The 65,284-nt window shown below is 39.5% G+C and overlaps 1 pseudogene; it reads left to right on the top strand.

Annotated features, from left to right (window-relative positions):
* The first annotated feature begins 26,963 nt into the window (after window positions 1-26,963).
* Window positions 26,964-31,437, top strand: LOC137254301 (uncharacterized; annotated as a pseudogene).
* Window positions 31,438-65,284: the final 33,847 nt, after the last annotated feature.

The raw sequence follows: 65,284 nt of genomic DNA, 5'->3' as shown, positions 1-65,284 counted from the left end.
AACTGCGTGACGAAATGCTCTAATATATCTTGGGCAACATCAGCCTCAGACCTAAACGACCTTTCACATGAAAGAAGTCGAATGCCGGTATGTAGTAGTAGAAAAAGGAAGTACAACTCACTACTAATGCAGTCTTTTAAAACAAAAATTCCTGTGTATAGAAGGAACTGTCTGAATTCCGTTGCTTTCCACCGACTAACTTCATCTAAACTTCTCGCAGTACGACAGAATTCAGAAGGAAAGTAATTAGAAATAAATTTAATATTTTCATTTATCTTTCGGATATTTGCATCGCTATTCAAAGTTTTTAAAAACCTTTTTCCTCGGGCAAAGGTAAAGTCATATCGTCCCGGAACATAGAGGAATTGAGAGAGAAGATCCCAATCTCTCAACTCCCGAGGGATGATATCCTCAGGCACATAGTATATGAGAAAAGATATAAAGTAGAACTGGGAGACAAGGGTACGTGGGAAGAAAGCAGAATTGAGAGCATTCAGCAGCTAAACAGTATAGTATGGTATACCGATGGCTCGAAGACCCCAGAGGGGATTGGATCTGGAGTCTTTGGACCCAGAGCCAAAATATCAATACCCCTGGGAGCATACCCGAGCATTTTTCAAGCAGAGGTATTTGCCATAAGCCAGTGCGCGGACCTGAACCTTCAGCGAAAATACTCCAATGAGAAAATTGCCATACTCAGTGACAGCCAGGCCGCCCTCAAGGCCATCTCAGCATTTGAAATAAAATCAGCGCTAGTCCTTGAGTGTGTGGAAAAGCTGAACCAACTAGGAGCACACAATGAATTACTGTTGGCCTGGGTTCCAGGCCACAGGGGAGTCGAGGGAAACGAGCAGGCGGACAGCCTGGCCAGAGAGGCAGCAACGGTACGACCTATTGGTCCTGAGCCGTTCCTGCCAGTGGGCCCGCAGGAAATTAGGGGGCATCTATTGGCAGAAGAAAAGGAAAAGAGGGAAGAACACTGGCGTAATATGCCAGGCCTAAGACAATCTAAGCTACTGTTAGGGGGTTATTGCACAACTCGATACAGGGCATTTATAGGCCTCTCGAAAAACAACCTAAGAACTCTAACAGCAATTCTTACAGGACACTGCAGACTGAACAGCCACATGCAAAAGCTGGGTATAATATCAAACAACACATGCCGATTTTGTGACAGATCAGCGGAGACGGCGGACCATGTCCTCCTGGAGTGCGATGCAATCTCAAGACGTAGAGCTAAGTTTATGGGCTCACCATGGCCAGAGCATACTCACATCAAATCCCTCAAGCCAGGTGAACTGCTAGGGTTCATCAGAGATGTCGGCTTGGATGAGGTGTTGTGAAGCAGATGAGGGCACAATAGACCAATGGTCGCAGTGCGATCCTCAAATAACTATCTATCTATCTATCTAAAACCTTTTTACGACACCTAAATCTACCAAATGCATACAGTCTAGTGGAAACTGAGAAACCATTTTAAAGCCGGCATCTTCTAAAACGGTTTTCTGTTGCCTGAATTGAGGACTGTGGTGAGACACATGATCTCTTTTCTCAAAACTTATATCCGTCCTGGGTATACCAGACGTTGTGGGTAAATATACTTTCCCATCCCAGTCACCCCCTATATGACACCTGGGGCATCCATGTTTGGCATTAAATGACATAACACCACTAACAAACGCCCTAGCTGGGGAGTCGCAAATGAACACACGCACATCAAATCTTAACAACACTTTATTGGGACCGACAGCAATACCGTTTTCTCGCAGGCATTTTGCCTCTGAAGCGAACTTAGCCATAAAATCATTAATATTTTCAGGCTTTTTAAAACCTTAGAAGCTACCTATAACAAAAGGATCAACACTAGGAAAATGTACTAGTGCTCCAAGAAAAGGCCATAAAACTCGACTTGAACTGTTAAAAAGTTTGAGACCATCTACTCCCACATCAATTAAAACCTCTTCTTGTGCCTCCAAAAATGAAAATTGTTTAGAAACTAGTTGGTCTTGTATACCAAAGTACAAAAATTCACCATTTGGCATAGATTCTACACTGACTTTTTCTCGAAAGGTATCTAAAAGAGTTTTGGAACACAACGGCACATCCTTTATCCCACCCTTTTGGAGTGCCTGAAGAAGTCCGTCTATAATATTATGAGGAACTTTAAAATCTATGGCCCAACTTCTTAGCAAGTCGTTCAGATCCGTACCTGCACCCTCTTCTACATAATAACTTTGGGCACCTAAACACTCTTCTACGCTTTCATCACTATCACTTCGAACACTATCAAATCTCACTACTCAAAGGATTAGCCTCACTTTCCAAAGGATTAGCAACACTTTCCAAAGAATTAGCAACACTTTGCACTTTATCTTGAGAGGACTTCTCAAGTTCTTTAAACATTTTAACGTTATCGTCAAAGAGCTTTTTCTCTTTCGATAAGCAATTAGCAAAATGCCTTCTTTTCATATTTTTTTTATTATATTAACCTTTATTTTATTTATTAATTAATTAATTTAAAAATCCCGTCGTGCTCTGAAAATTTTAAGTCTTTTGCGTTTTAGAAAATAATAGCTTTGTTCTGATATTCTCCAAATATCGTTCTCGTGTTCCCAAAACTGACCGAAAATAATGCAAGGGAACACAAATTGAGTTATTTATGGACAGGTACGCACAGTTTCGGGCAAACATGAAAAAAAAATTAACAACACCAAGTTTGTATGTATTAGTAATCGCAATACTTTTGTGTGAATGTGTTGGTGAACACATCAGCGTTCTGCTCACGCGTCTTGTAGGGAAATCATGCATAAAGGGCCCATTATCAAAAACGATAAATAAATAAATGCCGTCATCCCGTTGCAAAATCCTGAGCCAGGTAAATCATTTTTAATGTAAATACAACAACAACGATTTGAGCCAGATAAATCCAGATAGAAGTCTGGTTCAATTTGTGAGCCAGATAATTTGTTATTTACTTCTTTTTAGTTTGGCAACGCTGCTTTTAATAAACCTACTTTTTCAAAAATAGATGTCGCTGCTTAGCCTTTCGCCGTATGAGTTAAATGAAAAACAGCGGCGACATCTGCCTATCACATTTCACGTGTGCGAAAAGTTCATGACATCGGCTTCTCAAGTCTCTCAATGATCCAGAGTATTCCCGTGAGAATTGAGCGTGAGCCGGAGCTGTAAAACACACTGGAAGACGGCAAAAGCTGCAGACATTGGTGCGTTATCGGTAACCTTATAACAGCTGATTCGACCAACCTTATGGGAATCAATGCAATCGATTATTGGTGCCGCTAAGGTCGTAACCGTATCGTAGCCAACCAATTGGTTTTCCGCCGTAACGATAAACAGATGATTACGTTAGGGTTACGACTACTGCGTTACGACAAACGGCACCAATGACTCAGCTTTAAGAGCCACCAGTCTGCTACGAGTGGCGAGTAACTAGCTGGAAATCATAAAAATTGATGTCTAATGTTTTCTGTGAAGGACATTTTTAATTGTCTCGCATTTATCCATGCTGTGTAGGCACCTTATGCAAATGCTATTTTTGGAAAGGGAATTAATTAATTAATTAAATAAAGTTGGAAAAATAAACACAAATACCCCACGAAATGTATAAAAGACATTTATGGACATCTCGCCAAAAAAAAAAAAAAAAAACCTGGGAGCACCCTAACGAATAACATTACGCAAAGTAACGAGTGACGTCTTTAAAAGGGCCCATTACTCATACTTAGCATAGACTTGACTTGATTTGAGAACTGTCACTTACAGTTCCGTTAAATGAACATTGCATGTTACTGATTACTCAAAACTTAGCAACACTTAACTTGACTTGGAAGTCTGTTGAATTGATTTTCTATGTAAGCTTTGTGAATCAACCTAAGTGCGATATCTTATCTGTCAACTGTCTGACAGGATGTTCAATATGGCTACTTATTAGCGTATTGACAGGGAGTTCAAAATGGCGGCGTCTACCTTCAGCGGGTGATAGAAAGAGATACAGAATGAGACAGCGATAGTCAATTACAAATCAGGTGATCCAGTCACTTTGGAATTGCGACGTCTATGCAGAAGATATCACACTTAGGCAAGGTACACACGAGGCTACGCGTCATAGACGCGTACAAGATAATTCATATAGCTACAATTTCTCTACCATAGATTAGATTGATACGAATCTTTTGTTTACGCTCTCATATTTTCGCTCTCACGAGGGATTTATCTTCTAGTTGATGCTGGCAACAATCACAGATAAATCCCTCGCGCCAGCTGAAGCGGGTGCCAGAACAAAAAATGTGCCAGGCAAAACGAAAAACGTGCGAAAAATTTTGGTAAACTTTAGTTTGACCTACAACTGTAGAATAGCGTTCAAAAATTATGGGAAAAAAGATAAAAATACTTGTTTAAGTGTAAGTATTATTAGTTCGAAGGCGGAGGGTAAATATTATTTCCCATTCAAAAATTATCACAAAAAACAGGTTTTGTAAATATGAACTCTCGATGCAACCAGTCCATTTTGATCACAGAACCTGGAACGCCAGACATGTAGGATAAACCCTATCCATTAAATAATGTTAACTATTATATCATAGGTCCGATTTACTGAAATTTCAATAGAATATATGGTTTTAACTGCGAGTTAAATGCGTTACAATATTTGACTAATTAATTTAATCGAAATGTTAGTTTTACTTAGATTTGCTTATATTTAACTCTAACTAGTCGTATTATTGTAAAATAACTTTAAGGAAATATATATTTACGACTATCATTTTATTAAATGATTGAAACTATAATCGCCGAAATGTATGTCAAAAATCCCCATTTGAAGATCTATTCATTTTTGGTTGGAGTGGCATCATTGATAAATGTTATAAAAAATGTGCATTTTGACAGCGCTCTCTCGAAACAAAGAGTTGCAAATCCATTCATCTATGTTCTCTACGCCTCAAGATCTGCACACGAAGCTACTTTCGAGCGTCACTACAAAAAACACACAATTATTGGAAAAAATAAAAAATTTAATTTCTTCAGCTATATCCGTCCCCGAAACCAAAGGAAAATAGGTTTTAAACGTTGTTTGCATCCCCGTGCCTTTGTAAATTATGAAAGGCAATTTTAAACCACCGCGGACTATAGAAAAGGGTGATTTTTAGTGACCAAACACTTTTTAACCTTTTAAACGCTTCAACAATGTCTAACCTGTGAAGAAATTGTAAATTGTAAACGTACTATAAACATATGGTAGCTCTAACAAAAGCTAAATATTTGCCGTCTTCCAGTGAGTTTTACAGCTCCGTCTCACGCTCAATGCTCACGGGAATGCTCTGGATCATTGAAAGACTTGAGAAGCAGATGTTGTGAAATTTTCGCACACGTGAAATGTGATAGGCAGATGTCGCCGCTGTTTTTCTTTTAACTCATACGGCGAAAGGCTAAGCAGCGACATTTTTTTTTTTTGAAAAAGTACCCTGCAAAAATTGTTGGATTACGTGTTCCATTTTCTTCATGTTGGAGTACTCTAACAATACTCCTTTGCAATGCGTTTGCGGACCACCATCAGCCGATCATTACTCGTTTTTTAACGACCGTGATCACAACACGATGACGATCGAATAGAGTTGCCAAAAGTAAAATATTGCACACAAATAACTGATAATAAAATTTTACTTTGGCAACTCTGATAAAATGCAACAGCGCACTGGTTTAATGTATACATACTATAGTGTAGAGAAATACTTGTTCCTTTATTCACGCAAATGCTAAATAACATAAGAATATTCGTAGTATAAAATATAAAAGTTGTATTGCCCCTCTTCATTTACTTTCATTTTAAATTAAATTCACTCCGATAATTCTTTCCGACAACACAATTAATCTTTAGTACTTTGGCATATGATCCTCTGTGGGTGCTCCATGGAGTACTACAGTGAAAGTACTTTGGAATGTACTCTCACGTATGTACACTATGGTATACTCACAAACAAAGCGAGAGTGGGATCACCTACTCCTCTCCTAGGACATCGCAATGTTAATTGCATGGTTCAACTATATACAGGTTGGCTCATCTGTAAAGCAACAAAATATGTCTGTTCAAATTGTCAAAATCTGTGTATTGGTGTTGGTGCGAATGGTATGGAATGGAAACATAAAACTTAGCAGTTTTTGTATGTGTAAGTAAAGTGTTGCCAATGTGTTGGTTTCATTTTGAGTTTGCCATCTCCTTTTGACAATCCCTTCGACCATGCAATGACATAAATAAAATCAGCTGATGAGATGAGCCAACCTGTACATAATTGAACCATGGTTAATTGGAGCACATTTTTTGTATGAATACAGATTAGATTTGGAGCATTCCTATACTCCCAAAGGAGTATTCTTTACATTAGTTATAGAGTATTCGCGTTTTTTGAAGGGTAGGTATATTAAAGGCCGCGTTGCCAAGCTAAAAAGAAGTAATTAACAAATTATCTGGCTCACAAATTGAACCAGACTTCTATCTGGATTTATCTGGCTCAAATCGTTGTTGTTGAATTTACATGCAAAATTATTTATCTGGCTCAGGATTTTGCCACCGAATGATAGCTATTGTATTACATTCATAGATAATAAGTACCCTACAAGACAGGTACTCGTTACCTAATCGATTACTTAATCGTCACCGATAACTTGGTCACCAATTGTCGTCTTAATGACTTTTACATTGCTGTCACCCACGCGCTCTCTCAAAATAGTGTACGTGCATACATATAATACTTCTATCAAAGAGTATATATTTGTTAAGAGGCGTCACTCGATACTTTGTTGTTGCCAAAGCAACCCTGTCATGTCGAATGTGATTCTCAAGGAAGTTTTGTTTAGTTTTTTTAAATTTAATCCTATATAGTTATGCGGTAAAGTGACTTTGCATAATTACGATTTTTGGAAAGAGAATTAATTAATTAATTCAATACAGTCAATAAAATAAACACAAATACCCCACGAAAATGTATAGAAGGAGTTTTTATAAATACATCTGATAAAAAAAACCAACGACTACCTTGAGAAAACATCGAGTAATTTGCTTTGGCAACAACAAAAGTATCGAGTGACGCCTCTTGACAAATATATACTCTTTGCTTCTATCAAAGATGATAAATACAATAAGAGCCGTCACTCGTTATTTTGTGGCGAGTATCTTGCTGGAAATTGAAAAAATGTATGCCGAATGTTTTCTGGGAGGGACATTTTTAATTGTCGCGCATTTATCCATGCCATGTAGGCCCCTTGTGCAACTGTGATTTTTGGAAAGACAATTAAGTAAGTTAATTAAATACAGTCGAAAAATAAACACAAATACCCCACGAAAACGTATAGAAGACATTTATAAACATCTCGCCCAAAAAAAAAGTAGCGACTACCTCTCAGTATACATCGAGTAAATGCCAAAAAAATAACGAGTGACGACTCTTATTGTATTTATCCTCTTTGCTTCTATATCAATACCCTCCTATCTTCCTAATGTGCAAATTTTCTGTCAATCATTATTTGCTGAAACCAGGGATGCACCTTAACGTTAAGCTAATCGTTTATCAAAAAATTTCCACCGTTTCCGTTGAAACACTTCGAAATATTATCGATAAAGAAATTATCAAGATAAATTGTATCTCGTTTCTAACCGAAACGAAAAGCTTTCGTTAACGTTAAAAACGGTAACAATACCGTAATATTTTATGTTTGAATTGTGCTGGCAATGCTATAGCCATAGTGAAGCCGTAAGGTGGTAACAGCGAGCGGGCATACACACACAAATTCCATGTAATTTGTTTGTGTAATTCGTTGGCGGTAATGTCAAAAATACTCTGACAAATGTTCGTAGTGTCAAAATTCATGATAAAAGTTCCAATCAGCTTGGCTAATGCTTTCACCTTGACTCCGCCATCAATCAGCTTTGCCAGCATAGTTTGAAATTAATAATCAACATAAACGATTTGATTTCGTTTTGATATGGTAGAAAACGAAACAAAATCATTTCGTTAATTTGACGTTTTTAACGTTAATAAACGAAACGAAATGACTTTGTTTGGTTTATTAACGTTAATTATCGTAACCAAAGAGGATAAATACAATAAGAGCCGTCACTCGTTATTTTGTGGCGAGTATATCGCTGGAAATTGAAAAAATTGATGCCGAATGTTTTTTGATAGGGACATTTTTAATTGTCTAGCATTTATCCATGCCGTGTAGGCCCCTTGTGCGACTGTGATTTTTGGAAAGAGAATTAAATAGATTAATTAAATACAGTCGAAAAATAAACACAAATGCCCCACGAAAATGTATAGAAGACATTTATAAACATCTCGCCCAAAAAAAAAGTAGCGACTACCTCTCAGTATACATCGAGTAAATGCCAAAAAAATAACGAGTGACGGCTCTTATTGTATTTATCCTCTTTTTCGTAACGACCCTGCAAAAACGCTCATCTGACTAGTCGTTTTACCCTCATTGTGCGGTCACGCCCCTTGTTAAATTTTAGTCACGTTTGTTCAGGCGTCGGTAACTTTTTTACACTTTTTTCCCATTTCGTACCTCTTTATGTGATTGTGCATTCCGCTCCCACTTATAGGATGTGAGCATAGCACTGTTCTGCTGACACACGTCCCAATGCGCATCAAATGGCGGTCAAATTTTCGGTCATTTCACTCTACATTTTCGAGTCATTTGGCAATCAATTTTATTGCGGTTTTACCATTTATATAACCGCCATATAACTTGAATTTTACCTGCCGATTTACGTTACCTGGAGCAGCCACATGAATAAAATATCAACCAAAAAAATTGAACTTTCAATATTTATTTTTAATTATAATAACTAAACATAACATATAATATAAACATTTATTTAAAACATATCATTAGATTTAGTAATTTTTTTCCAAATAAAGAATATTATATATGAGGCGCCTATATGCAAAACCAGATATAGAAAATATATGATATATAGATAGACAGATATAGAAGATATATAAAATAACGTTTAAATTGCGACAATATTGCATCGCCTAGCAACATTCTAAAAACCCGTATTGAAAATTCATAACAATTTTCATTCATAACAAATTTAAAAATTGTTTGTGCTTTTTCTAAGTTTTACATATCATGGATTCATCTGGTTTTGCATCTTGGAGCCTCATATATAAATGAAATTGCAACTTAAATTAATACATTTAATATAAAAAAGAAGTAAATACTTTAATAATAACATAAAAAATATATTAATTGCTTTGAGCTATATTGCTGCAGCAGCTAACTTTATATTTGGACAATTCAGAAGTGTGTTATATTCATTTAAATTTGAGTTGTTTCCATGGTTTCGATTAAAAAATTTGTTTATTTGAATCAATTTAAATCTACAACTTAAAGCTAAGTAGAAATTTTGATTAGATTTACTCTTTTTTCAGATCAAGAATATTAAAAGGTGTCGTGGAATCCGATTGCTGTCGTAATTGAATTGGAAAGTAATAAAGTAAAGTAAAATATGAACTAATCATTCAAACAATAATTCTGCAACTCTTAGCAGGAGTATTGACTGGTTTCAAGTCTAATTCCGACAGCAATAGGATCACGTCATACCTTATTATATATGTACATGAAATTGCAACTTAAATTGATACAGTTGTTTCTAAGCGAGCAGAAAATAATTTTAAGCTTTAGAAAAAACTCCAATTATTTGAATAATCTACAACTTAAAGCTTAGTAGAAATTCAGATTAGGTTTACTCTTTTTTCAGATCAAGAATATTCAAAGGTGTCGTGGAATCCGATTGCTGTCGTAATTGATGAACTTAAAAATGTACGACTAGTAATTGAGTCAGACTTATTATTCTTCTAAATCTAATCATTCAAGCAATAATTCTGCAACCCTTAGCAGGACTATTAATTGGTTTCAAATCTAATTGCGACAGCAATGGTATCACGACATCCCTTATTATATATGCACATGAAATTGTAACTTAAATTAATACAGTTGATATAAAGAAAAGTAAGTACTTTAATAATAACATAAACTCTCTTAATTGGTTTTTTTTTTTCAATTGAAATCTTTTCGTGTGCAAGCACATCGCTAACCTGTGTTGTCAAAAGATATTGTCACGGATATTAGTATCACTAAGCTATACCATCACTAAGGCCATGCTAAGCGATATTTACGTCAATAATCAAATCATGTATACACATATATAAGGCAGCTGAGAGATGTCACACAGATGCATTTACTTATACGCCTATGTGCGCGCGAGAGACTGTAAACTACAAACATTCACATCAATAATTCAATCTTTATCTATCTACATAAACGAATAAATAATTGCGTCTACACATATGTACCATGTACGAATACGAGCAGCGGAGAGTCAATGCGCAAACACATGCATATAGCTGAGAAGTTTGAGAGCTCATGGACAATGCTAGTAGATTCTGGAAAAATGCGAACGAAGAAAACAAAGGGTATAAAAGGCAACAGATGTAGAGGCGCTGTAATTCAGTTTGAGTTGAGCAGTCAATCAGTTATTGATTATTAAGCCAGCGAGTAGCAAAGTATAAGTGTTATTGTGAAGTACTTTAATAAAGGCCATTTTTCCATTATTCAATATTGGAGTTATTTATTCAACAGTTTAGTGATACGAACCTAGCAAAAGGGCAAATAAGAGGAATTTGCAGCAAATTCGTTACAATTGGTGTCAGAAGAGGAATTGTTGAATAAATTCCAGAGGACAACAAGGACATGACAAAATTCAGTGAATTGAAGAAGGAGTTGGACAGACGTGGATTGAATACAACCGGCAATAAACTCGAACTTCAGGCACGACTACGAGAGGCAATGGAATTAGAGGGAATTAACGTGGAAGAGTATGTCTTTCATCTTGATGGCGAGGAGACAACAAAAATTGAAGAGAAAAACGAAACATCGCAGACAGTTACCAGCACAGACTTGAACATGATATTGGCTGCAATATCTGCACAAACATCGACAGTAGCATCAATGTCGTCGCAATTGGCATCCCAACTGGAAGCGCAGGAGACACGCATAACATCGAAGATTGAAGCACAAGAAACTCGTATGTCAGAAATGTCGACACAGATTACATCCAAGGTGGAAACACAGCTCGAAGAACAGAAGACATATATGGCATCCCAACTGGAAGAGCAGAAGACATATATGGCATCCCAACTGGAATCACAGGAGGCACGTATTTCAGAAATGACGTCGCAAGTGTCATCTCAATTGGAAGATCAAAAGACATATATGGCATCTCAATTGGAAGCGCAAGAGGCACGTATATCTGAAATGTCGGTAGAAATTTTGGAACAGGTATCATCAAAGCTGGAAGCGCAGGATGCAAAAATCGCTCAATTTCAGGCAGAAGTCGATGATTTGAAGGGTCGTATGGAGCAGTTACAATTAAATCGTCCAGCAGTTTCAGCGAGTAATCCAAAGGTAAAAACACCATCCTTTGACGGTTCTGTTCCTTTCCAGGTCTTTAAGCTACAGTTTGAGAAGACCGCAGCAGTGAACAACTGGAATGTGGAAGATAAAGTTGCTGCACTGTTCGTGGCATTGAAGGGGCCAGCAGCGGAAATCCTACAGACGATTCCCGAAGGAGAGCGGAACAATTATGAAGCATTGATGGCTGCTCTAGAGAGACGATACGGAACTGAGCATAGGAGACAGATATACCAAATGGAGTTGCTGAACCGCTTCCAGAGGCCTGGTGAAACATTGCAAGAGTTTGCGTCGGATATTGAAAGGCTAGCACATTTAGCGAATGCGGATGCACCCGTGGAATACACTGAAAGGGTAAAGATTCAGAGCTTTATAAATGGCATACGAGATGTGGAAACGAAGCGGACTACATATGCGAATCCAAAACTAGCATTTGCTGAAACGGTATCGCATGCTCTGATTCAGGAAACAGCGTCGCTTCTGTGTAAGCCAGTTTTCAAAGCACGCCGTGTGGAAGTAGAAAGGCCAGAGTGGGTAGACACAATTTTGGAAGCACTGAAGGGATCTCAACAGAAGAATGCCGGAGTTATTAAATGTTTCAAGTGCGGCAACCCAGGTCACATTGTACGTCATTGCGATCTTGGTCCTAATAGTTCCAACAATGTGGGTGGCCGTAAACGCAAAGCTGGCGGAAATGAGCAAGAGCGTGTCGGATGTAAAGAACGAAAACTTGCCCCGGCTATTGAATGTCCTGTGATATCTGTGTCGCAGATTGGAAGGAAATCAAGCAGTCTTACCATCAGAGGGAATGTGGATGGTAAAGAGCGTGTACTGACTGTAGATACGGGGGCATCTCATTCCTTGATCCGATCTGATTTGGTCTACAGGAGAGTAAAGTCATTACCTGGAGCAAGGTTGCGTACGGTCACAGGCGAATATAATCGAGTCCAAGGCGAAGTGGTATGTGAGGTATTAATTGGAAAAGTCATGGTTCTACACAAATTCGTTGTGGCGGAGATCGTTGATGAAGTCATATTGGGAGTGGACTTCTTGGTTGACCATGACGTCAGGATCGATATGCGGAGAAAAATTATGCGCTATAAGAATCAGGACATACCACTTAACTTTAGTTTGGAAAAAGGATTCAGCAGTAATCGGGTACTGGTGGAAAAGACTCGACAAAGACCACGAAAGTCAAAGGCAAAGGTTGATAGATCGAATGGGCCAAATAAATCAAAATCAAAAGTACCTGCGAGAGAAACACTGGCATTGACAAAACCTAAAAGACGCAGAAAAAGGAAGCAACGAATTTCCGAGAAAGAATGCGAGGGTAGTTTCAAGCCGGAGCGCACTACTGTTGTGAAATGTGGGAACGATACCGATTATGCAAAGCAAATCCGTCCAGAGCAAGCTCTACGAAGTGGTTCATTGACCAAACAACAGAGTGTGAAGGAACGGCCCAGGGTAACGAGTAGTAAGATGATACACTGGCATGACAAGAACTTTAATTCGGAAGGTTTCTTGGCGGGAGATTTGGTAATGTTAAACAACCCTCACCGGCGGAAAGGTGTTCCAGCCAAATTTCGGTGCATTTGGGAAGGCCCGTACAAAGTTGTGAAGAAGATCAGTGATACCATCTACCGCATACAAACCACTGGGAAACCACGGATTAAAAGAGTGGTACATTTGGAGATGCTAGCGGCAGTTAGATCGGGAGATTTGTCTGATCGGGACGATCAGACTTAGGTGGAGGGCAGTGTCACGGATATTAGTATCACTAAGCTATACCATCACTAAGGCCATGCTAAGCGATATTTACGTCAATAATCAAATCATGTATACACATATATAAGGCAGCTGAGAGATGTCACACAGATGCATTTACTTATACGCCTATGTGCGCGCGAGAGACTGTAAACTACAAACATTCACATCAATAATTCAATCTTTATCTATCTACATAAACGAATAAATAATTGCGTTTACACATATGTACCATGTACGAATACGAGCAGCGGAGAGTCAATGCGCAAACACATGCATATAGCTGAGAAGTTTGAGAGCTCATGGACAATGCTAGTAGATTCTGGAAAAATGCGAACGAGGAAACCAAAGGGTATAAAAGGCAACAGATGTAGAGGCGCTGTAATTCAGTTTGAGTTGAGCAGTCAATCAGTTATTGATTATTAAGCCAGCGAGTAGCAAAGTATAAGTGTTATTGTGAAGTACTTTAATAAAGGCCATTTTTCCATTATTCAATATTGGAGTTATTTATTCAACAGTTTAGTGATACGAACCTAGCAAAAGGGCAAATAAGAGGAATTTGCAGTAAATTCGTTACAATATGATTATACTGTCTTCGATAGATAGTCGGACGAGCCGCTACTCGGGGATGTAGAGATGACCGTTGTGTCGGTGGCCGCAGTTACAACAGCAGTTTCTAACTTTGCACCATCCGTACAGTGTAATGAATACTTCACTGCTTTTTCCAATTGCTTGGCGCCAGCAATTTTTGCTGTTTGTAAAGGTTTAGCTGTAATGCAAATATATGGATGGGTTAAAGTGGTTTTCGTATGGTATTCAACAACTCACCCTTTACCATCATCACACCCTTCTCATCGATTTTGAATATGTGTACTGTTTCAGTATTCAGACCGTTCGTTTGGTGCAATATTTTCGATTTGATGAATATGTATACTATCCGTTAGGCAGATAATTAGGTGCGTTCGATTCATTCATATACTGTGGGTATTTGAACCGTAGATGCAATGGCAGATATTTTGATTCTTTTTTTAGTGTAACATTTGTTAACAGTTGGGTTTCTCTGCTGTCACCATCACCTCTAGAGAGCTATTGAAGAAACGCTCTTTTTGCAATAAAATTTGCAGTTAGATGTATGCAATGACACTGCATAGTATGTAAATTGCGCATGCTTTTATTAATTTTCAGTGGCCTGTTGCCAAGTGTCTTTCACGACCCGTTACGATCAATTATGTATGTATTTAAAGCGAATTGGCTTTTATGGCGCCACGCCAGCTATTAAATATGCACGAGTTTTTGATTCCTGTTAGGAGCGCAAAGAAACCACCCCAACTCCAGGTCAGGGAGGCAACGCATCTCCTAACTCCGCCAAAACGCCCGAGGGAAGCACAGAAGCCAACCTTGTGGCCTATTGTAATTTTTCATTCAACGCAAAAAGCCCGAAAATTGACGTTGAGTGGAGGATGACCCGTACGACCGCTCGCGCGAAAAGACAAGACCGGAATGTTGTTTAATTTAATTTAATGCTCCAAAATTAGCACAGGCCTGCAGCTCAATTCGCGGAAAATGGCGGACTCGCTAAAAATTTTTTTCCACACAAAAATGACATATGTATTTCACAATACCTATGAATATAGTAGGTGCGAGAGAGCACAATACATTTCCACCTTCTACAGTTCCGCCCATGGTGGAATAACCAGGTGAAGTAAGCCGTCAATTGTCTCGCTCTAAATTCTTCTTTGTTCTGTCATTCGGCTATCTGAAAATTGTTCACTAATGTTGTCCCCGCAAAATGTTGATTTTTTGCAATATAGCGATGAACCTTTACCGGATTTAATTACAGAGATTCATATTTGGGTATCTTTGGTGTGGGCTTCCATAATTAACGTCGTGCTTAGCTATTGCGTTCATATTATTGATGTTTCCATCATATAAGTATGTTTAATTTGTTCCAAAAAAATTTGAAACAGGTCTTTGTTAAAACAAACTATTTGAATTCGCGTCATATCCAACAAGGATTTTCGCCTGTGCAGCGCTACTGAAAACTTTCGAGAAATGTGCAAGAACACCAAAACTGTCGTATTACACCTTATTTATGTAAACACTTCACTAAAACAATGGATTTCTAAATACAATTACAAAAAATTGTGACTCACTATTGTTGTTTTGGCCTAAAATTAGACCGCTAAGATAAGAGGATTGTTACAGTTATGGATTGTAATTTGGAATATATGAATCCGGTTCGCTCGAATTAGCACCTTCTGGTTCTAGGCCCGCTCCTATTATATCCCCTGACATATTTTAGTAAATAATAACTTGGAAACATTAGTAATACATCATGAATTAACTGTCAAGAGCTTATGGGAGATCATCTGATCAAGTTTGTATGATATATTAGAAAGTCATATGTTTTACTTCCGACTCTCAATGTCAAATCAACAGAGCAGATGGAAAGAACAATGGATTTTTAGAGATCGAAACACATTTAAAAGTATTACGATCACTTCCAAGTGTGACTGTAAAACTTTTCATAAAACCCGAAACCCATTTAAGTGCGCAAAGTTCCTACAGTTCAACTATATAATGGATAACACCTCTCCCACTTATGTCCGGGTTTTCGATAAAAGCTTTAACTGCAGTTGAAGTTGAGGTCAGTTTACTTTAGACGCATTATTGAATTTTACTACTCATCGCAGTTAAAATTTTTAATTTTATTCGATACCTAAAGTAATATAAGTTCGCACTGATCCTGTGTATCCCTTTTGTATTGGCATTAGGTTGCACTGATATGATGAAAAAAAACTGTCTGCAATGGCTTTCGTAGCAAGGCATTTGTTTTTCTACTCCTACTTTTCCAAAGCGGGTAAACATTTTACCCTCTTCTGACCGTTGAAGATGCATCCCTACCGTTTCAGATAGTGTACATCTTCTATCTCTTTTTATTTACTTCACCTGGTGATTCCACCATGAGTTCCGCCATGGTCATTGTGAATTCAGCCAAGTGGTGAATGTTTGAAAAACAAAAAAAAAACGTTCACAATAGTAAACAGCCTGGATCACCTGTTCAATCGCTGTTCTATTACTTAAATGAATTTTGTATGTGTTAGTGCAGTCGGGTGGCTTCGTGACTCACGTATTTTTTGTCGGTTACACGTTAATGAAAATCAAAAATTTTTGATTTTTTCATTTGACGCTAGCTTCATTGTGAATGAAAAGTGTGATATTTTATCTGTCAACTGTCTGACAGGATGTTCAACATGGCTACTTTTTATAGTTTCGACAGGGTGTTCAATATGGCGGCGCCTATCTACAGCGGGTGATAGAAAGAGATACAGAATGAGACAGCGATAGTCAATTACAAATCAGGTGATCTAATCACTTTGGAATTTTGACGTCTATGCAGAAGATATCACACTTAGTTTGATTCACAATGGCTAGCTTATTTGATCGTCGCGGGGTGTGATTGACAAAATAGCAGTGTTTTATTTAGTTTGTGTTGACCATTGTTTACTATATAGTTTGGCAACTTAAACAGAGGTTATGTTGCGAATAGAGTGGAAGGCAGTGGACTAGGCAGTCGAATGTCATAAAATGAAGGAATGGTGTTCGGAGTTTTTTCAAAATTAAAAAAAAAATTGATAAAAGCTTTAATAAAAATAAAACTACTGTTTTAATAACAACAAAAACGCCTTATATATTCTATGTACATAAACTCGTAAAGATTATCTCACTTTATAATTTGAGTTAAATAATCTAAAGTTTTGTTTTGAAACTGAGTCGAGAACTGTTCGTGTGAATGTGCGAATTTTCACCGATCAGCTGTTAGTTGCGCTACTTGGTAAAATTTACAATGGTGTTGACATTCAAAATGAACAAGTGCACGGAAGAATTCATATTAAAATTTATTGAAAATTATCAATGTTTACCAGCATTATGGAATGTAACGCTTTTATTATTATTTAATACAACTGTTATTAATTTTTTTATAATTTAATAAAACTGCTGTATTTGCAAGTAAAAAAATCAACATCCGATGACTACATTAGCGTTGACAGATTGACGACACCGTCGTCATTTTGACGATTTTCAACAAGAATGACGCTTGGACGATTTTGTAATGAAAAATGACGATTTAATCCTGCCTTGCAAGATTTATTTTAAATATTCAAACACCAAGAAATTACATATAATTAAAATTGAGATACAAGCTTTTTTGAACATTGTATACCTTATACTAAAAATATCTAGCTTTTGCTGCAGGCGGAGCCAATAACATGACCGGCTCGAAGCATTCGTTCGCCCGAAAAGAAATTCCTAACTTAATTACTTTGAAAGGTATATGTCATTCTTTGGCGCTTTGCTCTTCGTATGCCTGCTTAAAGCTACCCAGCAGTGTAGAAAAATTGGTGCGCAATGTGTATAATTACGTTTCCAATAGTTCTCAGAGAAGTACCTACTCAATTGAAAAATATAATTACGCTATTGGAATTGCAGCTAAAAAACATGTTACATCCATGTCAAACTCGCTGGCTATCCTTAGACAAGGTGAACACGAGGGTACGCGTCATAGACGCTACAGGCGATATTTGTACGCTTTGATGCCGAACACATGTATTTGAATGGAGAGCTGCATACGAGGCGTCCGCTGCATTAAAGGGACAAAGCATGAAATTTTCGTGTAGCTAAAGCGCCAAATACACGAAACGAACATTTCCACGAACATTCCCGTTATGTCATGTTTCTGCGACCTTTTCTGTCGTGTATGGTGGTGTTTGCCAGTTCGCGCAAATGTTCGCCAAAAATCAAAATATTTTAATTTTTGGCGAACATTTGCGCGAACTGTTCGTGCGTGTATGGCGAAATAGCTCATAATCGTAGTAATTTCTTAACGGAACAGACGTGCGTAGAAAAGTAAAATGGGCAATAAAAAATTTCTCAGTGAATTTATTGAGTGAATTTATTATCCCGTTTCGTTATGAGTGGCAAAATTTTTTGTAAAAGTTGGTCAAATGTTGCCTTGCTCATACGAACATAATTTTTAAAATCATTTTGTGACGTGAATTCCAGTTCTTTAATAAGCTCACTTTGTCCAAGAACTGCACGTTTTTTAAACCATTCTTTGCACCAAATTCTTTTTTTGCGATCTTCTCTCTTTTTTTACGCTTATTTGCCACAGCGAGCAATATTGCTGCAGCACAATTGTTGTCCGTATTCATCGCTGTCTGAAAGAGAGCTAATGTTCGGCCAAAAGTTCGTATGATGTATGGCCAAAGCTGCGAACAAGATTGCGGAATGTTCGCGGAAATGTTCGTGTCGTCTATTTGGCGCTTTAGCGTACAGAAATGTTGGTCGCTGAGCGTACGTACGCTTGAAAAAAAGGAAGAACAAGATGTTTGTTTACATTTTTTTGTATGCAAATTTGTGTAATTAGTTAAAAAATGTAACTTTAGTTAATAAAAGTGCGTGAAAAGTATATTACCAAAGCGAAAAATAGTATTAAACAACACAACAGCTTGGTTAGACATTGTTGAAGCGTTTAGAAGGCTAAAAAGTGTTGGAAACTAGAAATCACGCTTTTATCTAGTCCGCGGTGGTATAAAATTGCCTTTCATAATTTACAAAGGCACGGGGATGCAAACAACGTTTAAAACTTATTTTCCTTTGGTTTCGGGGACGGATATAGCTGAAGAAATTTAATTTTGTATTTTTTTCAATAATTGTTTGCTTTTTGTAGCGACCCTCGAAAGTAGCTTCGTGTGCAGATCTTGAGGCGTAGAGAAATTGTAGCTATATGAAATATCTTGTACGCGTCTAGGAGCGTAGCCTCGTGTGCACCTTGCCTTAGAGGCAGTAGTATACAGAGTATTAGAACTTTATGAGGCATAAAAATATTTTTTAACTTCGCTGTTAATGTTCACAAAATATACAGTGCAAAAACCATTCCTGATAACTTGGATGATATGAATGAAATTTATTTCTCCTTCCTGAAGTATATCCTTCAAAATATTAATAAAGTTGATAAAATTTTCCAGAGTGAGGGGCTTCAAGTACATAATATGTATTCGGAAATAAAAAGACGTTATTTAAGTATATTGTATAATTTTGTAAAGCCGGAATGTATTACATCAGCCAACATAGAAATTTGTTATGGTTACACATCTAATATGGATCAGCAAGGAAGGCAGTCGACATGATATCGTGGTGCACAGTGGCTAGTCATGTCGGCTGGGCTGGGTTCTTGCCAACCTTGCTGTCCTGCGCCACCAACAGAAAAAGGTCATATCATGCCTTAAAAAAAAACTGTCAAAAGCGCAGATCCGACTCAAAACGCTATAACTCACACTAAAACAACATCCGGCCGAACCGGATGTCACGGAGAGACTGTCAAATTCAAAACGAAATTCCAAATATAATCAAAGAAAAACAGTTTCAAAAGGAACTAAACGCAAAAAAAAAGGAATAAAATTAACCGAACCGGAAATGACCGGTTATAATAGCCGAAAATCCAAAAATAAAAAAAAAGCTGAAAGTTGAAAAGGAAAAAAATAGGCCGAATAAACATAGGGGGCACCGCGGGTGTTCTTGCGACGCCCGGTGCTTGTTCCCACCCTCAAATCCATGGCCACCGACGCACCTATATTTCGGTGACCCCTTACCTGGAATACCTACGTGCCTTCTAAATAATAAGGAAAATCAGCATTCCCATTTATAATACAAAATTTATTAAAAATTCATTGTAATAAAACTTAGTCTAAAGGTTATATATCTAATCAATACGAGGTAAACCTCTGGAGATTAAAACTAACTAATGGTCAAAATCAAGATCAACCGGGTTCATTACTGATAGCTAAGTTGATTCTATATCCTCTTCAGGTCTCCTGTCGTTAAGGAGAAAAACAAATTCTAAATCCGTTGGATATTGATTTTGTAAGACCATATTCTTTACAACTGTTCCGGTATAATCCCTTACGTGATTGTCGTAAAACCAGCTGCCCTTATACTAAGAGCTTATCTGAAAGATCATAAGGAAGGCCCCAAGCAAAAGAAAAATAAACAAACAACATTGTATGTAGTACTAAAATGTGAGGAAATCTGACCGAATTACGTGATCCGCTTAACGGTTAACCCCCTCACCAACGTTGATAACAAAAAAACTTCCATACTTATTTTATTTTATCTTATTTGATCTCTTTTATTGGTGATCTTTATTATTTTATTATATTTTGTTTGATCGTAGGTTGCTTTTGTTTTTGATATATTTAGATTAATTTTGTTGAAATTGATTTTATTTTATTTCGTTTCAGTGTATTTCATTTTATTTTATTTTATTTATTTTACTTCATTTTATTTTAGTTTATCTTAGTTTATCTTATTTTATTGTATTTTATTTTATTTTGTTTTATTTCAGTTTATATTAGTTTATCTTATTTTATTTTATTTTTATTATTATTTTTTGTAATCTTATATTTTATTAAACTTGTCTCAATTGGATGGTAGCTTATTATATTTACTTTTGTTTTTGGTATATTTGGTTTATTGTGTGTTTTTTTACATAGGTATGTGTATAGCATATTGTTATTTCCAAAAAAAATTACCTATTTATAATTTTTTCCTTTGTTCATCAATTTATCTTAGGTTGCATTATCTTAATTTATCAGAAATTTTTGTTTTCTAAATCTAGTTTTCTAATCCTAATTTTCTTTTTTTGTTTGGTTTTTAATTAAATTTTCTTATTTCTAACTTAAAATTTTCCTTTTGTTAGGATTTAGTTAGATTTTCTTATTTCAAATCTATTTTAAATTATAGTTTTTCAAACTTCAAATTTACCTTTTGGTTGTATTCAGTTAGCTTTTCTTATTTCAAATCTAATTTAAATTTTAGTTTGTCTAACCCCAAATTTTCCTCTTGTTTGTATTTAGTAGATTTTCCTATTTCAATTTATTTTAGTCTCCTAACTTCTATATTACGATTATTTAATTAGATTGTGTTCAATTACGTTAAGTACATTTTTCTTCTTTTTTTTCTCTAACTTCTAAGCTTTTTTAAATTTTAAAATGTCATTTTCAGTTTTTATATTTTTTTCTTTGGAACGAACTCACCCAAGTCAGGCTATTGGTGTTGCTCGCCGTTGTCGTTGTAGGTGGTGCAGGAGGCCGTTTAGGTGGGTCTCTGCCTTTTGTTGTCACTGTTGGTGTTGCAGTGGGCCGTTTAGATGGGTCTCTGCCTTTTTGTTGACACTGCTGGGGTTGCAGGGGCCGTTTAGATGGGCCTCTGAATTTTTGTTGACACTGTTGGGGTTGCAGGAGGCCGTTTAGATGGGCCTCTGCCTTTTTGTTGACATTGCTGGGGTTGCAGGAGGCCGTTTATTTAGGCCTCTGCCTTTTTGTTGACTCTGTTGTGGTTGAAGGATGCCGTTTGGATGGGCCTCTGTCTCTTTGTTGACACTGTTGGGCTTGCAGGAGGCCGTTTAGATGGGCCTCTGCTGACACTGTTGGGGTTGCAGGAGGCCGTTTATAAAGGCCTCTGCCTCTTTGTTGACTCTGTTGGGGTTGCAGGAGGCCGTTTAGATGGGCCTCTGCCTCTTTGTTGACACCGTTGGGGTTGCAGGAGGCCGTTTAGATGGGCCTCTGCCTTTTTGTTGTCACTATTGGTGGTGAAGAAGGCCGTTTAGATGGGCCCTCTGCCTTTTGTTGTCACTATTGGGGTTGCAGGAGGCCGTTTAGATGGGCCTCTGCCTCTTTGTTGACACTGTTGGGGTTGCAGGAGGCCGTTTAGTTGGGCCTCTGCCTCTTTGTTGACTCTGTTGGGGTTGTAGGAGGCTGTTTAGATGGGCCTCTTTGTTGACACTGTTGGGGTTGCAGGAGGCCGTTTAGATGGGCCTCTGCCTTTTTGTGGACACTGTTGCTATTGCAGCTGGCCGGTTAGATGGGCCTCTGCCTTTTGATGTCGCTATTGGTGGTGCAGGAGGCCGTTTAGATGGGCCTCTGCCTCTTTGTTGACTCTATTGGGGTTGTAGGAGACTGTTTAGATGGGCCTCTGCCTCTTTGTTGACACTGTTGGGGTTGCAGGAGGCCGTTTAGATGGGCCTCTGCCTCTTTGTTGACTATGTTGGGGTTGTAGGGGGCTGTCTAGATGGGCCTCTGCCTCTTTGTTGACACTGTTGGGGTTGCAGGAGGCCGTTTAGATGGGCCTCTGCCTTTTTGTGGACACTGTTGGTATTGCAGCTGGCCGGTTAGATGGGCCTCTGCCTTTTGATGTCGCTATTGGTGGTGCAGGAGGCCGTTTAGATGGGCCTCTGCCTTTTTGTGGAAACTGTTGGTATTGCAGCTGGCCGGTTAGATGGGCCTCTGCCTTTTGTTGTCACTATTGGGGTTGCAGGAGGCCGTTTAGATGGGCCTCAGCCTTTTTGTTGCAGGTTTTGGTAGGCGTGGTTGATGGTGGTAGTTGGGTATTCATGGAAGAGGGAAAAAAAGTAAAATAAGTGGCGTTTATTAGTCTAAAGTATTAACCCTTTTTATTTTGTAGGCACCTTCGCAAATTTTTGTCGAGCTTCTCATTTCCCACAGCGATTCGCTATTTGGCGCTTTGCCAGTGTTTTATATATAAAGTTTCGTTTCAATGGGATGCGTTCCCACGGCAGTGCGGTACGTAGCACACAATGCAGAAGCCGCGTTTCACTATATCAGTGCCTCAGCCCCTACTTTTTTTTAACTTTTTGTTGGCTTCTACGGAAATGTTTTTAATTATTTCGGATGGAATTTTTCTTTGTTCTTTTACACGTTACATAACGATTCCACTTAGGTGTATAATTAGCAGCTTATTGCATTATTCACAAGTTTACTCGGAATATTTCGAATTTGACGGTCGACCGCGCACTCGAGCTACAATTTCTTAATGATTTCTAAAATGGCGCTTCCGCCGTCATGCCGTTAGGAAGCCAAAATTCCCAGTCCTTATTGCGACTGCGCCCTGGAGAACCGCTGTTAAATGGCATGATTTAACTTTGGTTGCCATGGTGGAACAATACAAGGTGATGGCCACGGCGCATGCCTACGCCATTATTAAAAGCTCCATGTACCTTGTTTTTGTGAACCGATGGACTAATGTCAAAATCGTACCGCGCCAAAAGTTGATGTGTTAAATCCTATAAAAATTTGCGAGTCCGCTTTCACCTTGTATAGTTACGCCATGGTGGTTGCCGTTAATGGGAATTTCCCCACACCATTGTAATCTTTGGCAATGCCAGCCACGCGAAATTAAAGAAAATTTGTTTCGAACAGCCCAGGCAGACATGAGTGAGGGTGAATCCTGGGGGGCTACTCTGTATTGCGATTCGAAAACGAATTCGATGCGATTGTCAAATCCGAGTCGATAAGCAAATGGTACTCTGTATTGCTATAGCATTGCTAACAGTGTTGCCTTTTTGCTGTTTGCGTATTTTCCTGTGTGGGTTGGCATTACTGCTAGAAGATGTCAAAGAATGTAAGAACAAAACAAATAAAGTCAAAAAATAAACAATTGTATGTTGCGATTAAGAACGCGTTCAATTCGGCTTGTGTTTTAAATTAATAGTTACTATAAAGATTTAAAAGTGTATAAAATGTATTCAGTGGCACTGTGGGATAACACAAACGAGGAGCGCATTGAAAGACGAATTATTCGTGATAGCTCCAATATAATGAACCTTAGTAATAAGAGGTATGCAAAATCTATGAATTTGTAAGTTTGTGACCTATAGAAAGTTTATTTTTTGTGTTTAGTTTTGTTAAAAATTTCCGCCTGAATAAGGATGCATTTTTATATGTGCTAGATAGCATAAACGGCGAATTCAAGAGCCCAAAAAGGTCAACCGCAGTTCCAAACATTTTAAAGTTGTCGAGCACATTGAAGTTTCTTGGCCAGGGGGCGTATCAACACTTGATTGGTCAAGATCGCCACACGGGTATGGCCCAGCAAACGTTTTCCCGTTGCATGTTCGAGGTGTGTAGCGCCATTGAAAAAGTGCTATGTAAAAAACATATAGAGTTTCCATTGTCTGAAGCGGAAAAGAATGAAGCAAATAGAAGTTTCTATTCGGCTTGCGGAATTCCAGGAGTGATTGGTGCGGTCGATGGAACTCACATTCAATTGGTACGACCGGCTCGAGACGAGCATTTATATTTTAACCGTAAGATCAAACATAGCATTAATGCAATGGTGGTAAGAGTGATACAGTATTTATAAATACACATTTAAATGCAACTACATATTTATGTATTTTTATATTTTAGATTTGTGACCACAATGCGCATAAGGGCAGTAGATGGAAGGATTGGAGGTGCTTCGCATGATTCCCACGTCTGGAGCCTATCTTCAGAGCGTGCTTGCTTAAAGGCGAATTTTGAAAATGGAGACAGAGGAGTGAGAATTCTTGGTAAGATTAACATACTTTAGGTATTTTGCCTGAGGATTTGCTTCGCAGTTTTTCTAACCACATACTTATGTTACTTTATTATAGGAGATTCTGGATATCCCCTCGAGCCATGGCTGCTAACACCATGCAGAAACGCAGCAGAGAACTCTGACGAAATTTTTTTTAATGATAAGTTTTGCAAAGGAAGATCGTTAATCGAACGAACTTTTGGAGTATTAAAAGGCAGGTTTAGATGCCTCTTAGCTGCAAGAGAGTTGCATTATACACCCGAAAAAGTGGTTCAAATTCTAAACGTATGCTGTGCTTTGCATAATATTTGCATTTTATATAAACTGGAAGATCCTTCAAACATTGTTTTCGAGCGAAATGACCCTTCAAGTGCCAATGTGGATGCACAACAAAGCCGAAATTTATCAAATATCGCCAAAAACATTAGGGAACAAATTAAATATAATATGGTTAACTCGAGAAACCCAAACTAAAGAAATAAAATATATGAATAGTTCATGTATTTTGAAATAGTTTTTACATACACATATGTATACAAATGTATGTGAGTTTAAACATGTTTGATGTAAAAAAATGAATACAAAACATAAAATTATTAAATTAAAATAAATTCGCACATGTTCACATATACACTTATGGCATTAAAAGGTACATTTTTTTTTTAATTTTTTAATCTTCATTTTTTAATGTAAATACATACATATATGTATGTATGGTTCAAATTAAAAGGTACAATATTTTTCACTTTTTAATGTAATATATATATGTAAATATATTTAGTTAAATTAAACATAAAATCATTCAATTAAATCAAAATTAAATTCACTTCAATAAATTTACGTCATTAAATTAAATAAAGCGTACTGACTTTTTCTTTCAACATTGTACACGTTATCACATACGTTTATACACTCTTATATTATATATTTATACAGTATTTTATATTCATTTGGTTAATTATTTGGTAATTAATATTAAACTTGGCATCATTTTTGTAAAATCACATATTTTTTTTATAAATAGGTACGGTCTTATTAGTATATATACATAGTGAAACAACACTTCTTTTGGTTTACTGTGCCTGTCGCTTTGAGCTAGAGATCAACTCGTTGGTACTTGCTTCAACAGCTAGGACCTCCTTTTGTAGTTCTAGTTTGGTTAGCTTCATCTTAATTTTTTTATTGTCTGCTGTTTGCTGGTAAAGGAACCTTTCTTTCTCCAGCTTTAGTCGGCATTCTTGTAGCTCTCATTTTTTTTTTCATTTCGTTGTAAATGTTTATCAAGTTCGAGTTTATTTCGTTCGGCAAATTTGGTGAACGCTTGTGGTACTCGATTTGATTCGACACTTGATGTTCCAACAGACTTTGCTTTCTGCGCGGAGTTTTGGCGGTGTTCGAACAAGTGGGAAGCTCTGCTTGCTCGCTTTCTTCTGAGCCTGTATGTTCATTATCTGAGCACGAGTTCCCCGACCCGGCGGAACTGTCTGCTCGTGCTACCGACTCCCACGTTGTACCACCGGACTCCAACGTTGTACCACCGGACTCCCACGTCGTACCACCGGACTCTCACGTCGCGCCACCGGACTCTCCCTCGGTTGTGTTGAAGCCGAATTTGGCTTAGCACCAAACCTCGAGGTGCTAATGGTTCCGCTCATGGACTTATCTGCACTCAATAGCTTACTTACTTCTTCTTCTAGGTGTGTTAACGGCACAAACCCCCACGGACCCCCACCAGTTCCGGAAACGCTTGTCTTGTTGCGTCGCATTTTTGATTTTAGATGCACTTTGTAATCAGCCCACACCTAAAATTTTTTGCATTTAACTATGTACGTAAATAGCTACCGAGAAGTACTTACTTTTTTCCAACCAGCAACATCGCGCGATGGTGGACCAACTGCATTTAGCTGTGATGTTACCCTCTTCCACAAATTTGAGGCAGCATTTCGACCATTCGCGGACTTTAGTAATCCCTTCGACTAGTCGGGATGCGCCTTCATGAAGTCCACGAGCTTTTCGAATTGTTTTTGTTGCGTGTGCTTCATTTTAGATTTTTCCCTAAAAAACATTAACAACACTATTTATTAAGTGTTTAAATAAACATAAAAAATAAAACAACACACAGTTTTTGGTAAAAACTTAAATTTTTTTGCCGCGCGACTGAGTTTTGTTGTAGGCAGACAAATTCGAATTTACAGAGCAATTGACATTCGCTTTCGCGATACAGAGTGTACGCAATTCGAAAGGGAAAAATGAATGCGAAAGGGAAAAAGCAAATCCGAAAATGTTAAATGTCAGTTGCGATAGTTGAGTTACAGAGTGTCGATAAGGCAAATGCGAAAAAATTTCCATTCGCATCGCAATACAGAGTAGCCCCACTGACCTTTTCACCTATCACTAGCCACCAGTACGTTCGAAATGTGAATCCTCACAAGTGGCCCATAACAAACCTGCTTCGCTTCGAGCACCTGGCGATGAAGCGAGCAGGAAACAGGTTCACCTGTGGGAAGCGCTTCCAGGAACCTCCGATGTCAGTTAACGTGGGGCACGACTCACCCCTAAGATAAGAGTCTCAAAGTGCTACCACGAAGCTAGCCGGGCAACAAGGTCCATCAAAAAAAAGTTATGTGAAATAGTGGATTAAGTTTGCTTCTTAGTTTAAAAGGCTTTGCGGCAGTTTGACATTTGTTATGGAGAACTCGTCAAAACTCCGTATGGTTCTAGTGGTTATCGCCCCCACAGAAAGGCCAAAAAAATATATGTGTGTAGACATTTTGATAAAGGAGAACTCGTCAGAACTCCGTAAGGCTAGTCCAGCCCGAGTTTGGACTGCCAAGTTGTTCCCGGTTCCCGGTGAGAACGCGTGTGAACATCCTACGAATATCGTTGCTCGGGGAAAATATTTGGCGAGATGTCCCCGACCGCCAAAACGCCCAAGGGTAAAAAAAAAATTATATTTATAGGTTTAAAAGAAAATCAATTTATAAATTTAACAAAATTGAGTAAATTGCTACTTGAGTATTAGTGTTATAAAAAAAAACTTCTATCTAAAGGAAAAGCGTATCGACGATTTTCTTGAAAAAAGAAAGAAAACAAAATTTCTTTTTTTTTGCGCGAGAAAAAAAAATTCGCGAGAATAAATTCAAGCAATATTAATTCGATAATCGTATCAAAAAAAAAATTTCAAAAAGCTGGAAAAAAGTGGTTATTGAAATATAGGTGTTATATAATCAGAAAAAAAAAAAGTATAGGTTTCGCAAATCTACTTGTGTATTTAGATGTTAATGGGAATGCTGACATCCCATCATTAGAAGGCACTGGCATATAGGCAAAAAAATTGTGTTACAAATAAAATTCACTCATACTTGTTCCTAGTGCTCCCAACCGCAACGCAAAAGGGGGTCTTAGGGACCTGCCTCTGGGACTGGTTGGGGCCACTAGGTCAGTTCCAGAAACACACAGTTCGGTCCCAGCATACCCAGCCGCAACACAGGGGCGGTCTCAAGGGGCTCACCCCTGGGACTGGCTGGGGCTCTTGGGGACTCCCATCCACTCGAACTGGACACCCCTCCTGCCTCCGCCGCAATGGATGGAGCGGTTCCAAAAGCCGCTACCCAGACTGGTGGGACAGGAAAGGGTACCGCCTTGAATCCCAGCCCAACCCGTCACAAGCCAGCTGGTATTCTATGGTATCACCTGAGACGTGGGATGAGCTGGGTCCTTATAACACTCACACTCACACACTCATACCAGACAATACAAATTCGGCAAAAGATAATTGGGAAAAAAATTATAAAATTTAACGAGAGAAAAAAATCAAACCCAATTAGCGGACATATATATTACCAAACCGACTACGGACAACATCCGGGAAAACTAAACCCCAAATCTAAAAAAAAAACTAAGTGCGTGCAGCACTGCCTCACCGGGTGAATACAAAATCCGGAGGACACGACGTTAAGTCCCGTGGAACCCTCCGCTACTGCCCCGATGACCACTCTGGACGACCTGATCCATCCCACCATCTCACCGTAACGCAAGTGGCTGCTCCTGCGGCTGCTCACCTCGGACTGGTGGGATGGTCAACTTCACAAGTTGACCCGGAATGATCCTCGCAACCAGCGCCTCAGGTGCCACGTTGGGGGCCATCTGTTATGGTTACGCATCTACTATGGATCAGCAAAGAATGATATCGTGGTGCACAGTGGCTAGTCATGTCGGCTGGGCTGGGTTCTTGCCAACCTTGCTGTCCTGCGCCATAAACAGAAAAAAGGTCATATCATGCCTTAAAAAAAACTGTCAAAAGCGCAGAGCCGACTCAAAACGCTATAACTCACACTAAAACAACATCCGGCCGAACCGAAATTCCAAAAATAAATCAAAAAAAAAAAAAAATAGTTTCAAAAGGAACTAAACGCAAAAAAAGGAATAAAGTTAACCGAACCGGAAATGACCGGTTATAATAGCCGAAAATCCAAAAATAAAAAAAGCTGAAAGTTGAAAAGGAAAAAAATAAGCCGAATATACATAGGGGGCGCTGCGGGTGTTGTTGCGACGCCCGGTGCTTGTTCCCACCCTCAAATCCATGGCCACCGACGCACCTATATTCCGGTGACCCCTGACCTGGAATACCTACGTGCCTTCTAAATAATAAGGAAAATCAGCATTGCCATTTATTATACAAAATTTATTAACAATTCATTGTAATAAAACTTAGTCTAAAGGTTATATATCTAATCAATACGAGGTAAACCTCTGTAGATTAAAACTAACTAATGGTCAAAATCTAGATCATCTGCGTTCATTACTGATAGCTAAGTTGATTCTATATCCTCTTCAGGTCTCCTGTCGTTAAGGAGAAAAAAAAATTTTAAATCCGTTGGATATTGATTTTGTAAGACCATATTCCTTACAACTGTTCCGGTATAATCCCTTTCGTGATTGTCGTAAAACCAGCTGCCCTTATACTAAGAGCTTATCTGAAAGGTCATAAGGAAAGCTCTAAGCAAAAGAAAAAAAAAAACAATCAACATTGCATGTAGTACCAAAAAGTGAGGAAATCTGACGGAATTACGTGATCCGCTTAAGCGCCAAATACACGACACGAACATTTCCGTGAACATTCCGCAATCTTGTTCGCAGCTTTGGCCATACACCATACGAACTTTTGGCCGAACATTAGTTCTCTTTTAGACAGCGATGAATACGGACAACAATTGTGCTGCAGCAATATTGCTCGCTGTGGCAATTAAGCGTAAAAAAAAGAGAGAAGATCACAAAAAAAGAATTTGGTGCAAAGAATGGTTTAAAAAACGAGCAGTTCTTGGACAAAGTGATTGGGAAAATAGTTACAGAGACTTGTGATGCCATAATAAGTCAATTGAAAGATTTTATTAAGGTAATTATTTATTGATTAAATTATTTGTTTTCGACTAAACAAGAAAAGTTTCATGTGTACATATGTGTGACTGAAAATTGTTGGTTTTTTGAAGTAAAAATAAAAATGAATTAATCGTCCGTTTCAAACGATGCAAAATTTTTGTAAGCTTTCTACCGAGCTCGAATTAATGGATGATGTATCTTCAACGATTCGTACGTTTTGTGTGACTTGAGGTGACATTCTACTACTGTTTATGGACGAGCCGCTACTTAAAGGAGTCGGAACTCTTATTGTATAATTCTGCATGTGTTGGGGCACCGCGTAGTTAAGTTGCGTAGACGTGCGCATTGGGTATTGCGGAATGACATTTGGTGTTAATATTTGACTTGGGTTAAAAATATTTTGGATTTGAATCGCGTGTCTAAATTCCAATGCTCCCAAGCAACCTTGAAATAAAACATCTGATATGATTTTTCGCGCAATCGTTTTCTGGGAGGCCTCCATTTCACTATATTGCGAAGCCCACGCTTGAGCCAAGGAGTCACCTTCTGTGGGTTCGCGGCTGTTGGCAAGTCTCTCGCATGCAATTTTAATAAGTGTATCTTCTTCAGAAACTTTTCTTTTGCTTGGTCGAACAGTGAATTCCTAAAAAGAAAGATTTATAAGTTTTTCATTACTTTTCAGCTTCCACAAACAGAAAAAGATTGGAAGGTAGAAGCGAAAAATTTTGATGCACGCTGGAACTTCCCAAATTGTATAGGCGCAATTGATGGAAAACACGTCAATATTACAAAGCCACCTAGATCTGGATCTTTTTATTATAATTATAAAAAAAATTTTTCCATCATTTTAATGGCTGTGGTTAATGCTAATTACGAATTTTTGATGGTGGATGTTGGCACAAATGGAAGAGCCTCTGATGCCGGTCTTTTTAGCGAAATAAATTTTTTTCATCTCTAAAAAATAAAACATTGAAAATTCCTGACCCTCAGCCGCTTCCAAACTGCGAAGAAAAACTAGCATTTGTATTCGTAGCTGACGATGCTTTTCCCCTGTTAGAAAATATCATGAAGCCATTTAGCCACAACACACTCAAGGAAGAAGAAATAATTTTTAACTACAGGCTTTCTCGGGCGAGAAGAATTGTTGAAAAATGTTTTGGCATTTTAGCATCAAGATTTAGAATTCTCCTACAAACTATTAATTTATCACCAGAAAAAGTCACGAAAATTGTGTTAACCTGTTGCTACTTGCATAACTTTTTACGGAGGCAAAAAGAGGAGACGTATTTTGAAGGTGGATTCGATGTTGAAGAAACAGATCCAGGAGCGATAGAATACGCCGATTGGCATAATGACCATGGACTTACAGCTCTTCAAGCTTGAAGTGCAAAGAATGCATCCAATTTAGCAAAAACTACTCGAGAAAAATATTGTAATTATTTTAATACAGTGAGAGCAGTTCCGTGGCAGAACAATAAATTAAATATAAGAAAGTGTTCACAAAAAAAAGAAACAATACAATTTTGACTTTTTTTCTTACCTCAAATGTGTTTGTATTTTCATCCTGCATTGTGGTAACGCCTGCCAAAGGTTCTTGATCTTTCAAAAGCATAGCAAATCATAGCACCAAAGAGTAGGAACATATTCATCCTCAGCACCAGCACCAGACTTCATACTATCTCTCTTTTTTTTTTATTCACGCCGGTATTGCGCCCGCAAACTACTTATTTCTTTTATAACTGTATCCTTTGTGGCTTCAGGATCTACTTCTTTTAATTTTTCGATTAAAGTCGCATAATCATTATTCTTTTTAATTCTTTTTACTTGCCACAATGATGGCAAAGATTTATACATTTCAATAAATTCACTCAGAAATTTTTTATTGTCCATTTTACTTTTCCGTGCACGTTTGTTCCGTTCAGAAATTACTACGATTATGAGCTATTTCGCCATACACGCACGAACAGTTCGCGCAAATGTTCGCCAAAAATTAAAATATTTTGATTTTTGGCGAACATTTGCGCGAACTGGCAAACACCACCATACACGACAGAAAAGGTCGCAGAAACTTGACATAACGGGAATGTTCGTGTCGTGTATTTGGCGCTTTAACGGTTAACCCCCTTAACGTTGGATAACAAAAAAACTGTCATACTTATTTTATTTTATCTTATTTGATCTCTTTTATTGGTGATCTTTATTATTTTATTATATTTTTTTTGATCGTAGGCTGCTTTTGTTTTTGATATCTTTAGATTAATTTTGTTGAAATTGATTTTATTTTATTTCGTTTCAGTGTATTTCATTTCATTTTATTTAATTTTATTTATTTTACTTCATTTTAATATATGTTTTTTGCTGGCTCAAGGTCCAAATTAAAACACAAACGTTTCGTCTTTTTTGTCAATATATTTCGGTTACACTTCGGTAACCATCCTCAGGACACTATTAACAATATAAAAACATCACAATATAAAACAATGTACAATATAAAAAATTTTTGTAAACAAAAAATCACATACATGATAAATATCCGATCCGTCTAATGTGTCTACTGTTGTCGCTTGCTCTCTAACAAATGCCTGTACAAATGTGCGCTGTGGTCTATGTCCGTTTTATAATTCATTCGTATGTTTGTAGGTACGTTGATTATGTGAAGCATTACCAATGTAAAACGTTTACCGTAGTGTTGTTCTTGTTCAAGTATAGTTGCTCTGTCAAAGTTAGGAGAATGCCCGGTGCTTTTACAGTGGGACATAAGGGCTGTTTTATGAAAGTTTGTGTTGTGGGACTGTTTGTAGTCAGACTTGTGTTGTGACAGTCTGGTTTTTAACTTTCCTTTTGTTGTACCCACATATATGCTATTACATGGCTCATCTGTTTTACCGTTACATGGAATTTTGTAAACAACGTTACTTTTTTCGGGTGTTGGAATTCTCTGTTTAGTTCTATTAAATATATTCTTTAAAGTATTAATTGGTTTATGAGCTATTCTCACTTTTCCTTTATTATAACAGTCAGATCTCGCTACACGTTCTGACAATTCAGGTACATATGTTAATGATTTGAATATTTTCGCTCTTTCTGAGTTATTTTGACGGGTTTTTGTTGAAGATCGCCTTAATAGAGAATTTATAACCGATTTCGGAAAATCATTGTCTTTTAGTAATGATCTTATTTCTGTTTTTATCTCTTTGTGGTATATTTCGTCAGATGTTTGTAGCATTCGATGTATACAGGCCCTTGCTGTATTCATTATCATCGTTTTGGGGTGCTTTGAATTGAAGCTGATGATTCGTCCAGATGCGGTTGGCTTTTGATACCACTTTAATTTTAATTGATTTTGTCTTCTAATGATTATTGAATCCAGATAAGCTAATTTTCCGTTTTCTTCTAGCTCTATCGTGAACTTTATATGCTTGTCAAACGAATTTAGTGCGCTCAGTGTGTCTTGTACTTCATTTTCGTTAACTATGGCAAATAAGTCGTCAACATATTTTGTCAGTAGTCTTGGGGGACGTCGTAATCCTGTTATCGTTTTTTCTAAGAGTTCCTCCATTATGATATCTGCAATCACTGGGGATGTTGGTGATCCCATTGGTAGTCCTTTTAGCTGCGTGTATACCACATCGTTAAATTTAAAATACCTATTTTCCTGAATACAAAATGTTACAATTTCCATAAATATTTGTTTTGGTATTTTGGTGTGTTCCTTTATCGTTGACCATTTATTTCGAATTACATCTAATGCCAGCTGTATTGGTATGCTGGGAAAAAGTGAAACCACATCAAAGGAGACAAGTTTTTCGTCGTCACAAATTAGCGTGTTATTAATCCGTTCTTTAAATTCCATTGTATTTTTAACACTATAGACTGACTTTGAAGTTACATTTTTCAATATGTCGACGATGTATTTGCATAAGCTGTAAGATGGCGATCCGACAGCTGAGCAAATTGGTCTGAGTGGTGTTCCTGTTTTGTGTATTTTTGGCAGACCGTAAATTCTCGGAGCAAGAGCCGTGGTTGTCGTGAGTCTACTTCTTTCTGTTTTTGAGATTAGTTCTAATTTAAAAAGTTTTTCTACTAAGCAATTGTTTCTGTTCTGTAATCTGGATGTCGGGTCCTGTCTTTGAATTCTGTACGTAGTAAGGTCATTTAGTATATCTCCCATTTTTTGGTTATATTCATCTAATTCCATCGCTACAGTTTTGTTGCCTTTGTCCGATGTAAGTATTCGTATGTTCGGATTTTCCTTCAGAAATTTTCGTGTTTGCTTCACTGTATCTATTATTGCACAGTCTAATGCGCTTTTCTTTCTTGTTGTTGTGTGGTTCTTTATTAACAACGAAAATTTGGTACGTGATTCCTCTTGCTCTTCTTTGTTCTCAAGCGTCTGTATTAAATCTTCTCCATCCGCGATGTATTGGAAGAGGGGGAATTTCTTGTTTTCTACTGGTAAAGCGAACTTTGGACCCTTAGTCATCAGAGCTTTTATGTCTGGTGGGAACTCGACTTTGGTTTTGTTTACAAACCACTCTTCATTTTTGTTGTTGTCAGTAAAAAAATTCCACCAGATGTAAGCAATTATTTGTATTTGACTCTGACATACATTCAGATATATACAAAACCTTAGACAGATACACACATTACTACCACACTAAAATACTTAGCCTAATTATTAAACATAAACACAACATTATTAAACATAAACGAACATACGAATACTTACATCGGACAAAGGCAACAAAACTGTAGCGATGGAATTAGATGAATATAACCAAAAAATGGGAGATATACTAAATGACCTTACTACGTACAGAATTCAAAGACAGGACCCGACATCCAGATTACAGAACAGAAACAATTGCTTAGTAGACAAACTTTTTAAATTAGAACTAATCTCAAAAACAGAAAGAAGTAGACTCACGACAACCACGGCTCTTGCTCCGAGAATTTACGGTCTGCCAAAAATACACAAAACAGGAACACCACTCAGACCAATTTGCTCAGCTGTCGGATCGCCATCTTACAGCTTATGCAAATACATCGTCGACATATTGAAAAATGTAACTTCAAAGTCAGTCTATAGTGTTAAAAATACAATGGAATTTAAAGAACGTATTAATAACACGCTAATTTGTGACGACGAAAAACTTGTCTCCTTTGATGTGGTTTCACTTTTTCCCAGCATACCAATACAGCTGGCATTAGATGTAATTCGAAATAAATGGTCAACGATAAAGGAACACACCAAAATACCAAAACAAATATTTATGGAAATTGTAACATTTTGTATTCAGGAAAATAGGTATTTTAAATTTAACGATGTGGTATACACGCAGCTAAAAGGACTACCAATGGGATCACCAACATCCCCAGTGATTGCAGATATCATAATGGAGGAACTCTTAGAAAAAACGATAACAGGATTACGACGTCCCCCAAGACTACTGACAAAAATATGTTGACGACTTATTTGCCATAGTTAACGAAAATGAAGTACAAGACACACTGAGCGCACTAAATTCGTTTGACAAGCATATAAAGTTCACGATAGAGCTAGAAGAAAACGGAAAATTAGCTTATCTGGATTCAATAATCATTAGAAGACAAAATCAATTAAAATTAAAGTGGTATCAAAAGCCAACCGCATCTGGACGAATCATCAGCTTCAATTCAAAGCACCCCAAAACGATGATAATGAATACAGCAAGGGCCTGTATACATCGAATGCTACAAACATCTGACGAAATATACCACAAAGAGATAAAAACAGAAATAAGATCATTACTAAAAGACAATGATTTTCCGAAATCGGTTATAAATTCTCTATTAAGGCGATCTTCAACAAAAACCCGTCAAAATAACTCAGAAAGAGCGAAAATATTCAAATCATTAACATATGTACCTGAATTGTCAGAACGTGTAGCGAGATCTGACTGTTATAATAAAGGAAAAGTGAGAATAGCTCATAAACCAATTAATACTTTAAAGAATATATTTAATAGAACTAAACAGAGAATTCCAACACCCGAAAAAAGTAACGTTGTTTACAAAATTCCATGTAACGGTAAAACAGATGAGCCATGTAATAGCATATATGTGGGTACAACAAAAGGAAAGTTAAAAACCAGACTGTCACAACACAAGTCTGACTACAAACAGTCCCACAACACAAACTTTCATAAAACAGCCCTTATGTCCCACTGTAAAAGCACCGGGCATTCTCCTAACTTTGACAGAGCAACTATACTTGAACAAGAACAACACTACGGTAAACGTTTTACATTGGAAATGCTTCACATAATCAACGTACCTACAAACATACGAATGAATTATAAAACGGACATAGACCACAGCGCACATTTGTACAGGCATTTGTTAGAGAGCAAGCGACAACAGTAGACACATTAGACGGATCGGATATTTATCATGTATGTGATTTTTTGTTTACAAAAATTTTTTATATTGTACATTGTTTTATATTGTGATGTCTTTATATTGTTAATAGTGTCCTGAGGATGGTTACCGAAGTGTAACCGAAATATATTGACAAAAAAGACGAAACGTTTGTGTTTTAATTTGGACCTTGAGCCAGCAAAAAACATATATTAGAATATAAAGGTCGCTAAATCATCAATTACTTCATTTTATTTTAGTTTATCTTATTTTATTGTATTTTGTTTTATTTCAGTTTATCTTAGTTTATTTTATTTTATTGTATTTTACTTTATTTTATTTTTATTATTATTATTTGTAATCTTTTATTTTATTAAATTTTTCTCAATTGAATTGTAGCTTATTATAGTTCCTTTTGTTTTTGGTATATTTGGTATATTGTGTGTTCTTTTACATTACCTATTTATAATTTTTTCCTTTTTTCATCAGTTTATCTTAGGTTGCATTATCTTAATTTATCAGAAATTTTAGTTTTCTAATCCTAATTTCCTTTTCTTGTTTGGTTTTTAATTAAATTTTCTTATTTCTAACTTAAAATTTTCCTTTTGTTAGGATTTAGTTAGATTTTCTTATTTCAAATCTATTTTAAATTATAGTTTTTCAAACTTCAAATTTACCCTTTGGTTGTATTCAGTTAGCTTTTCTTATTTCAAATCTATTTTAAATTTTAGTTTGTCTAACCCCAAATTTTCCTCTTGTTTGTATTTAGTAGATTTTCCTATTTCAAATCCATTTCAATTTATTTTAGTTTCCTTACTTCTAAATTACGATTATTTAATTAGATTGTGTTCAATTACGTTAAGTACATTTTTCTTCTTTTTTTTTCTCTAACTTCTAAGCTTTTTTAAATTTTAAAATGTAATTTTCAGTTTTTATATTTTTTTCTTTGGAACAAACTCACCCAAGTCAGGCTATTGGTGTTGCTCGCCGTTGTCGTTGCAGGTGGTGCAGGAGGCTGTTTAGGTGGGCCTCTGCCTTTTGTTGCCACTGTTGGCGTTATAGGAGGCCGTTTAGATGGGCCTCTGATTTTTGTTGACACTGTTGGGGTTGCAGGAGGCCGTTTAGATGACCCTCTGTATTTTTGTTGACACTGTTGGGGTTGCAGGAGGCCGTTTAGATGGGCCTCTGCCTTTTTGTTGTCACTGTTGGCGTTGCAGGAGGCCGTTTAGATGGGCCTCTGCCTCTTTGTTGACACTTTTGGGGTTGCAGGAGGCCGTTTAGATGGGCCTCTGCCTCTTTGTTGACATTGTTGGGGTTGCAGGAGGCCGTTTAGATGGGCCTCTGCCTTTTGTTGTCACTATTGGGGCTGCAGGAGGCCGTTTAGATGGGCTTCTGCCTTTTTGTTGACACTGTTGGAGGTGCAGGACGCCGTTTAGATGGGCCTCTGCCTTTTTGTTGTCACTATTGGTGGTGCAGGAGGCCGTTTAGATGGGCCTCTGCCTTTTGTTGTAACTATTGGGGTTGCAGGAGGCCGTTTAGATGGGCCTCTGCTTTTTTGTTGGCACTGTTGGGGTTGCAGGAGGCCGTTTAGATTGGCCTCTGCCTTTTTGTTGTCACTATTGGTGGTTGTTGTTGTTGTTGTTGTAGCAATGCTCGCCCCACCTAATAGCCGCGACCGATCACAAATTGTCATCAATATCCTCTAACGAGAGTCCAAAGGAAATTGCCATTTCAACAGGGGTGGACCATAAGGAAATGGGTGTTACAGGCGTTGGTTCCACATTACAATTGAAGAGATGGTTGGTGTCATGTGGGGACACATTGCAAGCGGGGCATACATTTTGTATGTCGGGGTTGATTCTGGATAGGTAAGAGTTTAACCTGTTACAGTATCCAGAACGAAGTTGAGCAAGAGTGACACGCATTTCCCTGGGGAGTATGCGTTCCTCTTCCGCGAGTTTTGGATAATTTTCGTTAAGTACTGGATTCACCGGGCAATTCCCGGCATAAAGGTCCGACGCCTGTTTATGGAGTTCACCAAGGACCTGCTTGTGTTTTTTCACTTCATACGGCTGGGTTCTCTGGTGCCGTATTTCCTCAAAATGCTTACGGAAATGACTCCTTAAGCCCCTAGGCGGTGCTGGTTCATCAATCAGATGTCTGTTGGGATGCCCAGGTTTCTGTGTATTCAACTGGAACTGTTTGGTCAGCATCTCATTTCTCTCCCTGATGGGGAGTATTCTCGCCTCATTATGCAGATGGTGTTTTGGGACATAAGAAGACAGCCCGTGGCGATTCTGAGAGCAGTATTTTGGCAGGCCTGTAGTTTCTTCCAGTGGGTGATTTTTAAGCTTGGCGACCATATGGGTGACGCGTAGCACGTAATTGGCTGGCTAATTGCTTTGTATGTAGTCATGAGCGTTTCTTTATCTTTTCCCCAAGTACTGCCAGCGAGGGATTTGAGGATTTTGTTACGGCTCTGAATTCTCGGAACAATTGCGGCTGCGTGCTCACCAAAATGTAGATCCTGATCAAACGTCACACCCAAGATTTTGGGGTGTAGGAAAGTCGGTAGCGTAGTGCCATCGACGTGGATATTCAAAATGGTCGACATTTGGGACGTCCATGTTGTAAATAAGGTCGCGGAAGATTTAGTCGGTGATAATGCCAGGTTTCGCGAGGCGAAAAAACTGGAGAGATCAGGGAGGTAGCCGTTTATTTTATTGCATAGCGCATCGATCTTTGGGCCTGAGCCTGTGACCATTATTGTGCAGTCATCGGCGTAGGAAACGATTGTGACTCCTTCCGGTGGTTAAGGTAGCTTAGATATGTAGAAATTAAACAAAAGTGGGGATAGGACACCACCCTGTGGCACCCCTTGTTTAATTCTCCTTAGTTTTGATGTTTCGTTTCTAAATTGCACCGATGCCTGCCGACCACCCAGGTAATTTGCGGTCCACCTTTTAAGACATGTGGGAAGGGTAGACCCTTCCAGGTCTTGCAGTAACGAGCCATGGTTTACCGTATCAAAAGCTTTTGATAGGTCTAGCGCTACGAGTACTGTTCTATGGTGGGGGTATTGATTTAAACCGCAATTTATCTGGGTGCTAATGGCATTTAGCACGGTGGTAGTGCTATGGAGTTTTCTGAAGCCATGCTGATTAGGGGCTAGCTGCAAATTTGCTTGGAAATAAGGGAGCAAAAGGGCTTCAAGCGTCTTTGCCACTGGCGATAGGAGAGATATAGGACGATACTACTCACCTATGTTAGCTGGTTTCCCAGGCTTTAGTAGCGGGACCACCTTGGCTATTTTCCATTTCTCAGGTATGACAAAGGTGGAAAGAGACAGGTTGAAGACGTGCGCTAAATATTTGAAACCCTCTTTCCATAGGCTTTTAAGCATCGGCATGGCTGTGCCGTCTGGGCCCACTGCTTTGGATGGTTTAGCACGGCCAATGGCGTCCTCAACCTCTTTAGCGGTGATGGTGATTGGTGACGCGCTGAATTTGTGTTTATGTGCGTGTCTATTGGCTCTTCGTCTATCTTTGTCGACCGTAGGATGCATTATATATTGTCGGCAGAAAGCGCTCGCGCATTTTTTCGCGTCCGACAGCACTTTGTCGCCAAAGGCGATGGAAACTTTGTCTTTGTCCTTAGTCGGGTTCGATAGGGACTTTACGGTGGACCAAGGTTTACCCACGCCGGTAGAGAGGTTCAACCTCTTAGGTGCTCCTCCCATTTCGCCCGCTTGTGTTCATCCACAAGCAATCTGATGCGTTGGTTTATATCCTTTATTTGGGAGTCGCCTGGATCAAGCTGTCTTATAAGGTCACGTTCTCTCGCTAAGTTTGCGGCCTCCGCCGGGAAGTGGGGCCGGATTTCGGGAATTCTCCCGGCGGGAATGAAATGTGCCGAGGCGGATTTAATGACCTTACGGAAGGCACGCTCCCCTTGGCGGGCATCAGTCGGGATAGGGAGGGCAGCAAAGCGGTTGTCTGTAAAGGATTTATATTCTTCCCACTTTCCTTTTTTGAAGTTTATGAAAGTGCGTTTTTCAGTGACGATGAAGTCGGCGGTACGCTCAAGCGAAATAAGTATGGGCAGGTGGTCGGATGCCAATGTTACCATCGGCTGCCAGTTGACGCAGTTTACGAGTTCTGCGCTCACGATTGAGATATCTGGCGAGCTGTGACAGCTTCCTACCATACGTGTGGGGGCGTCTCCGTTTATTGTGCAGAACGTCGTTTCTTCTATTTGATCCGCCAACATCTCATCCCTACTGTCCACCCGCAAGTTTGAATGCCATAGATCATGATGGGCATTGAAATCGCCTAAGATAATGCGATTGCTGCCAGTGAGTAAGGCCTGATATTAGGGCCACTGGGGCAACAGGTGGCAGGAGGGATGTAGATGTTGATGATTTCTAGGTTTGCATCGCTTGACCGGACAGATAAGCCTTGACGTTCTAAGACATTGTCCCTGCGGTCGATGCCAGGATCAAATATATAATATTGCACAGAGTGGTGGATGATAAACGCGAGACCGCCTCCATTTCCGCTCTCGCGGTCTTTCCTGTGGACATTATACCCAGAGCAGGTCTACAATGCAGATCTTGCTGTGAGTTTAGTCTCTTGAATCGCAGCAATGCGGATGTTGTGCCGCTTTATGAAATCGACTATCTCCGTAATCTTCCCAGTTAGTCCATTACAGTTTAACTGCAGAATTCTGAAGTGCATAAGGGGAGACGTCGCCACTCTGGGGGTGACGGGTTACTACGCCTGGGTTGTGGAAGGCCAGGACGCAATTACTGTTGTGGCCCTGGGACTGGGCGTCCTTGGGCAAGCATTGGGGTACCCGGATGATTTGGGTTTGCGACCTGACAAAATGGCGCGATGAAACCCGTCGGGGGGTTGCCGTCGCGGAGACCAGAACATCTAGGAAAGTGGCACCACCCAAGGCAGGAGCTGCATTGGGCGGATGTCGCAAACCTATATATTCTGTGCTGGCAGACGGTGCAAACGGAGGTAGGGACTAAGGGTCTGTTTCCCTGACCTGCACGATTGCTGCCGGAAAAGAGGTGGGGAGAAGACGGGGGCAGGGGTTTGTTGCTCAGCATTGCTACCAACTCTACTACGAAGGTAGTAGTTATTAACGGTATCAGCTGTTTGAGTTGTTGGCGCCGTGGGGCGCGAGCAGCAGCGGGGGCGCTTAGGAATAGACTACGGGACGCCCTTGGGCGTGAACAGCAAGGAGCCACAAAAGATTTATAAAAGTTACGTGGACGTCGGGTTTTGGGATCAAGCCCAGAACAACCTGTCCGATGCAACCATTCCTTGCACGAGACACACTGGACAGAGTATGACCGTCCTAAAAAGATTCTTTTCCGGCAGATGCAGCAAAACCATTTCTCAGGACCGGGGTCAGGAGACGGACCCGTATTGGATTCGAAGCCTTCCCGGAGTAAGAGAATATGGAGCAGTCCTGCTGCAAGGAGCTGCTGGGAGGATGACAATTTGTAGGAGAGACGAAACAAATTAGATGGGGTCACACTGAAATGACAGTCCTTGGTCGAGAAAAATCCCGAGTCGCTCCGGTACATAGAACCGACTGCCTTGGGAAGCGCAGATTGGTGGTACAGAAGGCCGTTTAGATGGGCCTCTGCCTTTTGTTGTCACTATTGGGGTTGCAGGAGGCCGTTTAGATGGGCCTCTGCCTCTTTGTTGGCACTGTTGGGGTTGCAGGAGGTCGTTTAGATGGGCCTCTGCCTCTTTGTTGACTCTGTTGGGGTTGCAGGAGGCCGTTTAGATGGGCCTCTGCCTCTTTGTTGGCACTGTTGGGGTTGCAGGAGGCCGTTTAGATGTGCCTCTGCCTTTTGTTGTCACTATTGGGGTTGCAGGAGGCCGTTTAGATGGGCCTCTGCCTCTTTGTTGACTCTTTTGGGGTTGCAGGAGGCCGTTTAGGTGGGCCTCTGCCTCTTTGTTGACTCTGTTGGGGTTGCAGGAGGCCGTTTAGATTGGCCTCTGCCTTTTTGTTGTCACTATTGATGGTGCATAAGGCCGTTTAGATGGGCCTCTGCCTCTTTGTTGACACTGTTGGGGTTGCAGGAGGCCATTTAGATGGGCCTTTGCCTCTTTGTTGACTCTGTTGGGGTTGCAGGAGGCCGTTTAGATGGGCCTCTGCCTCTTTGTTGACTCTGTTGGAGTTGCAGGACGCCGTTTAGATGGGCCTCTGCCTTTTTGTGGTCACTGTTGGTGGTGCAGGAGGCCGTTTAGATGGGCCTCTGCCTTTTGTTGTCACTATTGGGGTTGCAGGAGGCCGTTAAAATGGGCCTCTGCCTCTTTGTTGGCACTGTTGGGGTTGCAGGAGGCCGTTTAGATTGGCCTCTGCCTTTTTGTTGTCACTACTGGTGGTGCAGAAGGCCGTTTAGATGGGCCTCTGCCTTTTGTTGTCACTATTGGGGTTGCAGGAGGCCGTTTAGATGGGCCTCTGCCTCTTTGTTGGCACTGTTGGGGTTGCAGGAGGCCGTTTAGATTGGCCTCTGCCTTTTTGTTGTCACTACTGGTGGTGCAGAAGCCCGTTTAGATGGCCCCTGCCTTTTGTTGTCACTATTGGGGTTGCAGGAGGCCGTTTAGATGGGCCTCTGCCTTTTGTTGTCACTATTGGGGTTGCAGGAGGCCGTTTAGATGGGCCTCTGCCTCTTTGTTGGCACTGTTGGGGTTGCAGGAGGCCGTTTAGATGTGCCTCTGCCTTTTGTTTTCACTATTGGGGTTGCAGGAGGCCGTTTAGATGGGCCTCTGCCTCTTTGTTGACTGTTTTGGGGTTGCAGCAGGCCGTTTAGATGGGCCTCTGCCTTTTTGTTGTCACTATTGGTGGTGCAGAAGGCCGTTTAGATGGACCTCTGCCTTTTGTTGTCACTATTGGAGTTGCAGGAGGCCGTTTAGATGGGCCTCTGCCTTTTTGTTGGCACTGTTGGGGTTGCAGGAGGCCGTTTAAATTGGCCTCTGCCTTTTTGTTGTTACTGGTGGTGCAGAACCCCGTTTAGATGGCCCCTGCCTTTTGTTGTCACTATTGGGGTTGCAGGAGGCCGTTTAGATGGGCCTCTGCCTCTTTGTTGACTCTGTTGGGGTTGCAGGAGGCCGTTTAGATGGGCCTCTGCCTTTTTGTTGTCACTATTGGTGGTGCAGAAGGCCGTTTAGATGGGCCTCTGCCTTTTTGTTGGCACTGTTGGGGTTGCAGGAGGCCGTTTAGATTGGCCTCTGCCTTTTTGTTGTTACTGGTGGTGCAGAACCCCGTTTAGATGGCCTCTGCCTTTTGTTGTCACTATTGGGGTTGCAGGAGGCCGTTAAGATGGGCCTCTGCCTCTTTGTTGGCACTGTTGGGGTTGCAGGAGGCCGTTTAGATTGGCCTCTGCCTTTTTGTTGTCACTATTGGTGGTGCAGAAGGCCGTTTAGATGGACCTCTGCCTTTTGTTGTCACTATTGGGGTTGCAGGAGGCCGTTTAGATGGGCCTCTGCCTCTTTGTTGGCACTGTTGGGGTTGCAGGAGGCCGTTTAGATTGGCCTCTGCCTTTTTGGGCCTCTGGCTTTTTGTGGTCACTGTTGGTGGTGCAGGAGGCCGTTTAGATGGGCCTCTGCCTTTTGTTGTCACTATTGGGGTTGCAGGAGGCCGTTAAGATGGGCCTCTGCCTCTTTGTTGGCACTGTTGGGGTTGCAGGAGGCCGTTTAGATTGGCCTCTGCCTTTTTGTTGTCACTATTGGTGGTGCAGAAGGCCGTTTAGATGGACCTCTGCCTTTTGTTGTCACTATTGGAGTTGCAGGAGGCCGTTTAGATGGGCCTCTGCCTTTTTGTTGGCACTGTTGGGGTTGCAGGAGGCTGTTTAGATTGGCCTCTGCCTTTTTGTTGTTACTGGTGGTGCAGAACCCCGTTTAGATGGCCCCTGCCTTTTGTTGTCACTATTGGGGTTGCAGGAGGCCGTTTAGATGGGCCTCAGCCTTTTTGTTGCAGGTTTTGGTAGGCGTGGTTGATGGTGGTAGTTGGGAGTTCCTGGAAGAGGGAAAAAAAAGTAAAATAAGTGGCGTTTATTAGCAAATTTTTGTCGGGCTTCTCATTTGCCACAGCGATTTGCTATTTGGCCCTTTTCCAGTGTTTTACATATAAAGTTTCGTTTCAATGGGATGCGTTCCCACGGCAGTGCGGTACGTAGCACACAATGCAGAAGCCGTGTTTCAATATAACAGTGCCTCAGCCCCTACTTTTTTTAAATTTTTGTTGGCTTCTACGGAAATGTTTTTAATTATTTCGGATGGAATTTTTCTTTGTTCTTTTACACGTTACATAACGATTCCACTTAGGTGTATAATTGGCAGCTTATTGCATTATTCACAAGTTTACTCGGAATATTTCGAATTTGACGGTCGACCGCGCACTCGAGCTACACTTTCTTAATGATTTCTAAAATGGGGCTTCCCCCGTCATGCCGTTAGGAAGCCAAAATTTCCAGTCCTTACTGCGACTGCGCCCTGGAGAACCGCCGTTAAATGGCATGATTTAACTTTGGTTGCCATGGTGGAACAATACAAGGTGGTGGCCACGGTGACATGCCTACGCCATTATTAATCACTAGCCATAGTACGTTCGAAATGTGAATCCTCACAAGTGGCACATAACAAACCTGCTTCGCTTCGAGCACCTGACGGGGAAGCGAACAGGAAACCGGTTCACCTGCGGGAAGCGCTTCCAGGAACCTCCGATATCAGTTAACGTGGGGCACAACTCACCCCTAAGATAATAGTCTCAAAGTTCTACCACGAAGCTAGCCGGGCAACAAGGTCCATCAAAAAAAAGTTAAGTCAAATAGTGGATTAATTTTGTTTCTTAGTTTAAAAGGCTTTGCGGCAATTAGACATTTGTTATGGAGAACTCTTCAAAACTCCGTATGGTTCTGGTGGTTATCGCCCCACAGAAAGGCGAAAAAAATATATGTGTGTAGACATTTTGATAAAGGAGAACTCGTCAGAACTCCGTAAGGCTAGTCCAACCCGAGTTTGGACTGCCAGGTTGTTCACGGTTCCCGGTAAGAACGCGTGTGAATATCATACGAATATCGTTGCTCGGGGAGAATACTGGGCGAGATGTCCCCGACCGCCAAAACGCACAAGGGTAAAAAAAAAATCATATTTATAGGTTTAAAAGGAAATCAATTTATAAATTTAGCAAAAGTGAGTAAATTGCTACCTTCGTATTAGTGTTATAAAAAAAAACTTCTATCTGAAGGAAAAGCGTACCGACGATTTTCTTGAAAAAAGAAAGAAAACAAAATTTTTTTTGTAATTATTTGGAACTTTTCGGCCGATAAAATAAAGACAAAACACTAGGTTTCTCTTTTCCTCCTACGCGTTTCGATGAAATTTTTTCATCTTCATCAGGGAGACTGTATATTTATAATAAAATATGATATAAAACAAAACAAACAAACAAACATTAACACATTAGTTAGAATTCCACAATTTACATCACTCTCTTGTTAACATAATACTTACATTCAATTTATAACATTGAAACTTTCAACATCTAACACATAAATAAACAAAACTTTACATTTAATTTACTGCCTCCATTCATGTTTCCTGCTTCGTCCATTGGCTGATAATGCCGTCATATAAGCGCAGTTTATATTGTTGACGTCTTCTTTGAAATTCATTGCAGTATTGATTTTTTGTTGTATTCGTAGAGCTTCCAGCGTCATTCGTGTTCGTTCTTTCCCCTCAACGTCTAACATTTTCGCGTTTTCGAAGTCCGCTGTGTGTCCTTTGTTGGTCAAATGTTCGCTTAGTGCTGTTGTTGTTTTTCTATTTTTGGCGTCTAGTCTATGTTCGTTTATTCCTACACTTAGCGATCGCTTCGTCGTTCCAATGTATATTTGATTGCAAGTTTCTCCTGCGCTCCCATTACATTTTATTTCGTATACCACATTATGTTGTTGTTCTTTGTAGATTTTGTCTTTTGTTTGTGTAAATATTGTGTGCAAAGTTCGATTTGGTTTATGCGCAAATTTTATATTGTTGTTGCGTGTGATGCTATACAATTGTTTGTTGTCCATTAATCTTGGTATGTAATTGACGCCTGCATATATTTGCTTTTCTTTTACTGTTGTTCAGTGATGCGTTGCGCGCGGTTGGTTTGACTAATTGTTGTTGTTATCCATGCGTCTATTAATGTATTAGGGTAGCTATTCTTATATAAAATATTTTTAATTTTTTTTAAATTTGTGGTCATGAACTCCTGTTCACTTAAATTGTAGATTTTCTTTATAAAGCTTATGGCCGTGTTCTTTTTTTTTGCATACATGGGTCATTTGAATGGTAGTTTATTAATCTAGATGATGATACGGCTTTAGCATACCAATTAGTTTTTAGGGTTTGGTTCGATTTTATAACTTCGATATCTAGGAAGGGCAACTTGTTGTTTTTCTCTTTCTCTACTGTAAATTTTATTTTGGTATGTTGGTTATTTAGTGCTTTAAGTATTTCTTCCACGTCCTTAGTTTTAAATATAGCGAATATATCATCTACATATTTGTTTATGTATTTGATATATATGCCCTTTAATTTAAGCTCAGCAATGCTGTCGTCAATTATTTTGTCTAAGACTATATCAGCTACAGTGGGCGATAGAGGATTCCCCATAGGCATGCCATACACCTGTTGGTAGAACGTACCATCATACGTGAAATAGTTGTTATCCCTCAAGCAGAATTCGAGACAGGCTTGAAATTGTTTCTTCGATAATGTTGTGTGCATTTCTAGGTTACCCCACTGTTTCATGATCGTATTTATCGCTAGATGAATTGGTATATTAGTAAAGAAGGATACCACGTCGAAAGATACTAGGAGTTCATCTTCGGCAATTGTGATATCATTTAAGTTGCGCTTCAGTTTAAAAGAGTTTTTTTATATTGAGACTATCCGAGATAATATGTTTCAGTGTTTACTCTATGTATTTTGATAATTTGAAACATGGCACACTTACTGATGATGATATAGGTCTAAGTGGGATGTTATCTTTGTGTATTTTTGGTAAGCCGTATAGTCTTGGGGCTGCGGATGCAGTACAAGTTAATTGCTTTTTTAAATACAGACTAATACTCTTTTGTTTGTATATCTCGTTTATAATATTATTGTTTTTCCTTAATAATTGTTGCGTTGGATCCGTCCGCATTGTTTTGTATGTTTGTCTGTCTTGCAATAATTGTTCAATTTTGTTTTTGTAATCCACCTTGTACATCATGACCGTTTTATTACCTTTGTCCGCGTTTGTAATGATAGTTATGTCTTTGTGCTTCTTGATGAACTGTCTAGTGTCCTCAAAAATTTTCAGTATCATTTTTTCATTCGGGTTATTGCGTATCTTGTTTTTAAATGTATTAATTTTTGTTGCCACATTGCATCTAAGTGCATCTTTTTCTCTGTCATCTCCCATTGCTTGAATACCTTGTTCCCGGTCTGCAATCAAGTGAATAGGAGAAAATGTTTTCTTTGATATTGGCAGTGCAAACTTTTTCCCCATTGATAACAACCAACGCCTCTCTGTACCCCCAGAGAACACGGCCATAAGCTTTATAAAGAAAATCTACAATTTAAGTGAACAGGAGTTCATGACCACAAATTAAAAAAAAAAATTAAAAATATTTTATATAAGAATGGCTACCCTAATACATTAATAGACGCATGGATAACAACAACAATTAATCAAACCAACTGCGCGCAAAGCATCACTGAACAAAAGAATGTAAAAGAAAAGCAAATATATGCAGGCGTCAATTACATACCAGGATTAACGGACAACAAACAATTGTATAGCATCACACGCAACAACAATATAAAATTTGCGCATAAACCAAATCGAACTTTGAACACAATGTTTACAAAAACAAAAGACAAAATCGACAAAGAACAACAACATAATGTGGTATACGAAATAAAATGTAATGGAAGCGCAAGAGAAACTTGCAATCAAATATACATTGGAACGACGAAGCGATCGCTAAGTGTACGAATAAACGAACATAGACTAGACGCCAAAAATAGAAAAACAACAACAGCACTATGCGAACATTTGATCAACAAAGGACACACAGCGGACTGCGAAAACGCGAAAATATTAGACGTTGAGGGGAAAGAACGAACACGAATGACGCTGGAAGCTCTACGAATACAACAAAAAATCAATACTGCAATGAATTTCAAAGAAGACGTCAACAATATAAACTGCGCTTATATGACGGCATTATCAGCCAATGGACGAAGCAGGAAACATGAATGGAGGCAGTAAATTAAATGTAAAGTTTTGTTTATTTATGTGTTAGATGTTGAAAGTTTCAATGTTATAAATTGAATGTAAGTATTATGTTAACAACAGAGTGATGTAAATTGTGAAATTCTAACTAATGTGTTAATGTTTGTTTTGTTTTATATCATATTTTATTATAAATATACAATCTCCCTGATGAAGATGAAAAAATTTCATCGAAACGCGTAGGAAGAAAAGAGAAACCTAGTGGATTGTCTTTATTTTATCGGCCGAAAAGCTCCAAATAATTACAATTGTAACAAAAAATTGGCCCAAAATAAATATATTAAAATTTTTTTTTTTTGCGCGAGAAAAAAAAAAATTCGCGAGAATAAATACAAGCAACATTAATTCGATAATCGTATCAAAAAAAAAAATTCAAAAAGCTGGAAAAAAGTGGTTATTGAAATATACGTGTTATATAATCAAAAAAAAAAAACACAGTATAGGTTTCGCAAAACTACTTGTGTATTTAGATGTGAATGGGAATGCTGACATCCCATCATTAGAAGGCACTGGCATATAGGCAAAAAAATTTTGTTACAAAAAAAAAATTCACTCATACTTGTCCCTAGTGCTCCCACCCGCAACGCAAAAGGGGGTCTTAGGGACCTGCCTCTGGGACTGGTTGGGGCCACTAGGTCAGTTCCAGATACACACAGTTCGGTCCAGCACACCCAGCCGCAACGCAGGTCTCCAGGGACTCACTCCTGGGACTGGCTGGGGGTCTTGGGGACTCCCATCCACTCGAACTGGACACCCCTCCTGCCTCCGCCGCAATGGATGGAGCGGTTCCAAAAGCTGTTCCCCAGACTAGTGGGGCAGGAAAGGGTGCCGCCTTGAATCCCAGCCCAACACGTCACAATCCAGGTGGTATTCTATGGTACCACCTGAGACGTGGGATGAGCTGGGGTCCTTATAACACTCACACTCACACACTCATACCAGACAATACAAATTCGGCAAAAGAGAATTGGGAAACAAATTATAAAATTTAACAAGGAAAAAATCAAACCCAATTAGCGGTTATATATGTTACCAAACGGACTACGGACAACATCCGGGAAAACTAAACCCCAAATCTAAAAAAAAAACTAAGTGCGTGCAGCACTACCTCACCGGGTGAATACAAAATCCGGAGGACATGACGTTAAGTCCCGTGGAACCCTCCGCTACTACCCCCGATGACCACTCCGCACAACCTGATCCGTCCCACCATCCCACCGCAACGCAAGTGGCTGCTCCTGCGGCTGCTCACTTCGGACTGGTGGGATGGTCAACTTCACAAGTTGACCCGGAATGACCCTCGTAACCAGCGCCTCAGGTGCCACGTTGGGGCCATCTGTTATGGTTACGCATCTACTATGGATCAGCAAGGAAGGCAGTCGGCATGATATCGTGGTGCACAGTGGCTAGCCATGTCGGGTGGGCTGGGTTCTTGCCAACCTTGGTGTCCTCCGCCATAAACGGAAAAAAGGTCATATCATGCCTTAAAAAAAAACTGTAAAAAACGCAGGGCCGACTCAAAACGCTATAACTCACACTAAAACAACATCCGGCCGAACCGGATGTCACGGACAGACTGTCAACTTCAAAACGAAACTCCAAAAATAAATAAAAAAAAAAAAAACAGTTTCAAAGGGAACTAAACGCAAAAAACAGGAATAAAATTAACCGAACAGGAAATGACCGGTTATAATAGCCGAAAATCCAAAAATAAAAAAAGCTGAAAGTTGAAAAGAAAAAAAAAATAGGCCGAATATACATAGGGGACGCTGCGGGTGTTTTTGCGACGCCCGGTGCTTGTTCCCACCCTCAAATCCATGGCCACTGACGCACCTATATTTCGGTGACCCCTTACCTGGAATACCTACGTGCCTTCTAAATAATAAGGAAAATCAGCATTGCCATTTATAATACAAAATTTATTAACAATTCATTGTAATAAAACTTAGTCTAAAGGTTATATATCTAATCAATACGAGGTAAACCTCTGTAGATTAAAACTAACTAATGGTCAAAATCAAGATCAACTGGGTTCATTACTGATAGCTAAGTTGATTCTATATCCTCTTCAGGTCTCCTGTCGTTAAGAAGAAAATCAAATTTTAAATCCGTTGGATATTGATTTCATAAGACCATATTCCTTACAACTGTTCCGGTATAATCCCATTCGTGATTGTCGTAAAACCAGCTGCCCTTATACTAAGAGCTTATCTGAAAGGTCATAAGTAAAGCTCTAAGCAAAAGAAAAAAACAATCAACATTTTATGTAGTACCAAGATGTGAGGAAATCTGACCGAATTACGTGATCCGCTTAACGGTTAACCCCCTCACCAAGGTTGATAGCAATAAAACTGCCATACTTATTTTATTTTATTTTATTTTATTGGTGATCTTTATTATTTTATTATATTTTGTTTGATCGCAGGCTGCTTTTGTTTTTGATATCTTTAGATTAATTTTGTTGAAATTGATTTTATTTTATTTCGTTTCAGTGTATTTCATTTTATTTTATTTTATTTTATTTATTTTACTCCATTTTATTTTAGTTTATCTTATTTTATTGTATTTTGTTTTATTTCAGTTTATCTTAGTCTATCTTATTTTATTGTATTTTACTTTATTTTATTTTTATTATTATTATTTGTAATCTTTTATTTTGTTAAATTTTTCTCAACAGGATTGTAGCTTTTTATAGTTCCTTTTGTTTTTGATATATTTGGTTTATTGTGTGCTCTTTTACATAGGTAAGTGTATAGCATGTTGTTATTTCAAAAATTTATAATTTTTTCCTTTGTTCATCAGTTTATCTTAGGTTGCATTATCTTAATTTATCAGAAATTTTAGTTTTATAATCCTAATTTCCTTTTTTTTTTGTTCGCTTTTTAATTAAATTTTCTTATTTCTAACTTAAAATTTTCTTTTTGTTAGGATTTAGTTAGATTTTCTTATTTCAAATATATTTTAAACTATAGTTTTTCAAACTTCAAATTTACCTTTTGGTTGTATTCAGTTACCTTTTCTTATTTCAAATATATTTTAAATTTTAGTTTGTCTAACCCCAAATTTTCCTCTTGTTTGTATTTAGTAGATTTTCGTATTTCAAATCCATTTCAATTTATTTTAGTCTCGTAACTTCTAAATTACGATTATTTAAATAGATTGTGTTCAATTACGTTAAGTACATATTTCATCTTTTTTCTCTAACTTCTAAGCTTTTTTAAATTTTAAAATGCCATATGGGCCTCTGCCTTTTTTTTGACACTGTTGGGGTTGCAGGAGGCCATTTAGATGGGCCTCTGCCTTTTTGTTGTCACTGTTGGGGTTGCAGGAGGCCGTATAGACGGGCCTCTGCCTTTTTGTTGACACTGTTGGGGTTGCAGAAGGCCGTTTAGATGGGCCTCTGCCTTTTGTTGACACTGCTGTGGTTGCAGGAGGCCGTTTAGATGGGCCTCTGCCTCTTTGTTGACCCCGTTGGGGTTGCAGGAGGCCGTTTAGATGGGCCTTTGCCTTTTTGTGGACACTGTTGGTATTGCAGGAGGCCGGTTAAATGGGCCGCTCCCTTTTGATGTCGCTATTGGTGGTGCAGGAGGTAGTTTAGATGGGCCTCTTCCTTTTTGTTGACACTGTTGGGGTTGCAGGAGTCCGTTTAGATGGGCCTCTGCCTCTTTGTTGACACTTTTGGGGTTGCAGGAGGCCGTTTAGATGAGCCTCTGCCTTTTGTTGTCACTATTGGGGTGCAGGAGTCCGTTTAGATGGGCCTCTACCTCTTTGTTGTCACTGTTGGGGTTGCAGGAGCGTTTAGATGGGCCGCTGCCTTTTGATGTGGCTATTGGTGCTGCAGGAGGCCGTTTAGATGGGCCTCAGCCTCTTTGTTGACACTGTTGGGGTTGCAGGAGACCGTTTAGATGGGCCTCTGCCTTTTTGTTGACACTGTTGGGGTTGCAGGAGTCCGTTTAGATGGGCCTCTGCCTCTTTGTTGACACTTTTGGTGTTGCAGGAGGCCGTTTAGATCAGGCTCTCCCTTTTGTTGTCACTATTGGGGTGCAGGAGGCCGTTTAGATGGGCCTCAGCCTTTTTGTTGACACTGTTGGGGTTGCAGGAGGCCGTTTAGATGGGCCTCTGCCTTTTTGTTGACACTGTTGGGGTTGCAGGAGTCCTTTTAGATGGGCCTCTGCCTCTTTGTTGACACTGTTGGGGTTGCAGGAGCCCGTTTAGATGGGCCTCTGCCTTTTGTTGTCACTATTGGGGTGCAGGAGGCCGTTTAAATGGGCCTCAGCCTCTTTGTTGACACTGTTGGGGTTACAGGAGACCGTTTAGATGGGCCTCTGCCTTTTTGTGGACACTGTTGGTATTGCAGGAGGCCGGTTAGATGGGCCGCTGCCTTTTGATGTCGCTATTGGTGGTGCAGGAGGCCGTTTAGATGGGCCTCTACCTTTTTGTTGACACTGTTGGGGTTGCAGGATTCCGTTTAGATGGGCCTCTGCCTTTTTGTTGACACTGTTGGGGTTGCAGGAGGCCGTTTAGATGGGCCTCTGCCTCTTTGTTGACTCTGTTGGGGTTGCACGAGGCCGTTTAGATGGGCCTCTGCCTTTTGTTGTCACTATTGGGGTTGCAGGAGGCCGCTTAGATGGGCCTCTGCCTTTTCGTTGACACTTTTGGGGTTGCAGGAGGCCGCTTAGATGGGCCTCTGCCTTTTTGTTGTCACTATTGTTGGTGCAGAAGGCCGTTCAGATGGGCCTCTGCCTTTTGTTGTCACTATTGGGGTTGCAGGAAGCCGTCTAGATGGGCCTCTACCTTTTTGTTGACACTGTTGGGGTTGCAGGAGGCTGCTTAGATGGGCCTCTGCCTTTTTGTTGTCACTATTGTTGGTGCAGAAGGCCATTTAGATGGGTCTCTGCCTTTTGTTGCCACTATTGGGGTGCAGGAGGCCGTTTAGATGGGCCTCAGCCTCTTTGTTGACACTGCTGGGGTTGCAGGAGGCCGCTTAGATGGGCCTCTGCCTTTTCGTTGACACTTTTGGGGTTGCAGGAGGCCGTTTAGATGGGCCTCTACCTTTTGTTGTCACTATTGGAGTGCAGGAGGCCGTTCAGATGGGCCTCAGCCTCTTTGTTGACACTGCTGGGGTTGCAGGAGGCCGTATAGATGGACCTCAGCCCCTTTGTTGATACTGTTGGGGTTGCAGGACCCGTTTAAATGGGCCTCTGCCTTTTTGTTTTCACTATTGTTGGTGCAGAAGGCTGTTTAGATGGGCCTCTGCCTTTTGTTGTCACTATTGGGGTGCAGGAGGCCGTTTAAATGGGCCTCAGCCTCTTTGTTGACACTGCTGGGGTTGCAGGAGGCCGTATAGATGGACCTCAGCCCCTTTGTTGATACTGTTGCGGTTGCAGAACCCGTTTAGATGAGCCTCTGCCTTTTTGTTGACACTGCTGGGGTTGCAGAAGGCCGTTTAGATGGGCCGCTGCCTTTTTGTGGACACTGTTGGTATTGCAGGTGGCCGGTTAGATGGGCCGCTGCCTTTTGATGTCGCTATTGGTGGTGCAGGAGGCCGTTTAGATGGGCCTCTGCCTTTTTGTTGACACTGTTGGGGTTGCAGGAGGCCGTTTAGATTGGCCTATGCCTCCTTGTTGACACCGCTGGGGTTGCAGGAGACCGTTAGATGGGCCTCTGCCTTTTTGTTGACACTGCTGGGGTTGCAGAAGGCCGTTTAGATGGGCCTCTGCCTTTTTGTTGACACTGCTGGGGTTGCAGGAGGCCGTTTAGATGGGCCTCTGCATTTTTGTTGACACTGTTGGAGTTGCAGGAGGCCGTTTAGATTGGCCTCTGCCTCCTTGTTGACACCGTTGGGGTTGCAGGAGGCCGTTAAATGGGCCTCTGCCTTTTTGTTGACACTATTGTGGTTGCAGGAGGCCATTTAGATGGGCCTCTGCCTTTTGTTGTCACTATTGGGGTTGCAGGAAGCCGTCTAGATGGGCCTCTGCCTTTTTGTTGACACTGTTGGGGTTGCAGGAGGCTGCTTAGATGGGCCTCTGCCTTTTTGTTGTCACTATTGTTGGTGCAGAAGGCCATTTAGATGGGTCTCTGCCTTTTGTTGCCACTATTGGGGTGCAGGAGGCCGTTTAGATGGACCTCAGCCTCTTTGTTGACACTGCTGGGGTTGCAGGAGGCCGTATAGATGGGCTTCAGCCTCTTTGTTGACACTGTTGGGGTTGCAGGAGGCCGTTTAGATGGGCCTCTTCCTTTTGTTGTCACTATTGGGGTTGCAGGAGGCCGTTTAGATGGGCCTCTGCCTTTTTGTTGACACTGTTGGTATTGCAGGAGGCTGGTTAGATGGGTCGCTGTCTTTTGATGTCGCTATTGGTGGTGCAGGAGGCCGTTTAGATGGGCCTCTGCCTTTTTGATGACACTGTTGGGGTTGCAGGAGGCCGTTTAGATGGGCCTCTACCTCTTTGTTGACACCGTTGGGGTTGCATGAGGCCATTTAGATGGGCCTCTGCCTTTTTGTGGACACTGTTGATATTGCAGGAGGCCGGTTAGATGGGCCGCTGCCTTTTGATGTCGCTATTGGTGCTGCAGGAGGCCGTTTAGATGGGCCTCTGCCTTTTTGTTGACACTGTTGGGGTTGCAGGAGGCCGTTTAGATGGGCCTCTGCCTTTTTGTTGACACTGTTGGGGTTGCAGGAGTCCGTTTAGATGGGCCTCTGCCTCTTTGTTGACACTGTTGGGGTTGCAGGAGACCGTTTAGATGGGCCTCTGCCTTTTTGTTGACACTGTTGGGTTGCAGGAGGGCGTTTAGATGGGCCTCTGCCTCTTTGTTGACACTGTTGGGGTTGCAGGAGGCCGTTTAGATGGGCCTCTGTCTTTTGTTGTCACTATTGGGGTTGCAGGAGGCCGTCTAGATGGGCCTCCGCCTTTTTGTTGACTCTGTTGGGGTTGCAGAAGGCCATTTAGATGGGCCTTTGCCTCTTTGTTGACACCGTTGGGGTTGCAGGAGGCCGTGTAGATGGGCCTCTGCCTTTTTGTGGACACTGTTGATATTGCAGGAAGCCGATTGGATGGGCCTCTGCCTTTTGATGTCGCTATTGGTGGTGCAGGATGCCGTTTAGGTGGGTCTCTGCCTTTTGTGGACGCTGTTGGTATTGCAGGAGGCCGGTTAGATGGGCCGCTGCCTTTTGATGTCGCTATTGGTGGTGCAGGAGGCCGTTTAGATGGGCCCCTGACTTTTTGTTGCACCCTCAAATCCATGGCCACTGACGCACCTATATTTCGGTGACCCCTTACCTGGAATACCTACGTGCCTTCTAAATAATAAGGAAAATCAGCATTGCCATTTATAATACAAAATTTATTAACAATTCATTGTAATAAAACTTAGTCTAAAGGTTATATATCTAATCAATACGAGGTAAACCTCTGTAGATTAAAACTAACTAATGGTCAAAATCAAGAACAACTGGGTTCATTACTGATAGCTAAGTTGATTCTATATCCTCTTCAGGTCTCCTGTCGTTAAGAAGAAAATCAAATTTTAAATCCGTTGGATATTGATTTCATAAGACCATATTCCTTACAACTGTTCCGGTATAATCCCTTTCGTGATTGTCGTAAAACCAGCTGCCCTTATACTAAGAGCTTATCTGAAAGGTCATAAGTAAAGCTCTAAGCAAAAGAAAAAAACAATCAACATTTTATGTAGTACCAAGATGTGAGGAAATCTGACCGAATTACGTGATCCGCTTAACGGTTAACCCCCTCACCAAGGTTGATAGCAATAAAACTGCCATACTTATTTTATTTTATTTTATTTTATTGGTGATCTTTATTATTTTATTATATTTTGTTTGATCGCAGGCTGCTTTTGTTTTTGATATCTTTAGATTAATTTTGTTGAAATTGATTTTATTTTATTTCGTTTCAGTGTATTTCATTTTATTTTATTTTATTTTATTTTATTTATTTTACTCCATTTTATTTTAGTTTATCTTATTTTATTGTATTTTGTTTTATTTCAGTTTATCTTAGTCTATCTTATTTTATTGTATTTTACTTTATTTTATTTTTATTATTATTATTTGTAATCTTTTATTTTGTTAAATTTTTCTCAACAGGATTGTAGCTTTTTATAGTTCCTTTTGTTTTTGATATATTTGGTTTATTGTGTGCTCTTTTACATAGGTATGTGTATAGCATGTTGTTATTTCAAAAATTTATAATTTTTTCCTTTGTTCATCAGTTTATCTTAGGTTGCATTATCTTAATTTATCAGAAATTTTAGTTTTATAATCCTAATTTCCTTTTTTTTTTGTTCGCTTTTTAATTAAATTTTCTTATTTCTAACTTAAAATTTTCTTTTTGTTAGGATTTAGTTAGATTTTCTTATTTCAAATATATTTTAAACTATAGTTTTTCAAACTTCAAATTTACCGTTTGGTTGTATTCAGTTACCTTTTCTTATTTCAAATATATTTTAAATTTTAGTTTGTCTAACCCCAAATTTTCCTCTTGTTTGTATTTAGTAGATTTTCGTATTTCAAATCCATTTCAATTTATTTTAGTCTCGTAACTTCTAAATTACGATTATTTAAATAGATTGTGTTCAATTACGTTAAGTACATATTTCTTCTTTTTTCTCTAACTTCTAAGCTTTTTTAAATTTTAAAATGCCATATGGGCCTCTGCCTTTTTTTTGACACTGTTGGGGTTGCAGGAGGCTATTTAGATGGGCCTCTGCCTTTTTGTTGTCACTGTTGGGGTTGCAGGAGGCCGTATAGACGGGCCTCTGCCTTTTTGTTGACACTGTTGGGGTTGCAGAAGGCCGTTTAGATGGGCCTCTGCCTTTTGTTGACACTGCTGTGGTTGCAGGAGGCCGTTTAGATGGGCCTCTGCCTCTTTGTTGACCCCGTTGGGGTTGCAGGAGGCCGTTTAGATGGGCCTTTGCCTTTTTGTGGACACTGTTGGTATTGCAGGAGGCCGGTTAAATGGGCCGCTCCCTTTTGATGTCGCTATTGGTGGTGCAGGAGGTAGTTTAGATGGGCCTCTTCCTTTTTGTTGACACTGTTGGGGTTGCAGGAGTCCGTTTAGATGGGCCTCTGCCTCTTTGTTGACACTTTTGGGGTTGCAGGAGGCCGTTTAGATGAGCCTCTGCCTTTTGTTGTCACTATTGGGGTGCAGGAGTCCGTTTAGATGGGCCTCTACCTCTTTGTTGTCACTGTTGGGGTTGCAGGAGCGTTTAGATGGGCCGCTGCCTTTTGATGTGGCTATTGGTGCTGCAGGAGGCCGTTTAGATGGGCCTCAGCCTCTTTGTTGACACTGTTGGGGTTGCAGGAGACCGTTTAGATGGGCCTCTGCCTTTTTGTTGACACTGTTGGGGTTGCAGGAGTCCGTTTAGATGGGCCTCTGCCTCTTTGTTGACACTTTTGGGGTTGCAGGAGGCCGTTTAGATCAGCCTCTCCCTTTTGTTGTCACTATTGGGGTGCAGGAGGCCGTTTAGATGGGCCTCAGCCTTTTTGTTGACACTGTTGGGGTTGCAGGAGGCCGTTTAGATGGGCCTCTGCCTTTTTGTTGACACTGTTGGGGTTGCAGGAGTCCTTTTAGATGGGCCTCTGCCTCTTTGTTGACACTGTTGGGGTTGCAGGAGCCCGTTTAGATGGGCCTCTGCCTTTTGTTGTCACTATTGGGGTGCAGGAGGCCGTTTAAATGGGCCTCAGCCTCTTTGTTGACACTGTTGGGGTTACAGGAGACCGTTTAGATGGGCCTCTGCCTTTTTGTGGACACTGTTGGTATTGCAGGAGGCCGGTTAGATGGGCCGCTGCCTTTTGATGTCGCTATTGGTGGTGCAGGAGGCCGTTTAGATGGGCCTCTACCTTTTTGTTGACACTGTTGGGGTTGCAGGATTCCGTTTAGATGGGCCTCTGCCTTTTTGTTGACACTGTTGGGGTTGCAGGAGGCCGTTTAAATGGGCCTCTGCCTCTTTGTTGACTCTGTTGGGGTTGCACGAGGCCGTTTAGATGGGCCTCTGCCTTTTGTTGTCACTATTGGGGTTGCAGGAGGCCGTTTAGATGGGCCTCTGCCTTTTCGTTGACACTTTTGGGGTTGCAGGAGGCCGTTTAGATGGGCCTCTGCCTTTTTGTTGTCACTATTGTTGGTGCAGAAGGCCGTTTAGATGGGCCTCTACCTTTTGTTGTCACTATTGGGGTGCAGGAGGCCGTTTAGATGGGCCTCAGCCTCTTTGTTGACACTGCTGGGGTTGCAGGAGGCCGTATAGATGGACCTCAGCCCCTTTGTTGATACTGTTGGGGTTGCAGGACCCGTTTAAATGGGCCTCTGCCTTTTTGTTGTCACTATTGTTGGTGCAGAAGGCCGAAATTTCTTTTTTTATTTATTTAGTTATATTTTTCATTCTTTCCGATTATATGTAGTCAACCATTTATGTTGTATTATTAGCTTTCAATCCCGTTATTTGTTCGTTTTTTGTCCAATTGGGGTAATTATTTTTCGTTTATTTTATTTTTGTCAAAGTATTGTCGTCGTATCAGGTTTTATATTTTAAAGAATTTATATTTATTCTGGTTATGTGTACATGACTGTACATTAGTATATATTAAGGGTATTTTCAATCCCGTTATTTGTTCTTTTTGCAATAAAATTTGCAGTTAGATGTATGCAATGACACTGCATAGTATGTAAATTGAGCATGCTTTTATTAATTTTCATTGGCCTGTTGCCAAGTGTCTTTCACGACCCGATACGATCAATTATGTATGTATTTAAAGCGAATTGGCTTTTATGGCGCCACGCCAGCGATTAAATATACACGAGTTTTTGATTCCTGATAGGACCGCAAAGAAACCACCCCAACTCCAGGTCAGGGAGGCAACGCATCTCCTAACTCCGCCAAAACGCCCGAGGGAAGCACAGAAGCCAACCTTGTGGCCTATTGTAATTTTTCACTCAACGCAAAAAGCCCGAAAATTGACGTTGAGTAGAGGATGACCCGTACGACCGCTCGCGCGAAAAGACAAGACCGGAATGTTGTTTAATTTAATTTAATGCTCCAAAATTAGCACAGGCCTGCAGCTCAATTCGCGGAAAATGGCGGACTCGCTAAAAATTTTTTTCCACACAAAAATTACATATTTCACTATACCTATGAATATAGTAGGTGCGAGAGAGCACAATACATTTCCACCTTCTACAGTTCCGCCCATGGTGGAATAACCAGGTGAAGTAAGCCGTCAATTGTCTCGCTCTAAATTCTTCTTTGTTCTGTCATTCGGCTATCGGAAAATTTTTCACTAATGTTGTCCCCGCAAAATGTTGATTTTTTGCAATATAGCGATTAACCTTTACCGGATTTAATTACAGAGATTCATATTTGGGTATCTTTGGTGTGGGCTTCCATAATTAATGTCGTGCTTAGCTATTGCGTTCATATTATTGATGTTTCCATCATATAAGTATGTTTAATTTGTTCCAAAAAAATTTGAAACAGGTCTTTGTTAAAACAAACTATTTGAATTCGCGTCATATCCAACAAGGATTTTCGCCTGTGCAGCGCTACTGAAAACTTTCGAGAAATGTGCAAGAACACCAAAACTGTCGTATTACACCTTATTTATGTAAACACTTCACTAAAACAATGGATTTCTAAATACAATTACAAAAAATTGTGACTAAAATTAGACCACTAAGATAAGAGGATTGTTACAGTTATGGATTGTAATTTGGAATATATGAATCCGGCTCGCTCGAATTAGCACCTTCTGGTTCTAGGCCCGCTCCTATTATATCCCCTGGCATATTTTAGTAAATAATAACTTGGGAACATTAGTAATACATCATGAATTAACTGTCAAGAGCTTATGGGAGATCATCTGATCAAGTTTGTATGATATATTAGAAGGTCATATGTTTTACTTCCGACTCTCAATGTCAAATCAACATAGCAGATGGAAAGAACAATGGATTTTTAGAGATCGAAACACATTTAAAAGTATTACGATCACTTCCAAGTGTGACTGTAAAACTTTTCATCAAACCCGAAACCCATTTAAGTGCGCAAAGTTCCTACAGTTCAACTATATAATGGATAACACCTCTCCCACTTATGTCCGGGTTTTCGATAAAAGCTTTAACTGCAGTTGAAGTTGAGGTCAGTTTACTTTAGACGCATTATTGAATTTTACTACTCATAGCAGTTAAAATTTTTAATTTTATTCGATCCCTAAAGTAATATAAGTTCGCACTGATCCTATGTATCCCTTTTGTATTGGCATTAGGTTGCACTGATATGATGAAAAAAAACTGTCTGCAATGGCTTTCGTAGCAAGGCATTTGTTTTTCTACTCCTACTTTTCCAAAGCGGGTAAACATTTTACCCTCTTCTGACCGTTGAAAATACATCCCTACCGTTTCAGATAGTGTACATCTTCTATCTCTTTTTATTTACTTCTCCTGGTGATTCCACCATGAGTTCCGCCATGGTCATTGTGAATTCAGCCAAGTGGTGAATGTTTGAAAAACAAAAAAAACGTTCACAATAGTAAACAGCCTGGATCACCTGTTCAATCGCTGTCCTATTACTTAAATGAATTTTGTATGTGTTAGTGCAGTCGGGTGACTTCGTGACTCACGTATTTTTTGTCGGTTACACGTTGATGAAAATCAAAAATTTTTGATTTTTTCATTTGACGCTAGCTTCATTGTGAATGAAAAGTGTGATATCTTATCTGTCAACTGTCTGACAGGATGTTCAATATGGCTACTTTTTATAGTTTCGACAGGGTGTTCAATATGGCGGCGCCTATCTACAGCGGGTGATAGAAAGAGATACAGAATGAGACAGCGATAGTCAATTACAAATCAGGTGATCCAATCACTTTGGAATTTTGACGTCTATGCAGAAGATATCACACTTAGTTTGATTCACAATGGCTAGCTTATTTGATCGTCGCGAGGTGTGATTGACAAAACAGCAGTGTTTTATTTACACCCCTATTATGAACTCATACGATACACGATAAACGCTTGCAATCTGTTATACCATATTATGAAATAAATTCTAGCGTGTGAAACCCGATCGTTAGCGTTTATCGTTTATCGTGGTATTGCCATACGCTAACTATCGCATCAACTGTTCAATTTTCTACGCTAGCTATCGTTGATAAATTTTTGCACGATACGTTAGGAGCTATTTAAATAAAAGTAAATATAAAATTATTACAAAATCCAAAGGACCCAACTAAAGCCTCATTCCCAACACTCTGTTGCAACACCCTGGGCAAGAAGCCTTAAAGTGGCACAAACCTTCAAAATATTTGGGATGGATGACCTATTTTTATGGGCGCGCAAACTGCCTTCTACCTCTGTTAAGACATACACTGAAATCTATTTTGTTTATTAACCTTTTTTTATTCTCTGTATGTCAAGTACTTACTTAGTGTAGAGTTTATTTCAAGAAGATTGGAAGCATCTCTCAATTTTCTTTTTTCTATGGCTCTATGCAAGTTTCGTCAATTTGTTCATTTGAGTTTCTATAAAAGGCAACATACATAGGTAGCAGAAAATATTTTATTATTACCGCTTTTAAAAATTGTTACCACTTACGTACAAGACAATTGAATTATTAGTATTTACGTTTTGTTTTGCTATCTGTTTCGTATAGATTCACAAAAATTTGTAAACAAAACTCTGCCGTCATTCACAATAGCACATCTATCGGGCGTGTGGAAATCGCAATATGAAAGCAGATTTTTTACGATACGCTAGCAAGCGTTTATCGTCTATCGTATGAAAATTCATAAAAGGGGTGTAAGTGTCATTGTGAAGTACTTTAATAAAGGCCATTTTTCCATTATTCAATATTGGAGTTATTTATTCAACAGTTTAGTGATTCGAACTTAGCAGAGGATTGCAAATAAGAGGATTTGCAAGTAAATTCGTTACAATATATATATTTTTTTGGTATGGTTAATCACTCCTACCAGTGAATATCCATTTCCTTTTTCTGCATATATTTTGATTCCTTCACTTCTAACATACCTACCTACAGACATGCATGTACCGCAGTTCATGAACTGGATATTTTTTTTTGTTGGGTACCTTGTTGGCAGAGATAAGGAAATGAATTCATATGTAAAGAAATGCACGGATGTGCAGCTTCAAAATCTTACTAATCCCTACCTACCCAATAACTTAAAGTTATGTACATAAACACATCAATAGTAAGTTAACTTAACCAAAACTTGCTATTAGACAGATAACAGAATTTATGTACGCAAGGCAGAATAGCATTTAAAGAGGGTATTTAGAAACAAAGATACCAAACACATTAATATAATAAATTTATTATGCCGATAGGTGCCAACCTATATACGTTTATGAATTTATAAAATAGTTATGTAAGCCAACCAAAATTATAACTAACACCCCTATTATGAATTTTCATACGATAGAAGATAAACGCTTCCTAGCGTATCGTAAAAAATCAACTTTCATATTGCGATTTCCACACGCCCGATAGATGTACTATTGTGAATGACAGCAGAGTTTTGTTTACAAATTTTTGTGAATCTATACGAAACAGATAGCAAAACAAAACGTAAATCCTAACAATTCATTTTTCTTGTACGTAAAAGTGGCAAAAGTTTTTAAAAGCTGTTATAATAAAATGTTTTATGCAACCTCTGTTACCTTTTATATAAACTCAAATGAACAAATTGACGGAACTTGCATAGATTCCACAGAAAGAAGAAAATTGAGAGATCATTCCAATCTTCTTGAAATGAACTCTACACTGTAATTACTTGACATACTAAAAGTAAAAAAAGTTGAATAAACAAAATTGATGTCAGAGTATGTCTTAACAGAAATAGAAGGCAGTTTGCGCGCCCGTACAAATAGGCCATCCATCCCAAATATTTTGAAGGTTTGTGCCACTTTAAGGCTTCTTGCCCAGGGTGTTGCAACAGAGTGTTGGGAATGAGGCTGTAGTTGGATTATTTTGGATTATGTAATAATTGTATATTTACTTTTATTTAAATAGTTCCCAACGTATCGTGGAAAAATTTATCAGCGATAGCTAGCGTAGAAAATTGAACAGTGTATGCGATAGTTAGCGTATGGCTATACCACGATAAACGATAAACGCTAACGATCGAGTTTCACACGCTAGAATTTATTTCATAATACGGTAGAACAGATTGCAAGCGTTTATCGTGTATCGTACGAGTTCATAATAGGGGTGTTATACTTTGCTACTCGCTGGCTTAATAACCAAACTGATTGATAATTCAAATTGAACTCTACTATTGGCCGCCAGATCGCGTGCTTAATCAATAACTGATTGATTGCTCAACTCAAACTGAATTACAGCGCCTCTTCATCTGTTGCCTTTTATACCCTTTGGTTTCCTCGTTCGCATTTTTCCAGAATGTACTAGCATTGTCCATGAGCTCTCAAACTTCTCAGCTATAACTAAAATTGCACAATTTTATACATGCTTCCAGAATCTACTAGTCCATTAGCTCTCAAACTTCTCAGATATATGCATGTGTTTGCGCATTGACTCTCCGCTGCTCGTATTCGTACATGGTACATATGTGTAGACGCAATTATTTATTCGTTTATGTAGATATATAAAGATTGAATTATTGATGTGAATGTTTGTAGTTTACAGTCTCTCGCGCGCATATAGGCGTATAAGTAAATGCATCTGTGTGTGACATCTCTCTGGGCTGCCTTATATATGTGTATACTTGATTTGATTATTAACGTAAATACTGCTTGGCATGGCCTTAGCATCGCCTTAGTGATGGGATAATTTAGTGATGCTAATATCCGTGACACTGCCCTCCACCTAAGTCTGATCGTCCCGATCAGACAAATCTCTCGATCTAAACGTTGCCAGCCTTTCCAAATGGACCACTTTCATTTTGGTTCGTGGTTTACCGATGTTTTGTATGCGGTACACTACATCGTTGATCCGTTTTAAAACTTTGTATGGGCCTTCCCAATTACACTGCAATTTCGGGGACAAACCTTTTTTACGTTGTGGGTTGTATAACAGCACCAAATCTCCTTCCTGAAAACCTTCTGAATTAATTGCTTTATCATATCTGGCTTTCATCTTGTCACTCATAATCTTTGTTCGTTGCCTTATCAGATCATGTATTTCTCTTAGCTCTTCTTAAGGTCATTGCCAAAAATTACCTTTGCAGGGGTTTGGCCCGTTGTCTCATGCACTGCTGATGGGTAAGCCATCAAGAATAATGGTATGCGGGTATCCCATTCTTTATGGTACTTGTCTACTACTTTCCTTAAGGGCTCCTCCAATGTTCTATTGAATCGTTCTACCATACCATCGGATTGAGGATGCAATGCAGTTGTCCGTGTTTTTCGAATGCCCAATGACTTACACATTTCCTGGAACACAGCTGATTCGAAATTCCTGCCTTGGTCAGAATGTAACTCTATTGGTACAC

The sequence above is a fragment of the Eurosta solidaginis genome, chromosome 5 (assembly GCF_040869045.1).
Source record: "Eurosta solidaginis isolate ZX-2024a chromosome 5, ASM4086904v1, whole genome shotgun sequence".
NCBI lineage: Eukaryota > Metazoa > Arthropoda > Insecta > Diptera > Tephritidae > Eurosta > Eurosta solidaginis.
Note: the sequence above shows the minus strand (reverse complement) of the source record. Positions and strands in the feature narration are given on the sequence as shown.